This window comes from Ambystoma mexicanum, chromosome 5p (assembly GCF_040938575.1).
Source record: "Ambystoma mexicanum isolate Mex_15411 chromosome 5p, UKY_AmexF1_1, whole genome shotgun sequence".
In the NCBI taxonomy this organism is placed as follows: domain Eukaryota; kingdom Metazoa; phylum Chordata; class Amphibia; order Caudata; family Ambystomatidae; genus Ambystoma; species Ambystoma mexicanum.
This window is the reverse complement of record NC_090930.1, coordinates 325,725,815-325,797,903: the sequence shown is the minus strand read 5'-3', so window position 1 is coordinate 325,797,903 and position 72,089 is coordinate 325,725,815.

Below are 72,089 nucleotides of genomic sequence, written 5' to 3'. Positions count from 1 at the left end.
GACTAGTATTTTGTTGCAGCCAGCCTAGCTATCTCTTACTGTGACATCTATATCAGAGCAAGCATGATGAATGTTATTAATAATAAAAATAATAATTTGGCATTTATATAGCGTTACATACCCTCAGGTATCTCAGTACTGCTTATTATTACTCACAGTGTGTGGTGCTCATTTATCGACCTCGGAAGGATGAAAGGTAGAGTTTGACCCTGCCGGGATTCAAACCTGCATTAGCAAGCTCTGCACGGATGAATGCTCTACTCACTGTGCCACTTGACCAGCTAACATTACTAACATTACATGTTAGTATGTGTCTAAACTGGCCTGCATTGGTGCAGACTGTTTGGACTTGTTTTCTTATTGGGGCATGCCATTTTTATTTTCTTAATTGTGCATATTTTGCCATATGAGTGGGAACTAAACAACATATATTGGCAGGGCCAGCATGGATATATCTTCTTATAAAACCATTACTGGCATTATGCACAAAGTCTGGTCTTATATTGGAATACTGGCATACACTGGTGCAGTCGGCATGGAAATGTATGTGCACAGCCAGTGTGAACATGTTTTTAGACTGACATATATTGTGGGAAAAGCATCATGAGAATGCATTGGGAAACTCTCCTGTGCACTATTGGTGCATCTGCTGGATTTTCTGTATGTTTTTTCTACAAAACCAATTGCAAATATCTGACATTTACCCAATTTTGTACAGAATGTGTGCTCTTTAATGTACCATTTTAACCCGTTAGTCAAAAACTGTTTTCAAGGGGAGAACCCTCGGAACTGTCCTTGGTTGGTTTGGGCTCCATCCTCCAATTTAAAAATGTACCAACTGCCACTGGTGGCTTGTACATTTGAGTGCCAGGGGCCAAGCATCACCCCTTTGCTTCTTCGTTGGGTGAAAGATGTAAGTTTTGATTAAAAGACATACTTGCATCTTTCATCTAGTGCAGTGCACAGTGTCCCCCTGCAGATGCATGAGCATCATGAGCACTGTGCATGCATGGTGGTCCAGGAGGGCCTGGAGTGTGGCACTGCCCTGCATTGTTAAGGAGCTTGGGTGGTGGGGCCCTCTGCATGGCTCACCAAGGTGCCAAACTGTGCCATGTCCCAGTTCCTTATTTAAAATCCAATTATTAATCCTAGAATGTTTGACTTTCAGGCTAGGTTTAAAAATGAGAATGGTTTTGAGCTGGACTTTCAATATAATGCTTGCATGAAAGGGTATTTTTAAAAGTTATGAAACAGGGCCTTTTGTCTTATATTATCACAACGCCTCTGCTTAGGTTGTATACAAATTGTTTGTTTTACAACTATTCGAATGACAATTGACCTTTTCACAATTGACCGAATTGTGAAGATAAATTGTACCATATATGTGGGGGGAAACCCCCCACAGCCCCCCAGCCAACGCCAAACCCCCTACACCCCTATATATATATATATATTACATGGAGCTATGGTTAAGTTGGTGTTTCCATAGGAAGAGCACTTTTTGGGTGGCTTATAACTTCACTCCCTCTGGACGAATCCTCACCAAACTTTGTAAAAAAAGTATATGGCCCACTCTGAATTTTTTCACAAAGTTTGGAGAGGTTTGGTCCAGGGGGGGCAAAGTTATAGGAGGGGTCCCAAAACTTTTGTTTTTTCCTATAGACATAATGGGAAAAAACTTTGCGCACGGCTACAGCCCGAACCGCTGGACGGATTTACACCAAATTTGTGGCAGGAGCGGCGGCTTGGTCCCGAAAGCGCGCTTTTGCAAATTTGGTGTAAATCCGTTCAGTAGTTATTAAAAAAATGACCAAAATGTAAGGCAAAAATATTAGTGATATCTGTGTTCGCTTCACGGACGGACTTCCCTGTTTGCTTCGCGGACAGCACCCCGTCTGGCCCATGGGCTTGCGTCATGTCCGCGGACATGCGACGTGTTCGCTGATTGGACAGCGTGGGGCGTGGAGCGTGTCAGATTTTCTGTGGCGCCCGCCATCTTGTATTCACCGTCGACCGCATACAGTACGGTGAAACTTGGATTAAAAATTGTATTTAGTGGAGTGTGTTGGTGTGTAAGAGTGTTTGGGGAGGGTGGGGGAGTATGAGATAGGTTCAATGTTTTTTTTTTTATGTGCTATACGCTTTTGTTGTGTTCGATTTGTCCGCGGAGAACACGGCTGTTCTGACATTTTGTAAATAAACTAAATGGTGGGGTGTTCAGAGGACGGAGTATGTGTCCTTTTTGTTCGCGGTGTCCCGAAATGGTTGCAATTACACAAAATGGGGGTGTTCTGAGAACGTTGTTTGTATTGTTCGTTGTCAGGTTGAAAGTGTTCTACGAACCCTCCTTTTGCCCACTGATAGTACAATTTCCTATGGGCCTCACCCGACTTTTTGTCCACTAAAGAAACGATAAATCAGACTGGTGTGCACCGACATTATGTGATAATCATATGACTGGCGCTATTGACCTGGCTTACTTGCTTTTGCAACACTAAATCATATCTCCCGCCCCTAAGCCTGACATTATGAAAGCATTCATATTCCCCGCCGCTCTACGTGACGTTACAGGGTGCGTCATCAAACGCGCCCAGTCGTCTCCAGTGCTACGCGACTTTACACAGAACCCGGAAGACACCACACATTATGTCACAACATAGCGCGCCACAATTCGGAATATGAAACTGTGATTTAAAAGCAAACAGCAAGATTGTAAATTTTGTAAAGTACATTTATTTGACATCAAATGTTTAGAGAATATTCAGCGATTTCCATTTGTCTTTGTTGTCGATCCGCAAAAGTTCATGTAGAGCCACGCGATGTTCCTTTGCGGTTCAAAGGGTGTTAGATCAGCTCAGAACACAGTGCGCCACAATTCGGAATATGAAACTGTGGTTTAAAAGTAAACAGCAGGATTGTACATTTGGTAAAGTACATTTATTTCACATGAAATGTTTAGTGAAATTCAGCGATTTGCAATTGTCTCTGCTGTCGATCAGCAAAAGTTTATTTTGAGCCATGCGCTGTTCCTTTGCGGTAGATAGGCTGTTGGTTTATGATAAAAGCAGTAAATGGTCGCACTGATAATCGGAGGGTTGGTCCAACAACGAGGCATTAGACCACCATAATGGTTGGTATGTTGCTTCTAGCCGCTAGTACTGCGTAAGGGCATATTGGTCCTTGGCAATTGTCCCATAAAATGGTGAGGGTCATGAAGTTGCTTACATGGAGCTGCACCTGGCAGTTAAAAAATCCATCCGCTGGAGTATGAAAATCGTGACATTGGCAAAATGGGGCAACATACCTGTTTTAAAAAACATAAATTAGTCTCACCAGCCGATCTTTATTAAAAATATTCATTTTATTTATTAGGGCGTGAAACTATTTGCTAGCGAAGATAGTGCAACGGAGTATGTTAATAATAAAATAATAATATTTTCGCATTTATATAGCGCTAAGAACCGTCAGGTATCTCAGCGCTGCTTATTATTACCCACGGTGTGTGGTGCTCATTTATCGACCACGAAAGGATGAAAGGCTGAGTTTGGCCGTGCCGGGATTTGAACCTGCGTTAGCAAGCTGTGCACGGATGTCAAAGCGAGCGCTCTACTTGCTGTGCCACTTGACCGGCTACAGTGAAGTGGCACAGCGAGTAGAGCACTTGACCGGCTACAAACCGGTTAAATTATTTCTATTAACCCACCCTGTGTCGTCTGCCTTTTTCAGAGCCCTCTAAACGACGGGGGATCAATTCGGCGGTGATAGTGCGCGGTAGAAAACAATATGTCACATTGAACGAACAAGTACAACTTGACCGGGCTTTAATGCCACGCTATTGTTATTATATTCTGGTATAAAATAATCTAAAGGGTTACTTACATTATAATTGCATTTTCCATTGTCCAAGTGTGGTGCAGTCCCAAAATACGACTCCGCGTGTGCCAACGATCTTTCTCAAAGTGATATAATATACAAAAGTGGTTTCGTTTCAGAAATTTCATCTTTATCGTGTCTTATGTTTTTGCTACACTTCTTCAAAAGAAGTCTTTCAGCACAATCTCTGTTTGTCAAGGTAAAAAAAAATAGAACCTTATACTGGGAGTCGTGGGCCTCTCTGGGCCACGAGAAAAAAATGGAAGCAGCTGACCTTCACTGTGAACGAGCATAAATGCTTACTTTGCAACATTCTGTGTCAAGCCATTTGTGAGAACTTGCTGTTTACACTACTTCTTTGTATATTGTTTGCGTGCTAATAAAAAAAGTTTGTTTAAGGGACATTATGGTTCCAAGAAAAGCCGAAAAACCCCTGAAATTCGCCAGTTATGGTAAGCTAAGCAACCATAACTCGCGCCACCACCGTGCACTGCTAAGACTAACACCCAGGATATCAAAGATGACATTGCAAATGTCATTGATGACATCACTGATGACATCACATGTGCATTTACTTTTCATGAAATTTGTGTACTAGGGATTTTTATTATAATGTTGCAAAAAAAGTGTCAATGATCATTGCAATAAATATCACACCGTAATTAGTGCTTTGAACGATGCATTGACATAAATAGCATTGTATTATGGGGTTCTATCTAGTATACTGAGCTACTAATGGAGAAACATAGCATTGTGTGCAGCGTACAAGATGAAAGTATAATATTTGTAATGTTGATATGTTGAATAATGAAATGATAATTGTCCTGAAATGTTCGAAAATAAACAAAATGGGGGTGTTCTGAGGACGTTCTTCGTATTGTGTGACTGCTTAGCTGTATGCAATGAGGGAATGGCACAGAGAGTAAAGTGGAAATGGTAGAAGGGGTGTCGATGAGTTATGCGGTACGTGGACAGGGTGTGCTACATCTGGGGTTTTCCAGCAAATCCAACATGGAAAGAAGACTGTACAGATTAGCCAATCAGATGTCGAGGTTGTGGATTTGTGTTGAAAGAGACTGTGTGTGGTGAAGATGGCAGAAGTAGAGAAAGTCAGGGTGTTGGTGCTTGGAGATATGTTTGTGCATGGTTTACAACAGTACGCTCGATGCAGGCATGTTGAAAAGAGCTTTGATGTGAAAGGAGTGGAGGTGGTGTGGAGCACTGTGTCTGATTGCAATGTAAAGGGAATTGTACAAGTTTGTGAGGATATGGCCACGATGAACAGTTCGCATGTGGTAGTTTTGCACTATGGTGCTTTCCATTTGGGCAACGTCAGTACCCCTACTTTGTTGGCTGATTTGGAATGCTTGGTTCAAGCCGTAATGAAGATCCTTCCAAATGCGAAAGTCATTTTTTATGGATTACTACCTAGGGCAATATGGGACAATAGTTCAGTTTTTTGTCCTCAGCAAAACATTGCTAGGTGTGTCATCAACCGAGGCATGTGTGCCTTCATGCTAAGAGATGGTATGTTCTTCTGTAATAATGAGAATATTGATGCCAGTAATACTGTTAATTTTAAAGAAGATGGCATCTCTTTATCTTTTACGGGAAATGCCTTTCTATTTTGGAATGTAAGGGTTGCTTTGGAGAAGGTTATGTGAAGATTTTAGGAGTAAAGTAAGAAAAAAAAACAAGAAAAAAAATACAAAATAACAGGTGTCTGTCAAGCATCTGTAAAAAAACAAAAAAACGGCTCTTTTCAGAGCCAACTTCAAAGGGGAAATGGGGCACACTATTTAAATTTACATTCACCACGCTCAGATTCTCGATATGTCCGCGGACATGGCGGTAGTCGGCGGACATCAAAATCACTACGTGGGGGTTCAGTATGTTCTATGTTACATGTATATGAAGTCAGGGGTATTATGGTTAAGTTGTGCTACTAAAAACCTATGAAATTCAGTGAATAAACTTTGTTAAAGGGACGTCATGGTTAAGATGCGCCACGAAAAACCTATGAAATTCAGTGAAAAAACTTTGTTAAAGGGACGTTATGGTTAAGTTGCGCTACTAAAAACCTATGAAATTCAGTGAAAAAGCTTTGTTAAAGGGACGTTATGGTTCAAAGTAAAACCGAAAAACCCCTGAAATTCGGCAGTTATGGTAAGATAAGCAACCATAACTTGCGCCACCGTGCACTGCTAACACTAACACCCAGGACATGAAAGATGACATCACAAATGCATATCCAATTTAAAAAAAAACTATTCTAGTTTGTTTATACCATGTTAGTTTCAATAGTATCTCACCAGTTTCAATAGTATCTCACCAATCACTTAGAAATATATATATATATATATATATATATTTTTTTTTTACCAGCATGGGATTGGCTATCAAACTTTCCTTTTTTTCATCAATAGGAAGCAGAATTTCTTTTACTTCTCTGCATGTAATTCAAAATCTGACCAACTCTCCCATCCACTCTTATTTTCTCAAAATCTTGATATAGTGAATTCAGTGGTGGTTGTAGAATTAACATTTAAATTGTCAATATTCTCCATTTTAGCTAGGCACTGAGAAAAATAAGGCTTAATTCATTTCTAATTTGAAAATAATTTGGTGCAGTTTGGGCGAGATAAAGATTTCTTCCAGATATAACTTTCAGTTTTGATAATTAAAAGATTGTGAACTAGATGACACATTTCTTGGCCGTATAGCCAAGCTGGCCTACTTTTGCTTTATAAAAGTTTACTAGGGGAATTACAGAAAACCTAAAATATAGTTTATGAATTCATTTCATTTGTGATATTAGAGGATATGCTTCCATTCGTTTTTCATAAATACGTTTTTTATATGGCCGTGTATGCAATATAGTTATCACCAGCTTTCCATTTAAAGTTAAGTGATTTATTTGCAAATCTCAGAATTTGCATTTTATTTACATTGATTACAAAGTCATTTGTATCTGAATATTCAACAATGGAATGAATTAAATGCTGGAGGCTTATTTGGGTGTGATCTGCCAACAATACGTAGACAGTATACACTAACCAATGTATTTTTGCATCATTAATCATTGGCAGATGAAATGAGGAGCTTGCCAAAAAATCTCCCTCATCCGATATATATAGGTTAAAAAGAAAAGATGCCAAACTGCACCCTTGGCAGAGACCTCTATTCGTTCGGTATCCATGCGTTAGTTCTCCATGATGATTTATTCTGACTTATGTGTGAGTCTCTAAGTGTATGTGAACTAGCATAGCTACCAATGATTTTGGTACATTGCAGTTATTCAATTTGTGACAGACGTAAGGAAGGCATGGTATCATGAATGAAGACATACTCAAATGAAGCACTGTTCAACGGTATTGATTCAGCAAAGATGGGTTCCTAGTAGTGTCTTGTCAAATCAAAATGGCCTATACTATTGCCAATCCTTACGCTACAACAAATGTGTGTGGGAAAAAGGTGCATGCAAAAGAAAACAGTGTGCAAGAAAATGTGTATCAGGATGAATGAACAATGGGGTTCCCATCCCCATGATTTCAGCATGGGACAAGGGGAACACTCAGGCTTCGGAACACTTCTGGCTTCTTCAGCTTGAGGATGCAATTCTGGACATAAGCCAGGGCCTTCCCCGACAAAGTCTCTTTCCAAAACAAATTCTCCTGTTCACAGAATGCCTGGACACACACAAAACAAAGTTTCTTCTCTTTAGGATCTCAAAGTTCTCAAGCTTCAGGTTCACAGTTCATACTGGGTCTCCCTCGATCGGGCTCGGACCCCTTTTTTAAACACAAGGTCTTAATGGGTCTCCCTCGGTCGGGTTGGACCCTTTAAACACAAGGTTCATTTACAGGTCTCCCTCAGTTGGGCTCAGACCTTTCAAACACAGCACTTGCAGGGGTTTCCTTCCCCAAGCTTACATGACATCCTTTAGGAGTTGTATTCCCCTAATGTATCACACTTCCAGTCTACCTCAGTCGGGCTATGCCCTTTTCCTGATGTCGAAGACTTTTGAATATGCGTGGCTTTTACTATAGACCTCCGCAGGACCACTTCAACTTTACAGCTTTCAAAACACAGTTCAACAAAGTCTTAAATGTTTGTCTAAACACAGACTTTTGATTTGGCACTTTCACTATGATGCACCACTCTGTTACTCTCTAGCATCTGTCCACTGTTCACAAGTTATAGGCAAGGTGCAGATGTCTTCAATATTGTATCTCCACTACCTGTCCCATAATGCACCTTCCCTTATGGTTAAATAGTGGATGTCATGCTCACAAGAAAAGTTCATATTTTTCGGACAAGTTCCCGCTTCAGCCGCACATGCGTGCCAGGTTTCTGCTCACTCAGAAACTCACCAGCCATGCAATGCTGTTGGAAAAAGAAACGCCGCTCTCAGGTCTGAGGTCAGGGTCTCACCACCTGCCCCTCTGTCTCCATGGGGATCAACATCCACCCAGGGAAAGCAGCACTGGCCTGTATCTGGCTTGCTGCAAGCAGTTCTCCTTGCTTTTTTTGCTCTCTCTCCAGGCTGCAAGCCTCCAGCCACACCTGGTCAGCATTCTGGCATCTTGCTTCTCCTTGGCACAGGTAGCAAGAGGGGCTGGGATTGAGACGAGATCCCCTGCTAGACTCAGCCACGCCACCTCCTTTCCGTTCTCCCAACTGCTGCTCCCTGTTCTGCCACAAACTCCACCTTTTATACACTTGGGTTTCTTTAACAGGCTGCAGGTGTGAGTTCTGGGCTGGGTCTGCCTGTTCTTGACTCACTCTATTAGTGGGACAGTCCTCTTTTCAAATGGGGCAGTCTGTCTTTTGTCTCAGTATGGTTTTGAGTAATCGTTATTCTTCTCAGTACCATCCTCTTCTTCTTGGTGATTTTTGAAATTGGGGAGGGTTGTGATGAAAAAAATTGTCCTTTAAAGGCAGAATGGATGTGAATATGATTGAGTGCTTCACCCTGCTTGGTCTCAGTGGGGCAGGGCCAGTGCATATTAATAGAGGTATTCATTCTAGTTGTAGTACATGGGTAAGTCAGTGGGGTAAGGGAATTATGGCTGTTTCCTGTCGTGATGGTAGATAACTTGTATACGGACACATCAGAAAAGAAGAGATGCATTTTAAAATTTAGGTTTAGAAGAGGGGGGACTAGGATACCTTTAAGGGTCAAAAGATGGTTTAATTTCCCGTGGTGTTTTCTCTTTCCCTTTTCTAAGTTAAAGAGTTGGGGTGCGACAGGATTCTGCTGACAGTATCCTCCAAAGACAAAAGGGATATCGGGAATGAGTGTGTCGGACAAAAGCGGGGAATACTGCATATCACCTGAGGGCATTCCTCCAACAGTTCCAAAGGATCACCTGTTCAGGTGATCCTCCTGCACTGTTCCATCCTCATGGTCTGGTTCCAAAGGCGATGGGCATGACCTGGCTATCTGAATAAAGAATACCTGGGGTCTATATGTGAAAGCACCCTCAGGTTTCTCGCAGAGAGCATTGATCTATTCACGGTGTGCAATGCCAAACTGAAATTGACACAGGCAATGAAGATGGGGCCTTATCTTTAAATCATGCACATTGCTGTAAATCATCTGTGATCAAACCATTTAAAGTATTACCAACCCTTTTCTTGAATCCAATTTGGTATTTACTCAGTCGTTTCATGCTTTCTACCCATTGCTCTAATTTGTGCAAGATAAGAGCTGAAAAAATCTTGCTATCTGCATCAAGTAGAGCTATTGGGTGGTACATCCCAGGTCTGAAGATATCACCTTTTTTATGGCTTGCAATAATGGTTGATAGTTGCAAAGATCTTGGGGTCCTTTTGAAGGCTATGATGTTTATAAACAATATGTGCATTATTTCAGTCCAATTGCGAATATCATTAAATAATATATAATACTCAGGTCATTGGGTACTGGAGACTTCAAATTTGAAGCTTTTTTAATGCACGATTCTACTGCTTCATGAAAAGTTCAGAGCCCATTCAAGTGAATCCCGCTGGCTTGTGATAGCCTGGTTAGAAGATTCATACAATTTAAACTAATATTGCCCTCAGCCTTCTGCTGTAATCTGATTACTTTGGCACTTGAACTGCTCATTATTTGGCCCATTAACTGAAGACCAAAGGTTGCATGTGTGGCTTCTAGCATTCGTTCTCTGTCCCTCTACAAAAGCAGGTACCAAAAACCTTTGTGCCAATTTTAATACCATTGTCATGCTATGTGTGACTGTTCCGCTTTAGCCTTAGCCCGAATTGACTATTGCGCCATTTATCTCAGCTGAAAACATAGGTCTCTTTTTTTAGTTGTACATTATGATCATAAAACATTTGCTTATTATTTTTGACTAGTTTATTTATTGGAATTGGGTTATGGACAAAAGAGTTGACAGTAAATTATCCACTTCTTCTTCTAGGGTTTTTCAATTGATTCTCACTCCCATGTATCTATTAAATGACACATGATGTTTTTTTTTTATGGATATCCTATTGCCCGCAATAGATGTTACCAAATTAGTCACATTGGGGTTCATGTTAACAATTTGAAACCTCCCAACACAAATCAAACAACTGACCTGAGAAAAAGATGTAGTCTATGCAGGAACCTGTTCTGTCATTTGACCAAATATTTTTACTCAGAATGTCCCCAGTGACATTCCATTAGTTATCTGTAAACCCCAGGCAGACAAAAAGTCTATCCATTATTTTCCATTTTCAAATTTTTCCAAATGCTTCTGGCGTATATTCTTCATTGAGCTGTATATCTGCAATCCGAATTGAAGTCGTCGGCAATATTTATATTATGATTCTGAACATGCTCTGTAGATAGCGCTAAAATCATTGTAACATTATCAAAAAAGTTGTCAATTAATGATTGAAAAGCATTCCAATAGGGTTGAACATTGCAACAATGTTCAACCCTTTCTTAGTTGCTAGAATTTGATAGTGGTCATTTAAACTAATTTCAGAATGCATTAAAATCAATGTTTTTTAATTGCAATGATAAGGCCTCCTGAAGGTCTACCCCCATTTACACGAGTTGCACCTTATTGACATACATAATAACCATCCAATAATACTGAGGATGGCAACCAGCCTTCCTTGAGAATCATAGGGGGTCATTACGACCCAGGCGGTAATTACGCCAACTTTACCACCATGGTGTAAACTGCGTTTACACCATGGTGGATGGCGGATTTACCGCCCCATTCCAAGGTGAGTGGGGCGTTAAATCCCCATTTCCCATTTTCCCTTCCCCATTCCCATTTTTGCCCATAGGGTATAATGGGAGTGGGGAAGGCGCTAATTACGCCACCGTAAATTACGGTGGCGTAATTAGCATCATGGCGGGTTAGTGCCATGGATTTTAACGGCTGCTAAAAGCAGCCGTTAAAATTGGAATCAGGCGTTAAGGGTTAACGACGGCGTTAACCCTTAACGCCTGGGTTGTAATGAGGCCCAAAATACTGTGTTCGGTAAGGTTATGATATAACTCCACATTAATAATTTGCTTGAGAGCAGGTCATCACAGCTTTTCAGGAGAGCAGTTTCCATGCCTCTGGCTGCTCTGAAGCCTGACTGAAGATAAACAACAGATTCAATGTGTTGGATTAATTGGGAGATAACCAACCTTTCCAAGAGTTTGCCCAAGAAAGGGATAGTGAAAATAGGGTGATAGTTAGCCGGGCAGGAAGGATCTGCAGACTGTTTTTTCAGGATGGGGTGCAAAAGGGAGTGCTTTAGGGGTAATGGAAATGAGCCAGTGATGAAAGAGTTATTACAGAACTCGGCCAGGGAGGGGGCAAGAGGGGGCAAGAAAGGCAATGCTGTCCTTAATAGTTCTACAGGAGCAGGGGAGCACCTGTTTGGATAAGTAATCTTAGCAGCAAGCACTGTTAGAGATCTTCTTGGGCTATATTTAGTATCTTGTGGTATTTTGCGGTATTTTGGTATGTTGGTGTTTTTCTCACATCTTGGAAATATATTGTGATAAACCTATTAGTGGTGAGACTAATTTCAGAACACTGCCTAATAATTATTTCACCAGGGTCACTAATGGTAAACAAATACTGGGCTCGGTACACTCTGAATAATTAGTTCATGCTCTCCTGTGATATTTTATCTATAATATCACTCATATGCCCTTTTGGCATGGTTTCAAAATACATTAAACATGCAAATGAAATGCAAAACATTAATTCAGCCTCTCAGAGTAAAATAATTTACTGTAACTAACTTTACTTTGGTATTATCTTAATGCACGTTTACATCTCTATGCATGCCACCTTAATGAGACTGAGTGCAGAATAAATACACTGAGACTAAATTACCTTTTTGAATTATTATTCTTTATCATAAACTAGGAATATGCAAGTTACACAGAATGGCACGTGCACACGCATTGTAATTCAAACATCAGTGCTCTATCTGCAATAATGTGCAGAGTTCTGCCTGTTGTCGGTCTTGACTTCGCAACAAATCTGGCAGAGGCTGAGCCACTCTGAATCGCAGCAAAACTTGGAGAAATATATTCACAGTTTTATATGCACGTTTAAATTATTATTATTAATGCAGCGCCTAAAAATGAATTGAATTATTTGATCTATGCTACATAGTATCAACTTCCACATCAATACTCTCCTCAATTACAATATCATTACATAAATCATTGCATAAATCAATTGGCGATATTCCCCAATTACGTTTGGTAGTAAACCAATAAGTCCTTCCCCAGCATTTCTGCTTGCCTGGCACAGGGTCATTCACAGATAAGGTTGCTTGAGACCCAGGAGAGAGATAGACAGTCTGCAGCACTGCAGACACTCAGCAAGAACACAGGTGACTCACCCTCTCAGCAACCAGCCTTCTGCACCCTTATTCAGTGAGTGGGAGAATGAACTAGCCCTCTCTGCCTCAAACCTTTTTCTAAAACACATGTGTCACTCTAAAAGCACCTTCCCTAAACAACTCATCCCTTTAAAATAGCATGTGATTTCCTCTGTGCTTGAGATACAGACTGCATCGCTTAAGAAAAACTGTTACATCCCTCCGGCGCCTCCTGCCCAGAGACAATGCATTGTCTTTAGCAGAACGGATTTCATATTCTACACTTTAAAACACAGCACATCTTTAAGTATGCACGTTTAAATTATTTTTCTTTTCCATTTCCAGAGCGTCATGCATTTCCATCAATCTGCATCCAGTTTACATCATGGACTGATTTGCACTACATGTTATTATGGGAGTTATATTTAAATGGATAGGGTAAATTAGTATGTTAGTTTCATGTTAGTTTCATTTTTTAGTACAACTCATCCCATTAAAATAGCATTGTGGAGCATGTGATTTTGTGCATTGGCATCTATTTAGATTCAACCTGAGTCTCACTCATACATACCCTTGAGTCACATATATGAGTCTCATACCCTTGGCCCTAGTTAAAATTCCAACCTTTGCTAAAATGTGGATGATGAAATGCAGAGCCTACATTCCTACACCACCTAACACAGTGAGGTATCTGTATTTTTGTGTGAACAAGAGATGTGTAGATGTTATTGACTAGTGTTTAAACTGATGTCTGTGGAAGGGTTTGACAAAATGGCTTCTGTTCTGTATGAGTACAAGGATGAGGAGTGACTGAACTGCCTACTCAGCCTCCACACTTCTACAAACCAATCATAAAGGTAAAACAGGCACTGATTAGAGATATACCTCCTTTGCCATTTGCAATAAAACAATCAGAGGAAAGGCTATACTCCCAGAAGGGATGTGAATGTGAGCCAGTAGCAACCCAAAAAGAAAAGTAGCACAGTTACAAAAAAGAAGATGGTCCAATCAAAGTCCTTTAAAAATATATATACTTTAATAAACATATCAATTGTACATATGTTCTTAGTGGACAAAAAGGTACAAAAAGGATTAGCAAGTCTCTATGGATCCAAAAGGTGGAGCATGGGACAGAGTCAGTTTACAGTACCATATTCCAATGTTTGGTGGTTCGCAATTGGTGAACCAGAAGGCGAGCTGTACTGCAATGCGGGTGTAACCAGGTTTCAAGTCATGCTGGTCCTAAGCAGCAAGCTGGCATTTGGTTGAATTGAAGCAAGAACAGTGTGTGGCTTGAGTGAGGCATGTGGGATGTGAAGTTCAGATGGGTCACCAGGATCTGTTTGAGTGTTCACTCATTGAGACACTGGTAACCGCTGGCTTGGGAGGACGAGTGACATGATTCGAGTCAAGGTCCTTCGGTTTGATGCTGTGAGCATGGTTATTCTATGCCTGGGTTTCGAAGAGGTAGCAATTAAAGTTTGTCTGCAGCAGGGAGCGTGTTGTTCTAGCTGAACAGGTGGCATTCACTGCTTGGCACAATGCAGCAGAGAGCTGGTTTGACAGTTGCAAAGCAGTGGATGTTCAAAGTCGATCAAGTGCCAAAAGTGGCACAAGTGCTTGAGTGTGATGAGCATGGTGCAAATGTGGTTTCATGTGGTGGAACAGGGAACCTGGTGGTTATGATTTTCCAGATTCTGTGAGACCTGCAGGGGCTCTAGGACAGTGTCGGGGGGAAATTCTCCCGGGGTCGGCTGGGCCGTCCGCGGACCTGCGGGCAGGTAGGCCCCAACTCCTCCCGTGTATCCCAAAAATGAGTATGAGGCACACGCAAGAAGCAAGGTGATTCTGCTGTTTATTAAACAAAACGGCAGGGATGGGTCAAGGATCGTACGCGTCCGTCCTGACACTCTCTCTCCATTCGTGGGGCTCGCAGACCCTTTTTACCTCAATATGACGCGCCACTTGCGTCACCTGGGAAAGTTAGCAAAAAAACCTATCGCCACTCTGGATTGGTTCCTCGAGTGGTAGGGTTAGTATAGCATACGTATAGAGAACGTTGTTAGTGGTTGAGGGTCAGTCAGGTGGTATACTTGGGTCGTCCCTTCAATTAGATACATGAAAATTGTTACATGAAGACCCCTGAGGATTGGCTAATGTTAATGGCGTCAGTGATAAGAGCCCCATGTTCTGATTGGTCCACTCGCGAGCCCCCCAGTCTGGGACCATCGCTGTTCCCGGCTCGCGGTGCACCTGTCATTTGCAACAATGTATAACTATGGGTATGTGCAGACAATGCGAGGATTTGTTCATATGCTGGAGGGCAGACTACTCCCACCGCCGCAGATGTCCATTGAGTCGCTTAATTGTTGCTGTCTGCGTCTCAAAACATTGGATCCAGGCGCCTCCTTCCTCCTGGGCCTGGCACCCTGTCAGGTTCGGCTTGGTCACGTGAGGAGAGACTGTGGTTGAGGCAGAATTCTGCACATTTAATATTGCATTTTCCACTGTGTGTCTGACTTAGTTTGCAGGTGTGACCTTGGCTTCGGCTTGTGGCATGCGAGTTTGCAACATTGTGCCCTTGACTGTCTGTTCTCGCCGGGCTCATTCTGCAGGGTCAGTAATTGTACTCTTGCTCGTTCAATGTTCATGGAGGCTCTTGCTTGCGGCCTACTTGGGCTGGTGCATAGGTGGGGACATTTGATGCACGGCGCTTTAGGTTATGGTATCATATTGCTTTATCCCCGGTATCATGTCTTCGTTATATTTCTCATTGCAATGCATGGGGTAGGAGAAGCGTCAGCAAGCATTTTAGATGAGTTTGTTGTGCGTCTTGCGTTTCTGCATTTTGAAAAGCCTATGTGAAAAATAATAAAGATGCGCGTCAGTGGGTGTGTCCGTCACCTACGTCATAGCACTGAATATGTTCTTCGTGTGGATTGGTGTGGGAGTGTCCAGTGTGCACGTTTGCACGGGTGTGCTGAGCGTTGGCTAGGTCGTCATGGCATCTCTAACGATGTGTTCATTTACTGTTGAATGGTTCAGTCGAGTTCATCCATGCCACAGGTGTCGGCATGGGCAGGGCAAGCTGGTGGGCAGGCTGGTGGGCACATCCGTATGTTCCTGTACCAGGGTATTTGGTGGTCTGGTAGATGGGCAAACTCCTCTCATGGTGGGTGTCTGGGCCGCGATCCTCTAGGCCAGGGGTGTGAGGGGATTGGTGGGAGCCTTTTGTTCCATTCTCCCACTTCAGTCCCCCCTCTGGTCGACTTGTCGACCACAAACATATCTTTTTCCTTATCTCCTATTACTCTCCATATTTTTGTTACTCCTCCCAAATGTCCATAGTGGTTGACATGGTCTTCAAATGACCAATACATATATACACAGGTTCCTCCAGGTGTGCAGTATAACCATTTCCCTATGTAGCTTCTTGGGTTTCTTGGGTTTTCGAGCTTCACAGATGGTGGGTCCAGGTGGTTGGTGATGATCTGTTTGCGCAGTTTTTCTCTCTCTTTTATTATTGTACCTGTGTGCTGGCCATCATCTGCCGGCATCAAGGAGTGCATACCAACCATTTCGATCATTTCGTCTGTGGTGCGTGCCTTCCGGGCCTTCCAAAATCTTATTATGATCAGTGCAGCTCCAGCCAGTATGATGCATCCAACTATAATCTTCAGTCCGTCCGACAGCCAAGATGGCATCCATGACCATAATATTGAAAACCAGCTGTCGTCCTTCTTCACTCCTTTACTTTCATCCATCATTTTGGAGTGCATCTGGGCCAGTTGTGATACTGCTTCTGTCAGTGTACCATTGTCAGCATCGTTAGCAGGAATGAATGTGCAGCATGATTGTCCTATCTTTGCACAAACACCTCCTTCCATTGCTGTAAGGAGATCCAATACATATCTGTTCTGTAGTGCTACCATCCTCACGGCTCGCAGTTCCTCTTTTATTGCGTTGAATCCATTTACTGTAGAATTAATTGTCATCATTAGCTACCATCGAGTTATCTGGAGCCATTTTGCGTTTGCGTAAGCTTGTAGTCACGGATGTATTATTGATGAGAAGAACATTGCTGCTCTGCTGAATAGTCTGTGTTCTGGTGGGATTGAAGTGAGTGCTGTTTCCGACCTTCCCCATAGGTAATTTCCTGTCAGAGGTTCTCCTTGTCTTTTCGTTGTATTCAGGACATTGTTGTTGTTGTTGTCTTCGTTCTCTGGCCCCTTCTGAGGTTTCACAGATCTCTTCTTCCTCTTGTTTCCTTCATCCATTTTAGGGAAGTTCGCCACGTTCACATGTTTCTGGGGCACCACTAGTGATGGTACATTAACGTGTACCATTGTGCATATACCATTCCACAGAGGGGGCAGTGTGTGGTATGCCTTGTCTCCGCAGGCCCAGTAATGGTCCATTAATACTGCTGTTCCTGCTCCCCCCTCAGGTAACTCCATCACGCTTGCACAGTTGGTGTTGTATCCCACGTCCACTTCTCCTCTATGTTGGTAGCATACCTTAGGTGCAGACAGCGGCAGTATGGTTATTGGGTCTTCATCCTTCTCTATCCACGTTAGCATGGGTACGTACTTGACCCAAATCGTCCAACATCTGTCATCATGCTCATTAATAGTTGTAATATTTTCTCTTGTTACCATGTTGCTGCCAACCACTCCTATGTCCCATTTGTTGTCCATGTACACCTTCCCTGTTATTGTTACCAGTGGTTTTTCCCAACATCCTTGTTTACCAGGAACTTCAGTGGCGTAGCAGTCACATGGTAGGTATTGTAGTGTTACTTTCTTTGTTTCTCCCTTTTCAGGGCCACTTGTCATGTATCTGAATGCTTCAGCATGCAAACTGGTCTTGTGGTAACTCAAATAAGTCTTGAGGAAGTTGTTTTCGTATGGATATGTGTCTCGCGTTTTCCATACCAGGTTCACCACCGTCCCTTGAAATCTCCCTTTCTTTTGGAACAGTGCCAAGTATACTATACATCGTGCTGTCTTTTCATCTATTTCCGTGGCAACGAATGTTCGAGAAGCGCTCATGGCGTATGGGATCAATGAGCAGACGTAGCAGCTGTCTTCTGTTGTCTGCTTACCTATTTGGGTCATGTGTTGGTACCACATGTTGTTCGAGACGTGTGCTGAATCTGTTATGTAGTTGTCAATACCTTTATTATCTGAGTATGTGCTGCGTTTAACTCTATTTCCCTTATGTGGAATCTTGCTGGTACCACCTGACGTACCACCTGTTGCAGCCGTGGGTGAGGGTATATTAGGTTTGGGTACAGCCAAAATATTGATAGCATAACTTTTCTGCCATACAGAGGCAGCCAAAAACCCGGTGATCATCAAAATCCCTATCATCTTTATTACAGAGGCTAGTCTCACTGGCATTTTGCTCTTACCTTGCTGCAGTCCGGCAGCTTATTCTTGCGACGTTAAAGTTGCCCGCCTGAAAATTCTCAATATGCTTGTTATTAGTGTTAGTTGTTGTTTTCAAGCTCTCCCGATCAAGTAGCCGTTCAGTGCCCAGGCGAAGAGCTGTTCCCACGCCAATCTAAGTGATCTATCTCTTAGGGCAGGCAAGTGTTGGTGAAGATGGGGCATTGATTGTTCTATGGCCAAGATAAATGCTGTGTAGTAGACACGTATCCTTCTTCTTTTCAGGTACTTTGGCCTTTTTATGTGATAGACAAATTGGTGTGATAGCTCTTCAGAGTAGTTATCGTCTGAGGGTAGCATCTACTCCTGGGCAATGAACTTTGTTAGTTATCTGTTTTCTTAGCAATACAATAATACACGGTACCTGCATGTGCGAGACTGAAAAAAGAGAACATTCAAGTGTTTACATGTGTATATGTGCAAGACAATGTCCTTCAATTGGGTGGTTACTGTAGTGGGTAGGGGGTCGATGGGCAGAGGATTTGGGGCTTCAACTGGCGGAATTCTCTTTACTCTTTGATCGTGTGACCATGGGGTGGGCGGTATGGGAATTACCAGTTTCTATTTCAGTAGTTGTCTCTGGGGAATCTGGGGGGTGGCAGGGTATGGAGACACTTAGGTTGTCAGCTGTGGTATAAGTCTCTTCCTCCGTGGGTGATGCTGTTGCTGTTCTTCCAATGGCCCTGTCGGTGACGCTAGGGCGGGTCTGGAGTTTGCAGATCTTTACGTCGTGTAGGTGATTCCAAGCATGTTTGTCCTGCAACTTTACTGCTCTCGTAGATACCTCCTTTACCAGGTGGGGGCCAGTGAAGCGTGGACTGTTCCACTTTCTATTGAAATTGCAGAGTAGCACGTGGTCACCTTTAGTAATTTTGCACAGTTTTTCCTTTTCCAATTCTTTATCCGCGTCTTCTTATTGATCACTCTTAGACACGCCCCGCGTGCGCTCGAGCTGTTGAGACACAAACACTACACTAGTAATCAAAGAAGACACATATTGGTACATTTCATCACCAAGAACAGTTGCAGTGTTTTCATAGTCTGTGAATGCCCTTGATGTTGGCGTTAGAGGAAGGCGCATTTGTCGTCCGGTCACTACCTCATGAGGAGTGAGGTGGTGGTCGGAGCCTGGTCTATTCCTCAGCTCAAATAAAGCCAGTGGAAGGCAATACAACCAACTCTTCTTTGTTGTTTGCTGTATCTTTGCAATTGCCTCCTTCAGTAGGCCATTCAGGCGTTCGCATAGACCGTTGGCCTGTGGGTGATATGCACATGCAAATTTATGCTTGATGTTCAGTAAGGATGTGATGTGCTGGAACATTTCATTAGCGAAATGCGGGCCATTATCTGACCGCAGTACCTCGCACACTCCCCACCTGGGGAAAACCTCCCTCACTAGAAATTTAGCTGCTCTAAATGCATCTGGATGTGAGCAGGGTCCTGCCTCAATCCACCTGGAGAATGGGCATACTACTACAATCATATACCTATTTCCTTGACATACGTTGATCATATCAACATAGTCAATATGGATGTGCAGGAAGGGTCCCTCTGGCCGGGGTATAGTACCTTTTATCACTTTCAGCGTGTGACCGGCTGTAAACTGTTGGCATGTGAGACAATTGCTGATAAAATTTGTCATATGGGAATTTAACTCGGGACAGAACCAATCTTCCCTAATTCGTGCTGCAATAACTTCCTTGCCTGTGTGGGCTGGGTGGTGGAGTTGGCTCAGGGCGGTGTTAAATAGTGCCAATGGCATTACCATATTTCCAGTGTTACCCTGGCACCATAGTGCGTCAGTTGGTGACATTGTACATCCTCTTTTTACCCATATTTCTTTTTCTGCCATTGGTGCAGCCGCTTGTAACTCCATTATCTGTGTGGCTGGGAGATGGGTGTACCCTTCTCTTATCAACATCTCTTTAGCTATCCCCCTCCCTCTCCCTCTCTCTGACTCTGGGGGGTTCCATATCTCACCAAAATATGCAGCATACTTCGCATGTGCGTCTGCTGCTGCATTTCCTTTTGAGATATGATCTTCTCCATTAGTGTGTGCGGTACATTTGACCAAAGCTAACTCTTGGGGGTCATGTATTACTTCAATTAATTCAGCTAATAAGAGAGCATGTTGCACTGGGGTGCCGTCAGCTCTCCTAAACCCTCTTCTCCTCCATTTGGACAATCCTGAGTGGACAGTAGACGTGACATATGCGCTGTCAGAATATATAGTCACTCTTTTGTCAAAGCTTTCCTTTAACGCCAAGATCAGTGCAACCAATTCTGCTGCTTGAGCAGAGTAATGTTGTGGTAATTGTACGCCCTTTACCGCCACACACACCGGTTCCTCTGTCATTTTTACCACTGCTGCCCCAGTTCTCCTTATCCCATCACGTTGGTCTATTGTTGATGACCCATCAATGAACAAAAGCTCTCCTCCATCTAGTGCGTCCTCTTCAACTTTTCTAGTACATGAGTACATTTCGGTAGTCTGTGTACAATCATGTGCATAGTCTCCTTCCTCAATTACTTCCGCTATAAACCTTGCAGGATTAACTGTGCTGCATCTAACAATTGATAATTCTGGTCTAGATAAGATGATCTCATAACCAGGACGCCCTCTACGTGCTTAGTGTGGACTTAGGCTTGTTCAATATCGCAAATAGTGCATGTTCCACAAATAGTGTGGTTGGGCACCCTATTGTTATTGATGATACTTTCTCTACCGCAAAGGCAGCTGCGGCGAGACCTTGTTCACAAGGGAAATGTCCTAACATCACAGGATCCAAGTGACCACTGTAAAATGCTACTGGTTTGTAACCCATGCTTGTTTTTTGAGCCAACACTGCTTTCATTACTGCTGAGTCGCAATGTGAAAATATAAAGAATTGTCGTTCATAATCTGGGGTGGCCAGTACCGGAGCCGTTGATATTCCATCTTTCAGTTCATCAAAGGCATCTTTCATTTCCATTGTCCACCCCAATTTTCTCTCCCCTTTGTTAGCTTCTTTTAATGCCTCAAGTAGGGGTCCTATGTATGAGCTGTAATCAAATACCCATGCTCTACAGTAGTTGCACAGACCCAGGAACTGCTGCAGTTCCCTCACTGTTTGGGGCAACAGCGTTTTTGATATGGCCTGTGCTCTTTGTGGTGCAATCTTTCTTCCGTATTGGGATATGAGCTGACCAATGTATAGTACCTGTTCCTGACGGTACTGTAACTTTTCTTTGTCTACCTTGTAACCCTTTTCAGCCAATATTGTCAGCATCTTCAATGAGTCCTCTCTGCATCTTTTTTCACTTGTGCTGCAAATTATTATGTCATCAACATACTGCAACACTGTGCTTTCCACTTCAATGTTTCCCAAGTCCATCTGTATTACTCTGTTGAAAATTGAGGGTGACTCGCAGTACCCTTGTGGCAATCTGGTGTGTTTCCATTTTGTGTTTCTGTACGTGAAGCTTGTTAGATCTTGTGAGTCTGGATGCAGGGGTATTGAGAAAAAGGCATTTTTGAGGTCAATCACTGTAAATCGTGATGCCTCTGCTGGAATGCCACACAATATTGTGGCCGGGTTTGCTGCTATGGGGTATTCTGCTTCCACTATGTTGTTCAAGGGCCTGAGGTCCTGGATGAAACGCCAAGACCCCCCTTTAGCTTTGCGCACTGGGTATACAGCTGTGTTACATGGTGATTCTGATGGTACCATTCACCATTGGGTGAATAACCAGTAGAGTCTCTCCCAGGGGTTATTCACCCAAGAACAGGTCAATGGGCTGTGTTTGTGCTGGTAGAGAGATTCCCAGACCCCCCTTTGTTTGCATACATTAACTTTGGGTTTCACCCTAAGTTAACAGGGCAATCCAGACGTGGACCCCTTGCTCACTGTTCTTAGAGAGGCAACAGTTTCACCTCACTGATGATTCCCAACAAGGCTGAAACACGTGTATGGGGTTACTGATGGTACTCTTGTTCAGAGGAGAATTGCCTAGCATTTCGGCGCTGGACTGCCCCTGGGCAGGACAAAGGCTGATATGCGGGGAAATTTCTTCTCTGTGAAAAGGACAGTGAGCTAAAGACTTGGTAGAGTCTCTCCCAGGGGTTATTCACCCAAGAACAGGTCATTGGGCTGTGTTCGTGCTGGTAGAGAGATTCCCAGACCCCCCTTTGTTTGCATACATTAACTTTGGGTTTCACCCTAAGTTAACAGGGCAATCCAGACGTGGACCCCTTGCTCACTGTTCTTAGAGAGGCAACAGTTTCACCTCACTGATGATGCCCAACAAGGCTGAAACACGTATATGGGGTTACTGATGGTACTCTTTTTCAGAGGAGAATTGCCTAGCATTTCGGCGCTGGACTGCTCCTGGGCAGGACAAAGGCTGATATGCGGGGAAATTTCTTCTCTGTGAAAAGGACAGTGAGCTAAAGACTTGGTAGAGCCCCTCCCAGGGGTTATTCACCCAAGAACAGGTCATTGGGCTGTGTTTGTGCTGGTAGAGAGATTCCCAGACCCCCCTTTGTTTGCATACATTAACTTTGGGTTTCACCCTAAGTTAACAGGGCAATCCAGATGTGGACCCCTTGCTCACTGTTCTTAGAGAGGCAACAGTTTCACCTCACTGATGATGCCCAACAAGGCTGAAACACGTGTATGGGGTTACTGATGGTACTCTTGTTCAGAGGAGAATTGCCTAGCATTTCGGCGCTGGACTGCCCCTGGGCAGGACAAAGGCTGATATGCGGGGAAATTTCTTCTCTGTGAAAAAGACAGTGAGCTAAAGACTTGGTAGAGTCTCTCCCAGGGGTTATTCACTCAAGAACAGGTCATTGGGCTGTGTTCGTGCTGGTAGAGAGATTCCCAGACCCCCCCTTTGTTTGCATACATTAACTTTGGGTTTCACCCTAAGTTAACAGGGCAATCCAGACGTGGACCCCTTGCTCCCTGTTCTTAGAGAGGCAACAGTTTCACCTCACTGATGATGCCCAAAAAGGCTGAAACACGTGTATGGGGTTACTGATGGTACTCTTGTTCAGAGGAGAATTGCCTAGCATTTCGGCGCTGGACTGCCCCTGGGCAGGACAAAGGCTGATATGCGGGGAAATTTCTTCTCTGTGAAAAGGACAGTGAGCTAAAGACTTGGTAGAGTCTCTCCCAGGGGTTATTCACCCAAGAACAGGTCATTGGGCTGTGTTCGCGCTGGCAGAGAGATTCCCAGACCCCCCTTTCTTTGCATACATTAACTTTGGGTTTCACCCTAAATTAACAGGGCAATCCAGACGTGGACCCCTTGCTCACTGTTCTTAGAGAGGCAACAGTTTCACCTCACTGATGATGCCCAACAAGGCTGAAACACGTGTATGGGGTTACTGATGGTACTCTTGTTCAGAGGAGAATTGCCTAGCATTTCGGCGCTGGACTGCCCCTGGGCAGGACAAAGGCTGATATGCGGGGAAATTTCTTCTCTGTGAAAAGGACAGTGAGCTAAAGACTTGGTAGAGTCTCTCCCAGGGGTTATTCACCCAAGAACAGGTCATTGGGCTGTGTTTGTGCTGGTAGAGAGATTCCCAGACCCCCCTTTGTTTGCATACATTAACTTTGGGTTTCACCCTAAGTTAACAGGGCAATCCAGACGTGGACCCCTTGCTCACTGTTCTTAGAGAGGCAACAGTTTCACCTCACTGATGATGCCCAACAAGGCTGAAACACGTGTATGGCGTTACTAATGGTACTCTTGTTCAGAGGAGAATTGCCTAGCATTTTGGCGCTGGACTGCCCCTGGGCAGGACAAAGGCTGATATGCGGGGAAATTTCTTCTCTGTGAAAAGGACAGTGAGCTAAAGACTTGGTAGAGTCTCTCCCAGGGGTTATTCACCCAAGAACAGGTCATTGGGCTGTGTTCGTGCTGGTAGAGAGATTCCCAGACCCCCCTTTGTTTGCAATATCTGGATTGCGCTGTCCGGTCGTCTCGCAGTTCCGCGATGGTCCTGTAGTCCTCAACAGGGGGCAGCGGCAGAGGGGGCCGCGCTGCCGGGCCTGCTCGTAACGGGAGCACTCGGAAAAATAAAATAAAAGCAGATCTTAAACAGATCTCAGCAGTGCCTCCAATTTGTCGGGGGGAAATTCTCCCGGGGTCGGCTGGGCCGTTTGCGGACCTCCGGTCAGGGAGGCCCCAACTCCTCCCGTGTATCCCAAAAATGAGTATGAGGCACACGCAAGAAGCAAGGTGATTCTGCTGTTTATTAAACAAAACGGCAGGGATGGGTCAAGGATCGTACGCGTCCGTCCTGACACTCTCTCTCCATTCGTGGGGCTCGCAGGTCCTTTTTACCTCAATATGACGCGCCACTTGCGTCACCTGGGAAAGTTAGCAAAAAAACCTATCGCCACTCTGGATTGGTTCCTCGAGTGGTAGGGTTAGTATAGCATATGTATAAAGAATGTTGTTAGTGGTTGAGGGTCAGTCAGGTGGTATACTTGGGTTGTCCCTTCAATTAGATACATGAAAATTGTTACATGAAGACCCCTGAGGATTGGCTAATGTTAATGGCGTCAATTCTAAGAGCCCCATGTTCTGATTGGTCCACTCGCGAGCCCCCCAGTCTGGGACCATCGCTGTTCCCGGCTCGCGGTGCACATGTCATTTGCAACAATGAATAACTATGGGTATGTGCAGACAATGCAAGGATTTGTTCATATGCTGGAGGGCAGACTACTCCCACCACCGCAGATGTCCATTGAGTCGCTTAATTGTTGCTGCCTGCGTCTCAAAACGTTGGATCCAGGCGCCTCCTTCCTCCTGGGCCTGGCACCCTGTCAGGTTCGGCTTGGTCACGTGAGGAGAGACTGTGGTTGAGGCATAATTCTGCACATTTAATATTGCATTTTCCACTGTGTGTCTGACTTAGTTTGCAGGTGTGACCTTGGCTTCAGCTTGTGGCATGCGAGTTTGCAACATTGTGCCCTTGACTGTCTGTTCTCGCCGGGCTCATTCTGCAGGGTCAGCAATTGTACTCTTGCTCGTTCAATGTTCATGGAGGCTCTTGCTTGCGGCCTACTTGGCCTGGTGCATGGGTGTGGACGTTTGATGCACGGCGCTTTAGGTTATGGTATCATATTGCTTTATCCCCGGTATCATGTCTTCGTTATATTTCTCATTGCAATGCATGGGGTAGGAGAAGCGTCAGCAAGCATTTTAGATGAGTTCGTTGTGCGTCTTGCGTTTCTGCATTTTGAAAAGCCTATGTGAAAAATAATAAAGATGCGCATCAGTGGGTGTGTCCCTCACCTACGTCATAGCACTGAATATATTCTTCGTGTGGATTGGTGTGGGAGTGTCCAGTGTGCATGTTTGCACGGGTGTGCTGACCGTTGGCTAGGTCGTCATGGCATCTCTAACGATGTGTTCATTTACTGTTGAATGGTTCAGTCGAGTTCATCCATGCCGCAGGTGTCAGCATGGGCAGGGCAGGCTGGTGGGCAGGCTGGTGGGCACATCCATATGTTCCTGTACCAGGGTATTTGGTCGTCTGGTAGATGGGCAAACTCCTCTCGTGGCGGGTGTCTGGGCCGCGATCCTCTAGGCCAGGGGTGTGAGGGGATTGGTGGGAGCCTTTTGTTCCATTCTCCCACTTCAGTCCCCACTCTGGTCGACTTGTCGACCACAAACATATCATTTTCCTTATCTCCTCTTACGCTCCATATTTTTGTTACTCCTCCCAAATGTCCATAGTGGTTGACATGGTCTTCAAATGACCAATACATATATACACAGGTTCCTCCAGGTGTGCAGTATACCCATTTCCCTATGTAGCTTCTTGGGTTTCTTGGGTTTTCGAGCTTCACATATGGTGGGTCCAGGTGGTTGGTGATGATCTGTTTGCGCAGTTTTTCTCTCTCTTTTATTATTGTGCCTGTGTGCTGGCCATCATCTGCCGGCATCAAGGGGCGCATACCAACCATTTCGATCATTTTGTCTGTGGTGTGTGCCTTCCGGGCCTTCCAAAATCTTATTATGATCAGTGCAGCTCCAGCCAGTATTATGCATCCAACTATAATCTTCAGTCCGTCCGACATCCAAGATGGCATCCATGACCATAATATTGAAAACCAGCTGTCGTCCTTCTTCACTCCTTTACTTTCATCCATCATTTTGGAGTGCATCTGGGCCAGTTGTGATACTGCTTCTGTCAGTGTACCATTGTCAGCATCGTTAGCAGGAATGAATGTGCAGCATAATTGTCCTATCTTTGCACAAACTCCTCCTTCCATTGCTGTAAGGAGATCCAATACATATCTGTTCTGTAGTGCTACCATCCTCACGGCTCGCAGTTCCTCTTTTATTGAGTTGAATCCATTTACTGTAGAATTAATTGTCATCATTAGCTCCCATCGAGTTACCTGGAGCCATTTTGCGTTTGCGTAAGCTTGTAGTCCCGGATGTATTATTGATGAGAAGAACATTGCTGCTCTGCTGAATAGTCTGTGTTCTGGTGGGATTGAAGTGAGTGCTGTTTCCGACCTTCCCCGTAGGTAATTTCCTGTCAGAGTTTCTCCTTGTCTTTTCTTTCTATTCAGGACATTGTTGTTGTTGTTGTCTTTGTTCTCTGGCCCCTTCTGAGGTTTCACAGACCTCTTCTTCCTCTTGTTTCCTTCATCCATTTTAGGGAAGTTTGCCACATTCACATGTTTCTGGGGCACCACTAGTGATGGTACATTAACGTGTACCATTGTGCATATACCATTCCACAGAGGGGGCAGTGTGTGGTATGCCTTGTCTCCGCAGTCCCAGTAATGGTCCATTAATACTGCTGTTCCTGCTTCCCCCTCAGGTAACTCCATCACGCTTGCACAGTTGGTGTTGTATCCCACGTCCACTTCTCCTCTATGTTGGTAGCATACCTTAGGTGCAGACAGCGGCAATATGGTTATTGGGTCTTCATCCGTCTCTATCCACGTTAGCATGGGTACGTACTTGACCCAAATCGTCCAACATCTGTCATTGTGCTCATTAATAGTTGTAATATTTTCTCTTGTTACCATGTTGCTGCCAACCACTCCTATGTCCCATTTGTTGTCCATGTACACCTTCCCTGTTATTGTTACCAGTGGTCTTTCCCAACATCCTTGTTTACCAGGAACTTCAGTGGCGTACCAGTCACATGGTAGGTATTGTAGTGTTACTTTCTTTGTTTCTCCCTTTTCAGGGCCACTTGTCATGTATCTGAATGCTTCAGCATGCAAACTGGTCTTGTGGTAACTCAAATAAGTCTTGAGGAAGTTGTTTTCGTATGGATATGTGTCTCGCGTTTTCCATACCAGGTTCACCACCGTTCCTTGAAATCTCCCTTTCGTTTGTAACAGTGCCAAGTATACTATACATCGTGCTGTCTTTTCATCTATTTCCGTGGCAACGAATGTTCGAGAAGCGCTCATGGCGTATGGGATCAATGAGCAGACGTAGCAGCTGTCTTCTGTTGTCTGCTTACCTATTTGGGTCATGTGTTGGTACCACATGTTGTTCGAGAGGTGTGCTGAATCTGTTATGTAGTTGTCAATACCTTTATTATCTGAGTATGTGCTGCATTTAACTCTATTTCCCTTATGTGGAATCTTGCTGGTACCACCTGACGTAACACCTATTGCAGCCGTGGGTGGGGGTATATTAGGTTTGGGTACAGCCAAAATATTGATAGCATAACTTTTCTGCCATACAGAGGCAGCCAAAAACCCGGTGATCATCAAAATCCCTATCATCTTTATTACAGAGGCTAGTCTCACTGGCATTTTGCTCTTACCTTGCTGCAGTCCGGCAGCTTATTCTTGCGACGTTAAAATTGCCCGCCTGAAAATTCTCAATATGCTTGTTATTAGTGTTAGTTGTTGTTTTCAAGCTCTCCCTATCAAGTAGTTGTTCAGTGCCCAGGCGAAGAGCTGTTCCCACGCCAATCTAAGTGATCTATCTCTTAGGGCAGGCAAGTGTTGGTGAAGATGGGGCATTGATTGTTCTATGGCCAAGATAAATGCTGTGTAGTAGACACGTATCCTCCTTCTTTTCAGGTACTTTGGCCTTTTTATGTGATAGACAAATTGGTGTGATAGCTCTTCAGGGTAGTTATCGTCTGAGGGTAGCATCTACTCCTGGGCAATGAACTTTGTTATTTATCTGTTTTCTTAGCAATACAATAATACGCGGTACCTGCATGTGCGAGAATGAAAAATGAGAACATTCAAGTGTTTACATGTGTATATGTGCAAGACAATGTCCTTCAATTGGGTGGTTACTGTAGTGGGTCGATGGGCAGAGGATTTGGGGATTCAACTGGCGGAATTCTCTTTACTCTTTGATCTTGTGACCATGGGGTGGGCGGTATGGGAATTACCAGTTTCTATTTCAGTAGTTGTCTCTGGGGAATCTAGGGGGTGGCAGGGTATGGAGACACTTAGGTCGTCAGCTGTGGTATAAGTCTCTTCCTCCGTGGGTGATGCTGTTGCTATTCTTCCAATGGCCCTGTCGGTGACGCTAGGGCGGGTCTGGCGTTTGCAGATCTTTACGTCGTGTAGGTGATTCCAAGCACGTTTGTCCTGCAACTTTACTGCTCTCGTAGATACCTCCTCTACCAGGTGGGGGCCAGTGAAGCGTGGGCTGTTCCACTTTCTATTGAAATTGCGGAGTAGCATGTGGTCACCTTTAGCAATTTTGCACAGTTTTTCCTTTTCCAATTCTTTATCCGCGTCTTCTTGTTGATCACTCTTAGACCCGCCCCGCGTGCGCTCGAGCTGTTGAGACACAAATACTACACTAGTAATCAAAGAAGACACATATTGGTACATTTCATCACCAAGAACAGTTGCAGTGTTTTCATAGTCTGTGAATGCCCTTGATGTTGGCGTTAGAGGAAGGCACATTTGTCGTCCGGTCACTACCTCATGAGGAGTGAGGTGGTGGTCGGAGCCTGGTCTATTCCTCAGCTCAAATAAAGCTAGTGGAAGGCAATACAACCAACTCTTCTTTGTTGTTTGCTGTATCTTTGCAATTGCCTCCTTCAGTAGGCCATTCAGGCGGTCGCATAGACCGTTGGCCTGTGGGTGATATGCACATGCAAATTTATGCTTGATGTTCAGTAAGGATGTGATGTGCTGGAACATTTCATTAGCGAAATGCGGGCCATTATCCGACCGCAGTACCTCGCACACTCCCCACCTGGGGAAAACCTCCCTCACTAGAAATTTAGCTGCTCTAAATGCATCTGGATGTGAGCAGGGTCCTGCCTCAATCCACCTGGAGAATGGGCATACTACTACAATCATATACCTATTTCCTTGACATACGTTGATCATATCAACATAGTCAATATGGATGTGCAGGAAGGGTCCCTCTGGCCGGGGTATAGTACCTTTTATCACTTTCAGCGTGTGACCGGCCGTAAACTGTTGGCATGTGAGACAATTGCTGATAAAATTTGTCACATGGGAATTTAACTCGGGACAGAACCAATCTTCCCTAATTCGTGCTGCAATAACTTCCTTGCCTGTGTGGGCTGGGTGGTGGAGTTGGCTCAGGGCGGTGTTCAATAGTGCCAATGGCATTACCATCTTTTCAGTGTTACCCTGGCACCATAGTGCGTCAGTTGGTGACATTGTATATCCTCTTTTTACCCTTATTTCTTTTTCTGCCATTGGTGCAGCCGCTTGTAACTCCATTATCTGTGTGGCTGGGAGATGGGTGTACCCTTCTCTTATCAACATCTCTTTAGCTATCCCCCTCCCTCTCCCTCTCTCTGACTCTGGGGGGTTCCATATCTCACCAAAATATGCAGCATACTTTGCATGTGCGTCTGCTGATGCATTTCCTTTTGAGATATGATCTTCTCCATTAGTGTGTGCGGTACATTTGACCAAAGCTAACTCTTGGGGGTCATTTATTACTTCAATTAATTCAGCTAATAAGAGAGCATGTTGCACTGGGGCGCCGTCAGCTCTCCTAAACCCTCTTCTCCTCCATTTGGACAATCCTGAGTGGACAGTAGACGTGACATATGCGCTGTCAGAATATATAGTCACTCTTTTGTCAAAGCTTTCCTTTAACGCCAAGATCAGTGCAACCAATTCTGCTGCTTGAGCAGAGTAATGTTATGGTAATTGTACGCATTTCACCGCCACACACACCGGTTCCTCTGTCATTTTTACCACTGCTGCCCCAATTCCCCTTATCCCATCACTTTGGTCTATTGTTGATGACCCATCAATGAACAAAAGCTCTCCTCCATCTAGTGCGTCCTCTTCAACTTTTCTAGTACATGAGTACATTTCGGTAGTCTGTGTACAATCATGTGCATAGTCTCCTTCCTCAATTACTCCCGCTATAAACCTTGCAGGATTAACTGTGCTGCATCTAACAATTGATAATTCTGGTCTAGATAAGATGATCTCATAACCTGACGCCCTCTGCGTGGTTAGTGTGGACTTAGGCTTGTTCAATATCGCAAATAGTGCATGTTCCACAAATAGTGTGGTTGGGCACCCCATTGTTATTGATGATGCTTTCTCTACCGCAAAGGCAGCTGCGACGAGACCTTGTTCGCAAGGGAAATGTCCTAACATCACAGGATCCAAGTGACCACTGTAAAATGCTACTGGTTTGTAACCCATGCTTGTTTTTTGAGCCAACACTGCTTTCATTACTGCTGAGTCCCAATGTGAAAATATAAAGAATTGTCGTTCATAATCTGGGGTGGCCAGTACCGGAGCCGTTGATATTGCATCTTTCAGTTCATCAAAGGCCTCTTTCATTTCCATTGTCCACCCCAATTTTTTCTCCCCTTTGTTAGCTTCTTTTAATGCCTCAAGTAGGGGTCCTATGTATGAGCTGTAATCAAATACCCATGCTCTACAGTAGTTGCACAGTCCCAGGAACTGCTGCAGTTCCCTCGCTGTTTGGGGCAACAGCGTTTTTGATATGGCCTGTGCTCTTTGTGGTGCAATCATTCTTCCATATTGGGATATGAGCTGACCAATGTATAGTACCTGTTCCTGACAGTACTGTAACTTTTCTTTGTCTACCTTGTAACCCTTTTCAGCCAATATTGTCAGCATCTTCAATGAGTCCTCTCTGCATCTTTTTTCGCTTGTGCTGCAAATTATTATGTCATCAACATACTGCAACACTGTGCTTTCCTCTTCAATGTTTCCCAAGTCCATCTGTATTACTCTGTTGAAAATTGAGGGTGACTCGCAGTACCCTTGTGGCAATCTGGTGTGTTTCCGTTTTGTGTTTCTGTACGTGAAGCTTGTTAGATCTTGTGAGTCTGGATGCAGGGGTATTGAGACAAAGGCATTTTTGAGGTCAATCACTGTAAATCGTGATGCCTCTGCTGGAATGCCACACAATATTGTGGCCGGGTTTGCTGCTATGGGGTATTCTGCTTCCACTATGTTGTTCAAGGGCCTGAGGTCCTGGATGAAACGCCAAGACCCCCCTTTAGCTTTGCGCACTGGGTATACAGCTGTGTTACATGGTGATTCTGATGGTACCAATATGCCATTATTTATAAGGGCCGTTATTGTTTCGTATATGCCCTCATCTGCCTCTTTTGATAGTGGGTATAGCTTCACTCTAGGGAGTATTGCACCTTTTTTCAATTTTATTCTTACTCCCCCTATACTCTTTATGCACCCCACGTCATAGGGACTAGTAGTCCATAATGATGTTGGTACTTTTGCCATATCCTCCTCAAAGAAGGGAACTGGGGTGGATGTGGGTGCTTCAAGCGCCATTGCAATTTTCTGTGCCACTTGTTTGTATGTCACTCTTAGCCATATGTCTACACTCATCATAAATACCATTTCACCTTCTTCCTTTTCTTCTGAAAAGAATTCCTCGTCTGACACCTGGGTGAGCCTGCATCCCTCTGCTAGGGCTATCACTGCCCTCCATGCTCTTCCTTCTCTGTCTTGGGCATGTACTGCGATATAGTCAGCAGTTGCTATAATGCTCTCCATGCTCACTGAAATCACCTTTCCTTCTGGTTCGTTGGCTGGTGTTTCAGGTCTAAACAAATAGGCTGTTGGCCTCCTCCAGATCTTTCCTTCTATTCCTGGCATCCATGCAAATGCCATGTCCGTTCGTACTGGAACAGTTCACCATCTACTGGCTCAGCTCTAATCACTATCTGTCCACAGTATGCTTGCATAATTTGTCGTGCAGTGAGCATGTTTATTCCTGGAGTGGAGCAAATTATGCCATCCTCCGTAAAGGAGATTGTCATATTCAACCTGCTCATTATGTCTCTCCCCAGTATGTTTACTGGTGAGGCCCTAGAATATAAAAGCGGGACGGACATGTCATAATCCCCTATTGATAAGGGGATGTTATCAGTAAAGGGAACCAACTCCCTAGCCCCAGAGAATCCTTGGGTGTTCATGGCTTCACCTGACATCTTAAATTTACCTTCCCTTATGCAAGACCGGGTCGCCCCGGTGTCAACAAGGAATGATAATTTTTTGTCACCTATCGTTACCTCTATGCGTGGTTCCTCCGCACTATTAGGTGTTACCGACAGGATGGGACACACCAAGGCCGTCTGTGGGCTGTCCTATTGTGGGTATAATAATTGACCACTTCCTGTGTAAGGGTTGTGTCCCAGGACCGTCACCCTTCCCAGTTGTGTTTGCAGTAGTTGTGTATTGGTAGAGGTTATGTTATGGTCTTGAATTTGGGCAGGTTGCTGTACTGCCTGCACTTGGGGTTGTTGTGTTATCGCTACCTGTTGTTGTGGCAGTGAATATGTCTGTGGCTGTTGTTGTGTTACTAGTTGTTGCTGCCCATTTCCCGGTTGCAATGCCTGCTGTTGCTGGATGCCCTGCTGTTCCTGTGTAGGCCCTTGTTGTCCCTGTTCTCCCCATGATGGTGTACCTGGTCTCATTCTACATGTGCTTGACATGTGCCCTAGTAACCCACAAATCCATCATACCGGTGGGTCCCTGTTCTGCCATGGAAAGCTCCCTGAATTGTCCTGGTACACTGGTTGCCCGGTGGGGTAGAAATTTCTGAATCCTCCCCCTTGCTGTTGTGTGTTATAGCCATATCCCCTCCCCCTCATCATTCCTCCCCTTCCCCTGTTATAATTATAATATCCAGCTCCCGGCGTTGAGTATCCTCCTCCCATGTTAGTCGTGTATGGTTGGGGTGGTGGCAGCTGTTGTGCTACAATCTGTGATGATTGTATTTGGGAGGGATCTTGTGCAGCCACTACTTGTGTGGGGTTTTGAGTCATTGTTGCAGGTGTAGTTATTAGTGCACCTTCCATCGTGTATTTAGTAAGTTTTTTCTGTACCAATTTAGCCTTTCCGCTTTTCTATCCTCTTCCTTTTGTTTCATCTTTTCTTGCCATGTCCTACAATGATGTACTATTGTCAGTTGTATTTCTGGCCATGCTTTTGCTTCCATCCCCACCACCTTCTTCAGTTGTTTCTGAACTGCTTCTGGGAGCCCTTGTATTAGTATATGATAGAATATTGCTGGTGTTTTGTCCCATTGTTCTCTAGTTTCTATACGCCACTTCTCTTGAATTTCCTGGATATAATCAACAGGATCTTCGTTCTCACGGATCTTGCGTGAGGTAATTGCTCCTATGTCTGATGTGTCTGGGTACTGTACCCTCAGCGCTTGCCATAATGCATGTCTGCAGTTTGCGAATGGTGCCCCAACGTGTGATGTGTTTGTTATTGTGCCCCTGGGGAAGCCTGCTCTCTTCCAGATGTCATCTGCTGCATCCCCCAATATTGATATTAGAAGGCCCTTTACATCCCCCACTGCCAGTTTCTGTCCTGCGGTGTGTTTTTCCATTTCATATATCCATTTTCCCGCACCTCCACTTTATGATGGGAGACTGCACTTTATATTTTCCTTGTCTGCATGCTTCCAAGGGACGTATTGTGGTCTAACCCCTCCCCTCTCCAGAAGTGGCATTAAGTGTGTCCTGTTTGACCCCCTGGGTTCCACAAAATCGAGTCTGTGCACCCCTCCTCTTCTTCCGTTTCTTCTACATCGTCAATTGGGTCCATATTTCCCCTGCTCGTAACTGTTTCTCCTCCATCTCTTCCCCTTCTTTTATCATTTCCTTTATTTAATGTGGGATGTGTATTTGTTCTCCCTGCCTGCGTCCAGGGAGGCCTCTAAGCCTGCCTGAATAGGGTGTCAGTTCGTAGGGGAAGGGTGCGAGTTTAGGTGGGCATGTTGCACGTAATGAGCGTGAGGTAGTGGAGCATGTTGGACGGGATGGTGAGGGTGTAGCTGTACGTGTCTGCCTTTCCGCCATTACTTGCTCTTCCTCCTCACTTCCCTCCAGTTACTCCTTTCTCCTGCAGATCCATGGTGATTCTCTATTTGTCCGGGTGATGTATAATTTATCTAAGCTTTCCCTTTCACTGTTTCTTCCTTCCTTCTCCATTCCCTCTCCTTCCTCACTGCAAAAGTCATTCACGAATGGCAACCCCCAATCTGTCTTTTCCCCCCTAATTGTTACTGTTTTTAAGTCTATTAGATCCGTTCCTCCCTTTTCTTCTTTACCAATTGCTCCCCTTTGTGCTGATGTTGTTGCTACTTCTATGTCTCTGTATACATACCTCCTTACTTCACTCTCCCCTCTCCTATCTTCTCTTTCCCCTTCATTTTTCTACGCTATTTCTCTATCAATTTCCTCTCTTTTCTTTTTCAATTCCTCCATTACTTCACAACTCATCTTTTCCATTATCCTTTCTTCTTCTCTCTTCCTTTCCCATCTCGCTCTTTCCCGCTCTAATATACCCTCTATCATCCTCCCTTCTTCGTATTTCCTTGTTGTTTCTGATAGTAATCTCCTTTTCCATATTTCCATTTCTTTTTCTTTCTCTTCTTCCTCTCTTTTCTTGTCACACAGTGCTGCTCTGGATACCCTTTCTGCTACTGCCTTCACCCTTTCTGCTTCTCTCTTTTGCTCCTCAGTTCGTTCCCTCATTTTTTCCAACTCATTCTTGCTTTCTTTCCTTTCCCGTGCTCTCTCTCTTTCCTCTCTCTCGAGCTGCTTGATCAGTGCATTCTGCTCATCCCTTAATTCTGCTAATCGTTCCTCTAAAATCTCTTCCTTTTGTCATAACAGCTCTTCCCCCTTTCTTTTCCACTCTTCCCCTTTCATTTCACTCTTCCTGGTATTATCCTCGTCCATTTTCCTTACTGCCTCCTTCTCTTCTCCTGTTAATGAACCTCGTAATTTTAGTAGTACCTGCGCAGCTACCCACTCATCATGTCCTATTTCCGCGGCCTGCTCTTCGCCAGTCCTCCCCTCCCCTGCAGGCACCTTCGTACGATCTGATCCCGTCGTACTACTCTGCTCCCCTCCCGTGTAGCCACCTGTAGCTGTATATGGTGGTGGGCTGTATGCCGGGTTCGAATACCCCTCAGCCGCCCTTAATTGTACTATTTCTCGTAGTTCTGTTAAAGGATATAACCCCCTTCCTCCTTTTTCACTACCTTCGCTAGGCGCATATCGTCGCTCTGTTCCTTTTTTATTTCCTTTTTGTTTAGGTTGTTACTCTTTTCTCCTCCCTCTTGTCCGTTCCCCGTGTTCTGTGTGTCTTCACTCTCTTTTTCCCCAATCTCTCCTTCCTCCTTAATCTTCTTCTCTTCTGTTGTTTCCCCCATAATGAACATCCCGTTTGGTCCTGGTCAGGACCCTTGGAACATCCTCCATAAGTTAAACACCTCCACGTGGTGTGTCAACTTCTTCCCTTTGTATGTGTTATGCAGATGGGTTAACAGTGAATGTTGGGTATATGGATCGAAACTGCCATTCTATGCTATATTTGATCAGTTTCTCCTTATGGGGTGACAGTGTTTTACATATGTGCTGTAGCAGGGTAGTGAGGGTGTTCCCCCACCCTCCCGAACCTGTCCCGTATGACATAGTAGCACTTCACTTGTTATCCCACCCCTATTTGGTAGCGGTTATCTTGCTAACAGTGTGCGCTATACAATCTTAGATCTTTACCTGGCCCCGTAATATTGGGGACTTGCGATTGTCCGCTAAGGAAAAATAGTAAAATATAGCATTTGCATTTGTATATTCTTTTCTTTCTTTTCTTCCTTTACCCAACACCTTTACGGCCCCCTACGGCCGAGGTGCACGTAGCCCCCTGCGGTTGCGTGCCCCATGTGACGTTCTTATACAGCCGTCCCACTTTGTTTTACTCCTCCTCCTCTTTCTTCACTTCTCGTGGCCGGCGTTCTCCGTGCGCAGCCACGTCCCCCTTTTCACCTTTCCCCGATCTACTCGTTACCGTTTATCTCCGTCTCCACCCCGTTATCATTATTCTCTTCCCCACCACTCTCCGAAAGAAAAAAAAATGCCTTGTGTTCGAGATATCCTATGAAAGCCCTACTGGTGACGTCACCAATCTCCTCCAAAACTACTGGTAAGTTCTTCACATGTTTTTAAAAGTTCAAAAATATGCTTGTAATCTACCCCCGTTAACCCCACAGCTGTCTTCCTGTCACGCCTGGAACAAGGTAATCAACAATATAATCGGACTGCGCACGCTGCGTCGCCTCGCGTGTGATACGCCCCTCGACAGGAGGGCTTAACCACCCAATTATCTTCCGTATTAGGCAACCAGCTAGCTACCGCCTACAGGGAAACGTTATCTATCGAGTTTCCTGCTCGAACAATAGGGATCCTCATCAACTCATTGATCAATAATCACCAAATCATAGGAAACCGCACTCACACACACCCTTACACATGGTCGCGACCTAGGCCAATCAGTGTCTACGAGCGGCCGCACGTGATGTTTTCGTGCTCCGCCCCCTCCTCTTCCGTAACGTAGCGGACTGCTCTCGCACTTGTCCAGCTACCACTCACTTCACCGTCAACACTAATTTATCAAACTTTCTCCGCGCACCTGTGTAACACCTCCCGCCTCCCGTATTCTATTCTTCCCCCCTCCCTCACAATTTCACATTTCTTGTTGGGTGTGGCATATTCACCAAGTTCTCTTGATGCGGGGCCGCTCGACTGCATGCATCCCTCCAAGCGGCTCGCCACCTCCCCTCGTCTGGACCACGTCTGGACACTCGCCAACCGCGGGCGGGATACTTCTCAACCGGCTTCCGAAGGCCAATATCCGGATTGCGCTGTCCGGTCGTCTCGCAGTTCCGCGATGGTCCTGTAGTCCTCAAAAGGGGGCAGCGGCAGAGAGGGCCGCGCCGCCGGGCCTCCTCGCAACGGGAGCCCTCGGAAAAATAAAATAAAAGCAGATCTTAAACAGTTCTCAGCAGTGCCTCCAACTTGTCGGGGGGAAATTCTCCTGGGGTCCGCTTGGCCGTCCGCGGACCTCCGGGCAGGGAGGCCCCAACTCCTCCCGTGTATCCCAAAAATGAGTATGAGGCAAGAAGCAAGGTGATTCTGCTGTTTATTAAACAAAATGGCAGGAATGGGTCAAGGATCATACGTGTCCGTCCTGACACTCTCTCTCCATTCGTGGGGCTCGCAGGCCCTTTTTACCTCAATATGACGCGCCACTTGCGTCACCTGGGAAAGTTAGCAAAACATCCTATCGCCACTTTGGATTGGTTCCTCGAGTGGTAGGGTTAGTATAGCATACGTATAGAGAACGTTGTTAGTGGTTGAGGGTCAGTCAGGTGGTATACTTGGGTTGTCCCTTCAATTAGATACATGAAAATTGTTACATGAAGACCCCTGAGGATTGGCTAATGTTAATGGCGTCAGTGATAAGAGCCCCATGTTCTGATTGGTCCACTCGCAAGCCCCCCAGTCTGGGACCATCGCTGCTCCCGGCTCACGGTGCACCTGTCATTTGCAACAATGTATAACTATGGGTATGTGCAGACAATGCGAGGATTTGTTCATATGCTGGAGGGCAGACTACTCCCACCGCCGCAGATGTCCATTGAGTTGCTTAATTGTTGCTGCCTGCGTCTCAAAACGTTGGATCCAGGCGCCTCCTTCCTCCTGGGCCTGGCACCCTGTCAGGTTCGGCTTGGTCACGTGAGGAGAGACCGTGGTTGAGGCAGAATTCTGCACATTTAATATTGCATTTTCCACTGTGTGTCTGACTTAGTTTGCAGGTGTGACCTTGGCTTCGGCTTGTGGCATGCGAGTTTGCAACATTGTGCCCTTGACTGTCTGTTCTCGCCGGGCTCATTCAGAAGGGTCAGCAATTGTACTCTTGCTCGTTCAATGTTCATGGAGGCTCTTGCTTGCGGCCTACTTGGCCTGGTGCATAGGTGGGGACGTTTGATGCACGGCGCTTTAGGTTATGGTATCATATTGCTTTATCCCCGGTATCATGTCTTCGTTATATTTCTCATTGCAATACATAGGGTAGGAGAAGCGTCAGCAAGCATTTTAGATGAGTTTGTTGTGCGTCTTGCGTTTCTGCATTTTGAAAAGCCTATGTGAAAAATAATAAAGATGCGCGTCAGTGGGTGTGTCCGTCACCTACGTCATAGCACTGAATATGTTCTTCGTGTGGATTGGTGTGGGAGTGTCCAGTGTGCACGTTTGCACGGGTGTGCTGACCGTTGGCTAGGTCGTCATGGCATCTCTAACGATGTGTTCATTTACTGTTGAATGGTTCAGTCGAGTTCATCCATGCCGCAGGTGTCGGCATAGGCAGGGCAGGCCGGTGTGCAGGCTGGTGGGCACATCCGTATGTTCCTGTACCAGGGTATTTGGTCGTCTGGTAGATGGGCAAACTCCTCTCATGGCGGGTGTCTGGGCCGCGAGCCTCTAGGCCAGGGGTGGTGGGAGCCTTTTGTTCCATTCTCCCACTTCAACAGGATGAGTCCTTTAAGGTTATGCTCTCTAAACCTAGGCAGGGTTTGGTGCAGAGGGCCTGGGCCACTAGCAAGAGTCACCCCCAATGTACCCTGGGGTTGGGTAGGGAGCAGAGCATAGAGAATTGTAGTTATGACTCATGGTCCTGCATATGTCACGCAATGTCCTTGTTATGGTTGGAATCCGGACATCGCGTGACAGAAGCCGGACCGTTAAGAATAGGGGAATTAGAGTACGGTCTCCGGGCGGGCTCATCTAATAAAGAGACTTGGAAAACTACTTACCCTGCCTCCCTTTGCCTCCTTTCAGTGGCAACGAGGATGGGATGGTGATGACAGGCCCGCCATGGAGAAGGGAGAATGGCACAAGGTCAGCCTCGTAGGCAAGGCTGATTGCTGGGGGAGCGCCGCAGTGGGACCGATCCTGTCTCCCCGCTCGCAGTGCCTGGAGCCATAGCAGGGAGGCCACTCTGCCATCACGCTGCTGGTCCAACCGGAGCACTTGGGAGCAGAGCCCTTTGAATTCTACCCCCTCTGGACGACTGAAACTGAAGTCACAGCTAACCAATGAGGTGAGGAGGCGGGGAAGGAACAAAAGGAAACAACCATGAGTGGCCACACGCATATTGCTTCTTCCGTGTTGTGTTAGATAGGAGTTTGGAGAAACAAGCCCTACAAACTATAGAAAATGCTTACAAGGAATTAAACAGGAACAGTGAGGGAGCCTCTAAGCATGTTTTGAAAGCAAAGACTATCCAAGTCATAAATTGAAGGAAACATGCACAGAAGGGATCCTGTGAACCAGATGCTTAAACTGTGAACCAGATTATACAGAGTTAGAGCCACTGTGGACTCAATTAGGAAATTAAATACCAAAGATTGGAGAATAAATACACTCCAGCTCAAGTTTGTGAATGTTCATACAGGTGTTATACAAAGGTGTAAAGTTTAAGCAGACATGGCTGCAGCAAGTATGTCCCCACCTCCACCTTTCTTATCAGAGCCCGGGACACCAGCAATTAGGTGGGATAGATTGAAGAGATTATTTGATACATATTTAATTGCCATAGGAGGGGAAAAATTTGCCCCAGCAAGGAAAGAAGCAATACTGTTGCATAATCTGGGCACAGAGGGTCGTAGTGTCTACGACGGGTTGCCAGAGCCCCAACAAGAAGGCCAAGGAGACCAATATAGTGTGGCAGAGAAGAAATTAGAAATTCATTTTGAGGCTAAGAACACCACTTTTGAGAGGCACACGTTTTTCCAGAGGTCACAAGAACCACAAGAGCTGGTGGAAAACTGTATTGCTGCGTTAAGGACTCTAAGTCATACTTGCGATTTTGGGCCGCTCACAGATCCACTTATACATGACCAGTTGGTTTGTTGCACCAATAATCCTAAAATACAAGAAAGATTATCGTCCAAGGATATGTCTTTAGAATTAGTGGTAGAAATGGCTAGAAGCATGGAGCAGACATACAAATATATGTCAACTGTGAAAGGAGATAAACAAGGAAGCAAAGTAGCTGCAACAAAGGGGGTGAAGAAACTAAGCATGAATAAAGAAATCAAATGTTACAAGTGTGGCAGCAACCGTCACCTCTCCACAAGCATGTTTTGTCCTTTGAAGAATATCACATGTTTAAAATGCAAAAAAGGGGGTCCTTCACAAGGGTTTGCCATGAATCAAGACACGTAGAGAACCTAGAGATTGGAGGAAGAATGCCAGAGCAAGACGAACATTTTGTGATACCACAAATTAATCAAGGGAAGCATGTGTTAGAGGTGTCAGAACTCTCATATAAGGGAAATGGACCAACGGATGTATGTTTGATCAATGGGGGAGTTGTCACGATGAAGGTGAACAGTTGTTCTCCTTGGACATTATTTTCAAAAAGAACATTTGAAGGATGTGTACAAGGAAATGTGAAACAATTAAAGGGGCATAAAATAGAGCCATATGCCTATGGTAATGTAAAGATTTAAGTTCTTGGGAAGTTTCACGCATCAATAAAATATAAAGGCAGAAGTTGTGAATCAGATGTTTATGTCACGCAAGAAGGCTCATCTCTACTAGGATGGAGCGAACAACGAAAGTTAGGAATCAGAATATAGGCGAATGCTGAGAATCCAGTCACAGTTGCAGAAGTGAAGGACATATGGGAACAAGGGTTTCCAATGGTATTTATGGAAGAGTTGGGAATGTTAAAAGGATTTGAACATGAGATTCGCCTAAAAGCTGGAGCCACCCCTAAATACACAAAGTTAGCCCAGTACCACAGAATCTTAGTGACAAGGTGAAGATGGAAATTGAAGGACCACGTTTCGGCAAAAGTGCCACCTGTCTGGCCAATAGTTCCATCACATAGTTAAAGTTGCCTTCCTCTGGGCGAAATACCGTACAAGAACTGGACCCTGTGGGGAAGCAGACATAAACAAAGTAAATAATATGAAAGAGATGAACCCTTTCTATTCAACTACCTCTATTGCTTAAAGAGAAAGTCAAACGCCCAAAGGCATAAAAATTAACAAGTCAATTCGCTGTGGGTGAGTGGAGATAGCCAGGCGCGTTGTGAGCCAGGAATCCCAGCGAGGAGCGTCTGGATGGGTGGAAGCAGGGTGTCTCACGGCAGGGCTGCATCAACAGACAAGGGGCCACATCGGAGAAAACACGCTCTCTGGCAATTAAATAAAAGAAGTTTCAGAAACAAGGGTGCATAAATGATGTTAAACAGGTAATATATTGTTGAAAAGTGGGTGACTACCTTTCACAAAAGTTTTTCATAGGGAACACTGGAGTGAATGAATTCCTAATGTTGCGTTCTGCGGAGTACCTGGGATGACTCCTAAGGTCCGTCAGTTGACATCAAATTAATTGACCTAAAAATTAAATGTGCATGTAAATATGCATGGCTTTAGAAAACCCCTTTTAACTGCTACGTGTCTGTGATGCCGGAAATGCATCTGAGGGACAGGGCCTCTGAATCCTTGTCCTTTTTCTGTTTTTACCGTGTGTTCTGTCATGTTTTCTGCCCAGGAGTCCATGAGGGACTCCTGGCAGTGCAGCTCTCTTTTGGTTTGGTGAACAGACCCATGGGATACCCTTATGGCACCCATGGGTAGGGGTACAACCCTGTGCCCCTAGTGTATGTTTTTGGGCACCTGTGGGTGGCCCACAGAGCAGGGTATGGGCTGGTGGCAGCTCCATGCTAAACTTGACAGGTGCTCTGGGTGTCCTCCATTTTGGGATACCCAGGCCCTGCCATTGGGATCAGTTGATTCCTGATAGAAACAAGATGGCCCCTGTGGCCTCTTGCTTTCTATTGCCTGTTGTCTTGTTTTTCCCAAAGTCCTGGGAAGCCCTGGCTCTGTCCCTTCCCCCTGGCTGGCTGTTGGGTGGAAGTTCCATATATGGTGTTGTTGTGAAGGCCCAGCTAGACTGACTGGAGCCTTCCCAGTGACTGTATGTTATGGGTACCTCCTGTGGGTGGGACCTGGGTGAATGGAGTGTGTGACCAATATACACTCCTTGTTGTGGTTGTCTGGTTTCTGGCATGAGAGACAAAGACTGAGACAGCCCTGCCCGAAACTGGCCTGAATGCAGTGTGTAGTGTTGAATGGCTGGGTACTTGTCCCAATCCACATTCCTTGTTATGAGTGTCTGAAAGGGAGGAGTGTGGCCTGAATGCACTGTGTGCCTGATTGGCTGACTGACTGCATGAATGCCCTTCTGTGTGATTGGCTGCTGTGTGTGTGCCAGCAGTGTGGATGAGAGACAGAATAGTATATCTGGGGACCTCTCACCACTGGAAATTGTTCAGAAGCATTCAGAAGCTGAGTCTCCACTCAAGAGTAACTGGATTTGCTGATCCTCGACGTCCAGCTGGAAGAAGAAGACTTGCTGTGGCATTTGCTTCGACGGAACTGAAGGTTGTCGAAATCGTCGAGGACTGACCCGAGAGAGGACCTGGTAAGGCGCCCTCTTCCCGTGCTCCGAGGGACCATCGAGCACCGCTGAATCTTCGCCGAAGCTCCCTGGACGCCAGACCATCGAAAGGCTGCCGACCGGAGAAGGGGACTGCCGAGGAGACCGAAGTAAAGCACCCGGACATCGACGCTGTCGAAGTCCATTGCCGTCGACCAGGGTTCGCAGGTCTGTGCAACCGCTGGAGGCCCGTCGAAGTTGTGTTGCCCAGCCGTGGGAACCACTTGACGCCGTGCCGCCGACGACCGGAGCCGTCCGCTCCTTGCCTAAGAACATTTGAATCGAAGGACTCTCTCGACCGCATCGTCGACCGCTTTTGTCCTGCCGGAGAAAGTCGAGGACGACCAACGCGCCGAGGAGAATCCGCCGGTGGGTTTCCCGCCACCTCACGACCCCAAAGACTCGAGCGACTCGACGCCCTTGCTGGGCCCCCGTCTCTACAATCTTTGCGGTCCAGAACTATTGTCACCGAGGTGCCCCGCACACCTCCGCCTTGCAGGACGCCGACGCCCCGACGCCGACGAGCACCGCTCGGACGAAGCTGCCGCCTTCGACATCGTTCTACCTCGTTTGTCGACGGACGTTCGACGCCCCGTGCCTCCCGCTTGAAAGGGAAGGCATTCAAGAAGGGCCGTCGATTCCCCGTCGCCGAACCCCGAGGTCTTCGACGTTTCTCGACGCCTCTCGACGATCCATGACTCCTGCTTTAAAGGGGGTCATTCAAGAAGGATCTGTCGACGCCTCTTCGAAGAACTCGACTCCACCAGGTACATTGGGGGGGGTAAAAACATTGTAGGAGAGAATAAGACTATTGAACAATATATGGACTGGGCTTGTGTCATATCCCTTTATTTTACAGGTTGCCCAGGTGGGGGGATCTCCACACAGAACTGTGTCCAGTAGCTAGGGCCAGTCTTCTGCCTATTGTTTCAACCATCTTTTATCTCTCCTCTCTCTATTGCTGGTTTCCTTCCTATTGATCTGTGTGCTATTTTGACAGTATTGTGAATGCACTGTTATGAGGTCTAATATTAGTGGTACCACTTTAGAATTGTAGATATTTATCATTATTGGTTTTCCTGAGCACAAAGTGCGTTGTTGTGATAAGTGTACATAACCCTTGAATATTAATTATATAAAGACTGTGTTTTCAGTAATACAGTGTGTGGACATTCCTTTGTGGGGGCTTGGGGATACACTGTACTTAAGAACCAGCCTGCATCACCTCCTGAGAAGCTAGGCCTTGATTGCTCGTCCATTGCTACCGTAATCGAGAATCTTGGCTGGGGTCCTCTGTGCCTCTCCTCTACCATATAGAGAGCGGAAGTACAGACCCCCCCACCGGTCTTGACAAGCTGGTGGCCAGCGGTGGGATGCTTATGGTTTTAAGACTCAGTGTATAACCGTGCCACTTACAAAATATCCGCACTTTATTAGATTAAGGTTTGGGTGTGTACCAAATAACTGCATTACAGGCAATGGAGCCCATTGCAAATGGTAAATTGACTCGGATGAGCTTAGAGGCTCTCCAGAGTGCTTGTGAAGCCAGGGAGTTAGACTTTGTGGATAAGTCTAGGGCTGAGCTGATAGCTGCCCTGGTGGACTACCAGACTGATGGTGAAACCCTTGATGAAGGGGGGGATGCAACCAGTGAGGACTCTGCCCCTGGGGTTGTCGCTGAATCTGTTTCTGGGAATGCCACCATTCCTGCTGCCTCTGTTCCAAACCCCAGCAATTCCATGGAACTTGAGTTATTAAGGATGAAATTGGCCTTTGAATATCGCAAGTTGGAAATAGAAGCTGAGCTTAAGAAAGAGGAGCTGGCACAGCAAGTGGAACTCAAGAATAGGGATCTTGCGCTCAAAGACAAGGACACTGAATGTCAGAGAATCCAGCTAGAGAGAGCTAGAGTGGAGACTTCAGCTAGACCAATTGAGAGTGGCAGGTCCCCAGCCACCAAGTTTATGAAAGATTTGGTTGGTGTGTTTGTGGAGGGTTCAGATATCCTCCAATGGATTGAAGCGTTTGAAATGGCTTGTGCAATTCATGATGTAGATAAAAGAGATTGGGCTAAGTGTTTGTTAAGCAGAGTGCCTCAAACTGGATATGACTGTATTCTGAAGCTGAGTGTGGAGGAAAGGGGTCAGTATGAGTGTATGAAGTCTGCTTTGATTGCCAAGTTTGGCAAGACACCTACCCAATACCTTAAAAGGTTCAGGGATTTTAAGAAAAGAGAGAATGTGTCTTGGGTTGACTGGGTGAGTACTGCGCACATGAACATGATGGGGTGGATTGACGGTTACAAGGTGAAAACTTTTGTTGAGTTGTCCCACCTCTTGTTTTTTGAGCATTTTTCTGAAGCCTGTTCACCAGAGCTGCGTCAGTATGTGGCTGACCAGAACATTTTGGACCCCTTTAAGCTGGCTAGGTTGGCTGACAAGTGGGTCTCCCACCGGGTGTCCCCTAAGGACTCCAGTGGGAAGGACAAGGACAAAGAAAAGGGGACCTCTCAGAAAGCTGAGGAGTCCCAAAAGCAATCACAGTCGGGTAAACCAAAACCTTCCTCTCCTAAGACCCAAAAATCTAGTGGGGATAAGTCCTCTGTGGGTGGGAATAAGAGTAGTGGTCCACCTGCTGCAAAGCAGGTTCCCAGTGGTTCCAGTACCGTACCCCGCACTCCTGGCACTTGTTGGGATTGTGGGGCTCTGGATCACAAAAGGGGTGACCCCAAGTGTAAAGGTAAGGCACTTGGAGTACAGGCTGTCAGCCTGACCTACCCTTACCCCGTGTCTGAGGTGGAGGCCACTGTCCTCCCCTCCTCTACAGGAATCACATTTGGTGCTCCGGGAGAGATTTCCTTAGTGTCCCTTGGGGCCTGGGACCAGTACGCAGAAGTACTGGCAACTATCCCGCAGAACACCCGTAGGTTTTTGAGAAGTGTCCTCTTGAATGGCCAGCCTTCTACTGGTTTGAGAGACACTGGGGCAAGCATGACAGTGGTGGACAGGACCCTGCTCAAGCCAGAGGACTATGTAGGTGCTCCTCTGAGAACCACCAGGTTAGCTGGTGGGCCTCCCAAATTATCGCCTGTAGCCCTAGTCACACTCATGATTGGAGACAAGACAGCAAAGCTTCCTGTCCTGGTTCAGGACAATGTCCCTGCTAACATTCTGTTAGGAAATGATCTAGTAGAGTTGGGGTTGATCTCGGATGGTCTTCCCATGACTGCTGCTGCAGTCACTAGGTCACAGGTGACACCGGGTCTGGCTGTGAGTCAGGTACCCGAGCCAAAGGCGAGGCCTAAGGCAAGAAGAAGGAAGACCAAGAAGGCCACCTCTGTGGAGGGAACACCTTCTCTTCCTGCTGTTCCGACAGCACCCATTGGGATCCATGCTCCGGACGGGCTGGGTCCAGTGGAAAACCCAAACTCAACTCCCGTGGGAGAAGAGACAGAAGACTCTCCTGTGGGAGAGGTTCTCAACCCGGAGGATCATCCCGACCTTCAATGCTTGTTAGCTGAAGGGGGACCCTCCCGGGCAGACTTCTGTAAGGGACAGAGAGAGTGCCACTCTCTCGAGGGCCTGAGGAAACAGGCCCTGTCCCAGGCACAAGGTGAAGTGCCTAGGACATTCAAGATTTATTGGGAGGGTGAGCTCCTTGTTAGTGAGCCCACTAAGCCCGAACCTGGTGCCCGCAAGAGGTTGGTGGTACCCCAGGTTTACAGGCCCTTCCTACTGCAGTTGGCGCATGAGGTGCCCTTGGCTGGTCATCTTGGGACCAAGAAGACTAAGCAGAGGCTCTCTGCCCATTTCTACTGGCCACGGATGGGAGTAGAGGTGGAGTCCCACTGCAGGACCTGCCCAACTTGTCATTTGTCTGGCAAGACTGGAGGCAGGGTCATTGCCCCACTGCAGCCATTACCAGTGGTTGGCACACCATTTGAGAGGGTGGGCATCGACATCGTCGGTCCCCTTGACCCTCCCACTTCAGGTGGACATCGGTTCATCCTGGTCTTGGTAGATCATGCCACCAGGTACCCTGAGGCAATACCCCTTCGGACTGTTACTGCCAAGGTGGTTGCCAGGGCTCTCCTGGGCATTTTCACCCGTGTTGGATTCCCCAAGGAGGTTGTCTCTGACCGAGGATCCAACTTCATGTCTAGTTACATGAAAACCATGTGGAAAGAGTGCGGGGTAACCTACAAGTTCTCCACCTCTTACCACCCCCAGACCAATGGTCTGGTTGAGAGATTTAACAAAACTCTCAAGGGCATGCTAGGTGCTTTGGAAGAGCCCCTAAGGAGGAAATGGGATCTCCTCCTGCCATGCCTGCTGTTTGCTTACAGAGAGGTACCTCAAGAGGGTGTTGGTTTCAGCCCCTTTGAGTTACTCTTTGGACATCCCGTGAGGGGGCCCCTCGCCTTGATCCGAGAAGGCTTGGAAGCCACCCCTCCAGGTCCCGCCAAGCAAGTGGGGGACTATGTGTTAGGCCTCAGGCGGAGGATGACACAAATGATGGGTCAGGCAACAGCAAATCTCAAGGCCAGCCAGGAATTGAATAAGTACTGGCATGACCTGAAAGCTTCGCAAGTGGATTGGACTCCGGGACAGGAAATCCTTGTGATGGAGCCTACCAAGCCTAGAGCTTTGGCAGACAAGTGGACTGGACCCTTCAGGATCATCTCCAAGATGGGCGAAGTCAATTATCTGGTGGACATGGGAGCCTCTGGGGTAGCCCCCCAGGTATTCCATGTCAACAGGCTCAAGCCTTTCCACAGGCGAGCAGAGGTCTCATGTCTCTTGCTAGCTTCAGGGCAAGAAGAGGATGAGAGTGAGCCCCTTCCTGATTTGCTGCATAGCAACCCTCAGGATGGCTCAGTGGAGGGAGTACAACTCTCTCCAGATTTGACAACAGAGCAGCAGAGGGCCTGCCGGGCTTTGCTCCAGCAGTATGCCCCTCTGTTTTCACTGACACCGGGCCTTACACCGTGGTGTAAGCACGAAATTGACACTGGTGACAGTGTGCCTGTCAAAAGCAGGAGCTATCGTATGTCAGATACCGTCAAAAACCACATCCAGGCTGAGGTCGCCAAGATGTTGGATCTGGGTGTTATTGAACCCTCCACCAGTCCCTGGTCCAGTCCAGTGGTCCTTGTCCCCAAGGCAAGTTCCCCGGCGGGTACCAAGGATTGGAGGTTCTGTGTGGACTACCGAGGAGTCAATGCCGTCACCAAAACTGACGCGCACCCATTGCCCAGAGCTGATGAGCTCGTGGACACTATAGGTGCTGCCAAATTTGTGAGCACCTTTGACCTTACCTCAGGCTATTGGCAAATAGCTCTGACGGACCATGCCAAGGAAAAGACGGCATTCTCCACACCTGAGGGACTCTACCAGTTTAGGGTCATGCCCTTTGGGTTGAAGAATGCCCCTGCCACCTTCCAGAGATTGGTCAACCATGCGCTCAGTGGGCTGGAAGCCTTTTGTGTGGCTTACTTAGACGACATTGCCGTCTACAGTTCCACCTGGGAAGAGCATTTGACACATCTGGATAAGGTGTTGCAGGCCTTGAAAAGGGCTAACCTCACTATCAAGGCCACCAAGTGCCAGATAGCTCAGGGGAAAGTTACCTATCTTGGTCATGAGGTAGGAGGGGGTCAAATCCAACCTCTCTCCAGTAAAGTAAAGGACGTACAGAACTGGGAGACTCCCACTACTCAAACCCAGGTGAGAGCCTTTTTGGGCCTCACTGGGTACTATCGCAATTTCATGGCAGACTATGGAACCATAGCTGCCCCCCTGACAGCTCTAACTTCACCCAAACAGCCTAGGAAGGTTAATTGGACTGAAGACTGTCAGAGGGCCTTTGATGGCTTGAAAGAAAGTCTGTGTAGGGCACCTGTGTTGAGTGCGCCTGACTACAGCCGACCCTTTATCGTCCAGACGGATGCCTGCGACACCGGAATTGGAGCTGTCTTGTCCCAGTTAGATGACAAAGGGAGAGAACATCCTATCATATTCATCAGTAGACAACTCAAGGGTAGAGAACTTAGGTGGGCTACTGTTGAAAAGGAATGTTTTAGTATAGTTTGGAGCCTTAGGCGTTTTAGGCCCTACCTTACGGGGTCCACCTTCAAGGTCCAAACAGATCATAAGCCCCTGAAGTGACTTATGCAGATGAAGGGTGAGAATCCGAAATTGCTCAGGTGGTCGATTAGCCTACAAGGGCTAGACTTCACCATAGAGCACAGACCAGGGAAGAGTCACGATAATGCAGATGGCCTTTCCAGAAGGTATGTTGACCGTCTGGATGAGGGTGTCTATCCCGTGGGAGATTAGGCACCCTCCACCTCAGTCTGGGGGGGGCGACTGTGATGCCGGAAATGCATCTGAGGGACAGGGCCTCTGAATCCTTGTCCTTTTTCTGTTTTTACCGTGTGTTCTGTCATGTTTTCTGCCCAGGAGTCCATGAGGGACTCCTGGCAGTGCAGCTCTCTTTTGGTTTGGTGAACAGACCCATGGGATACCCTTATGGCACCCATGGGTAGGGGTACAACCCTGTGCCCCTAGTGTATGTTTTTGGGCACCTGTGGGTGGCCCACAGAGCAGGGTATGGGCTGGTGGCAGCTCCATGCTAAACTTGACAGGTGCTCTGGGTGTCCTCCATTTTGGGATACCCAGGCCCTGCCATTGGGATCAGTTGATTCCTGATAGAAACAAGATGGCCCCTGTGGCCTCTTGCTTTCTATTGCCTGTTGTCTTGTTTTTCCCAAAGTCCTGGGAAGCCCTGGCTCTGTCCCTTCCCCCTGGCTGGCTGTTGGGTGGAAGTTCCATATATGGTGTTGTTGTGAAGGCCCAGCTAGACTGACTGGAGCCTTCCCAGTGACTGTATGTTATGGGTACCTCCTGTGGGTGGGACCTGGGTGAATGGAGTGTGTGACCAATATACACTCCTTGTTGTGGTTGTCTGGTTTCTGGCATGAGAGACAAAGACTGAGACAGCCCTGCCCGAAACTGGCCTGAATGCAGTGTGTAGTGTTGAATGGCTGGGTACTTGTCCCAATCCACATTCCTTGTTGTGAGTGTCTGAAAGGGAGGAGTGTGGCCTGAATGCACTGTGTGCCTGATTGGCTGACTGACTGCATGAATGCCCTTCTGTGTGATTGGCTGCTGTGTGTGTGCCAGCAGTGTGGATGAGAGACAGAATAGTATATCTGGGGACCTCTCACCACTGGAAATTGTTCAGAAGCATTCAGAAGCTGAGTCTCCACTCAAGAGTAACTGGATTTGCTGATCCTCGACGTCCAGCTGGAAGAAGAAGACTTGCTGTGGCATTTGCTTCGACGGAACTGAAGGTTGTCGAAATCGTCGAGGACTGACCCGAGAGAGGACCTGGTAAGGCGCCCTCTTCCCGTGCTCCGAGGGACCATCGAGCACCGCTGAATCTTCGCCGAAGCTCCCTGGACGCCAGACCATCGAAAGGCTGCCGACCGGAGAAGGGGACTGCCGAGGAGACCGAAGTAAAGCACCCGGACATCGACGCTGTCGAAGTCCATTGCCGTCGACCAGGGTTCGCAGGTCTGTGCAACCGCTGGAGGCCCGTCGAAGTTGTGTTGCCCAGCCGTGGGAACCACTTGACGCCGTGCCGCCGACGACCGGAGCCGTCCGCTCCTTGCCTAAGAACATTTGAATCGAAGGACTCTCTCGACCGCATCGTCGACCGCTTTTGTCCTGCCGGAGAAAGTCGAGGACGACCAACGCGCCGAGGAGAATCCGCCGGTGGGTTTCCCGCCACCTCACGACCCCAAAGACTCGAGCGACTCGACGCCCTTGCTGGGCCCCCGTCTCTACAATCTTTGCGGTCCAGAACTATTGTCACCGAGGTGCCCCGCACACCTCCGCCTTGCAGGACGCCGACGCCCCGACGCCGACGAGCACCGCTCGGACGAAGCTGCCGCCTCTTCGACATCGTTCTACCTCGTTTGAAAGGGAAGGCATTCAAGAAGGGCCGTCGATTCCCCGTCGCCGAACCCCGAGGTCTTCGACGTTTCTCGACGCCTCTCGACGATCCATGACTCCTGCTTTAAAGGGGGTCATTCAAGAAGGATCTGTCGACGCCTCTTCGAAGAACTCGACTCCACCAGGTACATTGGGGGGGTAAAAACATTGTAGGAGAGAATAAGACTATTGAACAATATATGGACTGGGCTTGTGTCATATCCCTTTATTTTACAGGTTGCCCAGGTGGGGGGATCTCCACACAGAACTGTGTCCAGTAGCTAGGGCCAGTCTTCTGCCTATTGTTTCAACCATCTTTTATCTCTCCTCTCTCTATTGCTGGTTTCCTTCCTATTGATCTGTGTGCTATTTTGACAGTATTGTGAATGCACTGTTATGAGGTCTAATATTAGTGGTAGAATTGTAGATATTTATCATTATTGGTTTTCCTGAGCACAAAGTGCGTTGTTGTGATAAGTGTACATAACCCTTGAATATTAATTATATAAAGACTGTGTTTTCAGTAATACAGTGTGTGGACATTCCTTTGTGGGGGCTTGGGGATACACTGTACTTAAGAACCAGCCTGCATCACCTCCTGAGAAGCTAGGCCTTGATTGCTCGTCCATTGCTACCGTAATCGAGAATCTTGGCTGGGGTCCTCTGTGCCTCTCCTCTACCATATAGAGAGCGGAAGTACAGACCCCCCCACCGGTCTTGACAGTGTCCCAGTGAAAAAATGGCATATGCCTACCTTGAAGGGAAAAAGGATGCATCCAGCTAGCGGTTAGCTGTGTTGCTTCCTGTGAAGGGCAGATAGCCTCTTGCCTACAGAGGGGAAAGCAAAATGTGCTGCCTCTGAACAGAGAGGGAGAAAAGAAGGTAAATGGAGGCATAAATAGTACTTCCTGGGACCGTGTTGAAACAGATACATGCGGAGATAAACAGGATTATGTGCGGGACTAGTCGCAGTTATGCGGAGACAGGTACTCCTTACCTCGAGTTTACTTCGGGCTGCCGGCTAGCTGGTGACTTTACTTCGTCCAACAATGCAAGATGCACAGAAAGCGTCTGCTTGCAAGTGGCGGACAAAGCGAACGAGCAAGCGAACTGAGGAAGGGGCATTGATTTGAAAGGCCTCTTCCTGTTGGGTTGCATCTAGGAGGAACTGGATTGGTTGGAGGTTGAAGTGCCTCCTAATTCAATGGATTTAATTGGTAATTGGGCCGCCCAGCCCCTGGAAGGCATCTCAAACTTGGCTCCTCGTTCAAGGAAGCAGCAAAATGAAAAGGAGGTGAGAACGCCAAATCACAGGGAAGGTTGGCGACTAGCCCAGCTGCAGTGAATGACACTGGCGATAGTTAGGCCAACCACAGAGCGGGAAACAATCCCAAAAAATTTGAAATGATGTGAATCACGGATGAAAAAGATGAAAAAAGGGATGCTAAAGGTAGACGAGCAATATGCAACAACGGGCATGTGCACATGAATGCGAATAGCACAATTTAAAAAGTCAGCGGGCTGACGGTGGTTTTTTATTGCAGGAACAATATAGAAACTGTAATCTCAGTCTAATGATGATAGATAATAGATAATATGGGTGATGGAAACCGCAGAGAGACTCAGAAATCCAAAGCAGGAAGAAGGAAAAAGTTAGGATGAGGAGCAGGAAAAGGTTCTCAGGATATTGGAAGAAAATCCTCATTCAAACCTTTGATATGAGTAGATAAGCGATAAATCCAACGTGCCTCCTACTGAAGAAGACAACGGGTCACATTAGGAGTATTTTTCACTACATCTAGAATCCACCAAAAAATATCATTGGCAGAGTGCTGTAGTTCAATGTAGTGACTAACAAGGGGTGCGGAATCTGTCTGGCACCGGATTCTTGAGCGATTCTCCGAAATCCTAATGTGAACTGGTCGAGACATTTGTCCGACATAGCGAAGCTCACAAGGACATTGGATGCAGTACACTACTTGTTTGGTTTTGCAGTTTGTCATAGAGGACAGGGTCCAGGTTTTTGGCCCAATTTTGAATTCCTTGAGTTTTTTAGTGAATTAGCAGACCGAACAGGATCCACACAGGAAATGGGCAGTGGTAGTTCTGATGTCCCAAAGGCCTAATCTCGGGGGTCATTTTTGAAATTGGAATGAACAAGTTTGTCACAGATATTTCTGGCCCTTTTCAACGCAAACCGTGGTAAGGGTGTGGCGGGCAGACTAAGTTTAACAATTGGCCAATATTTGGAAATAATTTTTTTGATTGCAAAGGTTTGTGGTCCATGGGTTATGACGCACGTCATTTTAGTGATGTCAGTACTAGGTTGGGAATGAAGGTCGGGTTTAGGGGCAAGCAGTATGCCCCTGTTTGTAAAGTGTGCCCTTTTTAAGGCCTTGTTGATCAGTCTCTTGGGATAGCCTCTGTCAGTCAAGCGAGTGCTCAAATTCTCAGATTGTTCATAGAAATCATTCAAATTAGAGCAGTTCCTCCGTATACGGAGAAACTGTCCATATGGTAGGTTAGCGGCGAGGGTGATTACTAGAGTAATGTAACAAAGTATTATGGGCAGTGGTTTTTCGATATAGAGAGCACATCAATTTGCCTGATTCCGCTTTGATGACCAAGTCTAAAAATGCAATTTGTGTGGTGCTAAATTCCATTGTGAACTTGATATTTGTATCCACATTGTTCAACCAGTTCAGAAAAAGTACCAGGTCAGGTTTAGATCCAGTCCAGATGAAGATGATGTCATCAATGTACCTTTTCCATTTTGTTATATAGTAACGGAAAGGGTTGGTGTGAGATAGAATGTGTAGTGATTCAAATTTGAACATGAAAAGTATCGCTAGACTGGGTGCAAATGCAGCCCCCATAGCCGTGCCTCTCGTATGTAAATAGAATTGCCCATTGAATTCAAAATAATTTCTGTTGAGTGCTATAGTCATCAGTTCCAGAATAAAATTATGCGGAACCCGATCCTGGGTGTCATACTCCAGGAGGAGTTCTCGCATACAGTCAATGGCTTGGACTTGTGGTATACTTGTATATAGCGATTGAATGTCCACTGTAACCAGTATCTGAGTGGATCGGTCAAAGTCAAGATTCTCAAAGATTGTGATAGTGTGAGTGGTGTCCCTCAGGTAAGTTTCTGTTTTTACACCAATCGGTTTCAAAAACATATCAATGAATTTGCACAAGGGTTCCAATATTGACCCGCAGCCGGACACGATAGGTCTCCCCGGAGGTTTTTCCAAATTGTTGTGTATTTTAGGGAGGGCATACATAGTCGGTATGCGATTTTGACTTGTTATTAAAAATTTGGATTCCGTATCTGTGATCCATTTGTGGTCATGAGCAAATTGTACTGCACTCTCAATTTCAGTTCTGATGTCGCCTGTGGGATCTTTTTAAAGTTTTTTATAGCTTGCTTTATCTAGTAATAGATCATTCATCATGACTAAATACTGTGTTTTGGACATCACAACAATCCCACCACCCTTATCGGCTGGTTTAATAATGATGGAAGAATTCTTAGATAATTCATTTAGAGCTTGATTTTCTAAAAAGGAAAGGTTATGTCTGATGGGCTTGTGCTTGGCTTTGAGTTTATCAAGGTCTCGAAGGATACATTTTTCAAATGTCAGGATTTATTTCAGAATTTCATTATGTGATGGTTTAAAGGTTGAAGGGACACCCACAGGGTCCAGTTGTTGTATGGTATTTCGCCCTGAGGAAGGCAACTTTAACTATGTCATGGAACTATTGGCCAGACAGGTGGCACTTTTGCCAAAACGTGGTCTAATGATGTCAATTTAAATTGACTGTTTATGTCACTAACATTTGACACGCACACGTAGGCAGACCTGTCAACAAATCGTAGGACATAGAACAATTTTACTCCTGCCAACTCTTTGGAGAACAACTTGTGCAGTGGCCCAATATAAGCCATAAATAAGAATATTGGCTGGGATCTATGCCACCTTACAGTTGGCAGTTTGTTGTCCAGTAACTTTTAGAATTCCCTTTTGTCTACTTTGTTCAAAAGTTTGAAGAAAAACCTATATTTAAGTTTTTGTGCTTGGTGTCTCTTGACTATTAACCTTCCAACCATTGAACAAATACATTTATATGTTTGTTATATTGCTTTATGTTTAGTTTTTTATGTATTATTTACACAACTATTTCTTTGTTAAATCAATATTTTTTTGGTTTTTCAATCATCAGACTACCTTGTTTGCTTTCAGAGTCTGCTACAGCCTAAAAATTTGAGTGATACCCTTGTAGTACACCCTGACAAATAACTTGTTTCTCAAACTAATTATTAATTAAACCCACAGCAGTGCAGACCCTCTTGTTTTAGTCTAGTTCTTAATCCCTTTCCTCACTGCTTATGGGATAATTCCCCCCTTTTCTTTGTGTAATGAGAAATCAGCTCAAAGCTTGGCTGATATTCAGAAAATTGGAGAGCAGTTGTTTATCCCCATTCAGTTAAATGAGGGGAAGGACTCGCCCGAGTATGTGTGAACAACGGTAAGAGCTTCATCAGCGAGGCCATGTTCCGCAAACTCCCAAAAGATCCAGCCATTCCCACATTGAAACTGTTAGAAAAATGGGAAATGGACCTGGAAACTCCCAATTCCAAAAATCTCCTGCCTTGCAGGTGTATGCTAAAAATGTCCATAGGCAATAAGAGCATAGTGCATAAATGTTGGGTCGTGCAAGATGTCCCTACGGCATTTTATTTAGGCATTGACATTCTTAATCGCTTTGCCATTAGTTTGGACCTAATACACTTCAATGCTTGGTCCCAATTAGCAGGTAATCCCATGGACTTTGATAACCCAGAGAAAGCATTTCGGTCAGCTCAACTGCTGCCATATGCAGTTTTAATTCAGATTGGAGAGGAAGTCACCATCCCAGAACGGACCCGACAATTCTCACTGGAAGTATAAATTAAAAGAGGACCGAAACTGAAAAACCCTGACGCCTATGTCCATCTCAATGCTCATTTCCTACAGCAAGGGTTGGGGGTAAACCCAACACCACTAGTCAACATAGAACACGACACCATTTCAATAGAGGTGGATAACAGCGACTTAAATAGTATTACTCTAGCCGTAGGCACCATTATTGGAATGGCGGTTGATGACCGACATTTTTCCATAGATTTAGGCAATGAACTGTTAGGACCAATCCCCAAGGACTGTTTTGACACAACACCAGACAGGATCTTCACCGGGCAAGGGGGCTATTTCCTGGTGTACTCTTCCTGCCCTTATGGTAAGGAAGATGTGACCTGTGACTTCAGGAGGGATGTGGTGATCTTTAAAGTCCACCAGGACTGCCTTCCCCACCTGAACACATCAGTCCAAATCAGCACTTTGACCAGGGACCTCTCCACCCAGGTGGAGGAGGCCGCTGAGATAGCCAAACCAGAAGTCTTTCCAGGTTTCAGGCAGATGGTTAAAGAGAGAGTCAACCCAGCTGTTGCCTGTGAGACCCTGGAGCAAAAGCAAAAATGGAAACAAGTGTTCTAAGATTTTCAAGATCTCTTTGCGGTGGACTCATATGACTGTGGTCGCACGGACATCCACATAACAATTCCCACGGACCCTGGCATGACTCCAGTGTTTGTGAAGCAATATTGCTTGCCTCTCACATCAATGGAGTCCCTTGGGATAATTCATCCAGTCCACAGCACCTTCAATAATCCGGTGCTGGGGATTTTGAAACCGAAATGCCAGTGGAGACTCTGTGCTAACCTAAGGGAGCTCAACAACCAGGTCCATACTTCTCGATGGCCTCTTCCTTACATAGACCAAGGGCTGGCCCAGATTCAAGGGTCAAAGGTATTCACTGCCATTGACCTGACCAATGAGTACTGCACTGTACCTGTCAGTAGGGAGGACCAATACAAGCTGGCCTTTACCTTCGGGGGCAGCAGTACATGTGGACCCGGACTCTCTTCAGATACATCAACTCCGGCAATGAATTTAACATTTTTCTAATGTTAAGTGACCTCAATTCAGCACTCCAACTAAGTCAATGCCGAGTCTGGGATGCCCAAGGGAAGCCCTTATTTATATATTTTTATGACAAGTTCACAGATCTGGATGATAAACCCTTGTATAACGCCCCTCTCTTTGAATCCCCCTGACCTCACTGAGCCAAGAAGTAGGTTTGTTTTGCAAATTAAAAGATGTATTTGAAAATTAAACTATATATATATATATATATATATATATATATATCACACTTTTATAATAAATTAATATTTGATCGCACACTTATGAATATGACAGTGATCAACCATGGATAATATTACACTAGCACACTTTTGTAATCACTTAGGAGTTGGTATAGAAAGGATAAAGTAGCTGAGAATGCTTTTATGGTTTCAAGGAAAAACAATGATGGAAAGAATGCAGCACAGAAATAAACTGATACGGTTTCAACAAGAGAGAATATAATCACTTTTCCCCTTGTGGCAATTCACTCCCCCCTATGCAGTATAAAGAGATGGAAGGGGAGCACACAATTTTCAGGAATACCATCAAATGCAATACCAATTCAGTTCCCCCGTAGCAAGTTTGGAGCACAGGGATGATTTTAAAACACAGGCAAAAATACTTTAAATGTGATTTGCAAAGAAGTGAAACTATGCTAAAAATGATTTTAATTCCCTATAGGAGATTCAGGGTAGGTGACAGATACTTAAGATTGGTTCAGGTCAACACTATCAGTGATTCATGAGGGGTTATCAGGTTGAAAACGGATTTCAGCAATGCAAAGCAAAAGCAGCTATTTTTTTACAAGTGGTGAAATGAGCTAGTTGCAATTCGCGGCACTTTTTCTGAGTGCGTCGAGCACGATTACGGAAAAACTATAAGGAACAGAAAGTCGGTTCTGGATTTGTTGGAAAACTCGGGATCTTAGCTTTAAAATGAAATCTCGTTCCTAGCACATGTGGTTCCAAAGATACGGACAATTTTGTGGAGGTAGATTTTCAGAAATGAAATAATGATTCAGAATGGCAAATGACACTTTCGCAGCTTTAAAATCACAGAATGGACACACGATTTCTATGATGCAGTTCTAGGTAGGCGGAATTGGATGGGATAAGCTTATTTTAAACTAATAGATGACTATGCACAGTTCTGGCTGGATACTCACTCCTAATTTTGGAAGGAATGGGCCCTGTCACAGATCTGGTCAACAGGTTTAGCTGCGGTTCTCTCTGCTCTGCTGGTCTGGATCTCTGGTTCTGGCAAAAGTTCTGGCACTGCACAGCGGTCTGGTCTGGGTCTGGTCTTCTATCGGCACTGCACGGCAGTCTGGATACAGCTCTGATTTCTGGGTTCTGGAACAGGGTTCTAGCCAGAATCAAACAGCTTTGCTGGCTGTTGAATAGTTTGGTTAGGTTGCAAAGGATTTTGGGGCCTGCTGAAAAGGATTCAGCTTTTATACTAGGCCTCTCTGCTGCAAGTTCTGAAGTCTGGCTTCTAAGTTCTGGTTCTGGAGTCTTCTGGATATTGTCTGGTCCGGCAAAATACTTCGCAAGAAATCAATTTGAAGTGGAGAGTGAATGTCCCTACCTGGATTTCAGTGGGTCTTTTTTGTGTCTTTTGAAAATGGGTGTGTGCGTGGGCATAACTAAGCCTGCCCCTCACAACTTATCATTGGCCAAGTTCTCCTCTCTCCCTTGATTGGGGAAGGAAATGGAGTGTCATCAGGCATCAATTTTATGGCATACAGAAAGAACACTCCCCTTGTCACTTTGCACACAAATATTTTTGATCCAAATGCATATTTATCTATGTACAATTTTTCTAATATTATATGTCCAGTTAACATATTTTCTGTAGCACCAAACCATCCGATCCCTGTCTTTGTAAGATGTCGTGTCCACTTCTGACAGAATTCTGCCCTTTTCATCAAGAACACAACCTCTAAACCTTTCCAGAATTTACACAAATGTGTGCAAGGAATATGGGCATCAGATGATAAAGTGTCAGATTTTTAACATACAGACATTTGGAGTGATACCCTATTTTCCGCTACTACCCCCCAGAACATACCACAGAGTCCTAACACCTCTTAAAATGTGCACAGAAAAATCACAGGAATAATGATGTTATTGATATAATTTTGACACTTCCGTACTATGAATTATCCATCTTTTTAAAATTATGCTCTGGCCCAGATGGGAGTGGTTTAGGTTCCAAAGCACATGGGGGAATTTCTGTCTGTCCCCGCCTCCAGCTCAGGTGGCTCCCAGAGGCAGCGCCCCTCCCATTTCCTTCTGGGAGGAAGCCATTTACGACCCCCGTGATTTAGCATTTGTTTGGAGCAAAGGGAAGTTCATTGTTCTGTTTCCCTGCTCCCAGGTGCTCCTCCCCTGATTCAATCAGAGAGGTGTAATCTCATTTTGGTGGGAACAGCAGAAGGCAGCCAGGCCTTTGAATGCAGTTGCTGGGCAAGTTTCAACTCTTATCGGGGGTAGTTGCCGGGCAGAATTCAATCTCTTCAAGCCAGGCTTCAGCTAAATGTCACTTTTTTTCCCATTTTTCTTCATTCAAATCAAACTTACAATTTTGACACATGCAGCTAGAACGCTGATTCTAAGTTCTAAACTATGACATTTAAACAGTTGCAACCTATGTGACACTCAAAAGTAGGTCACTCATTTATTTTAAACATTTCGATTTTAGTGGTTTTAAATCCAATTTCACTTAAGCTGCTGACATCCACAGTTCAGCCAGTTTTGTTATAAACATTGTTTAGGCTCTTCATCTTTCCACATTTTGTATGCACACAAGACTACATTCTGCCAAATGTTTGCTGGTGTTCAGTGAGATTTTTGAATATCTTGCAATGTTTAAAATAGGCATTTTTAGCTTGCATTTCAGAGAAACAAATGTGATTTCAAAGCGTTTTTTTATCTAACAGGCACTGCTGTTTTTCCTTTGGCACCACGTTTCACTCATGGCGCTTCTGGCCCATCATGCTCGCACTGGTGGGTGGCAGGTTAGGCGACCATCTTGGTGTGCTCAAAAGTGCACAGTTTACCTGGATTCTGGCGCAAATGTGGGCTTTTCAGCCATCTTGGATTTTCTAAGCCCATAGCACCAAATGTTGTAGCATAATAGTTCAAACGTGGGTCAAGACACCTGACACTACATAAGGCCATGCCCGACCTGGGTGAAAGGGGTAACCTGGCCTATGTAGATGATGTTCTAGTCAAAAGCTCAACTGTGGAAGAACACATAGAGGAGATCTGTTATGTTCTGACACAGTTGAGGGCTGCTGGAGCAAAACTCTCCTTTCAAAAGGCACAGTGTTGCAGAAGCTGTGTCAATTTTTTCGGTCATGAGATAACTCCTCAGGGTCTTTGTCCTCAGGAAAAGAAAGTGGAAGCACTCCAGAAATGAAAAGACCCAACAACTCTGCGGGAACTAAGGAGCCTCCTTGGACTAAGTAATTCCAGCAGAAAGTTCAGTGAGGACTATGCAGGCATCATAAGACCCCTGATCCATCTTTTGAAGGGGGGTCAAGTGGGGGTGGGGACCAGAACAAGCCAAGGCAGTAAGACAACTCAAAAGAAGCCTTTCACAAACGCCTTGCCTAGATTACCCTGTCAAAAACAAGGAGTTCTTCTTGGAGACAGGGTTCTCAAATACATGCTTGACTGCAGTATTATATCAAAAGCATGACAAGGTCAATAAAGTAATCTCCTATGCGAGTAAGACTTTATCCTCTGTGGAGGAAAAATTCAACGATTGTGAGAAGGCACTCTTGGCAACGGTGTGGGCATTGAAGAATTACCGCCTGTTTATCCAGGAGGAACACATCATAGTGGAGACTCCACACGAACCTTTGCAATATCTTCAAAGTGACAGAATCCGGGCCAGAAATGTGAGTAATTCCCGAATTACTTCCTGGATTCTGTCAATGCAAGGCTTTCCTGTGGAGGTCAGATATGGCCAAAACAAGAAGAGTCCCCTCGCGCAAGGTCTGGCTGACTTGCATGATTGTACCAGAGCAAACTGTCTCGAGGACGAAAGTCTTAAAATAAAGGACAACATCGAGGCATACCTTAATTCCCCACACAAAGTCTATGAAGAAGACCAGTGTGAGGGAATGCCCACTGTCTATGTGGATGGGTGCTCCTACCATGTTGACAACAACCGGGAAAAGGAACTTGTGGCCGGCGTAGGGAATGCATGGGTGAATGATGCCCCAGAACCCTCCGCTGGATACAAAGTCAGTCCTCAAAGTAGTCAAGTGGCAGAGCTGATGGCTGTGCATCAAACAATCCTCACTGATGTCCAACACCAACTCCACAAACTGGTCATAATCACTGATTTGGATTATGTACGGAACAGGTTTGTGGAGCACCTGGTTAACTGGAAAACCAGAGGCATGCTATGTGCTAATGACAAACCATTGAAAATCAGAAAATGTATACAAAATATAATGCTCTGGTCACCTCGAATGGGATGACCACCTACTGGAAAAAGATCAAGGGTCCTTCTAAAGTAGAGGGACCAGACAAAACTGGAAATGTTCTAGCTGATCAGCTGGCCAAAACCAGAGCCATCCAAGGGGATCTACTTGAGATGCAGTCCCTGTTGGGGGAAGTCCAGGTCACTGCTATCACTAGGTCCCAGATAAATGCTCACAATGAACTCTCAACTGCACAGTGGAGAAAGGAGACCCCAGATGCTGATTTGATTGTGGCTCAAAAGGGGGATCCAATAATTGGTACGTTTTATCAACACATTGAGGACCCTGAGAACTTTCCCCTGATGGATACCGATTACACAGGGAAAGAGGACCTCAGAGTGTTGATGAAATGTCCAAAAATGTTCCAAATCCAAGATGGTTTGTTGGTGAGGAGATCCATAGCTGGCCATGACCAGTGGGTGCTCCCTACCTCATTCCGAAGCCTGATGCTAAGTCACACCCATGATGCAGCCACAGCCGGTCATCGGGGGTTTCATACAACACCAGAAATCTTGCGAGAGGTTGCATACTGGCCACACATGGGGCAGGTCCTCGACCAATACTTGAAGGGGTGTCTTGTGTGTGCACAATTTCAGCCAACATCACTCACACACCATGCTCCTCTCCAAAATAGGGGGATGACACTGCCTTGGTCAGATTTACAAGTCGATTTCATCGGGCCCGTGATTCGCTCCCCTAGAGGGAACAAGTACATGTTGACCGTAACATGCTTGTTCACTAAATGGGTGGAATGTCTCCCGGCCCCAAATTGCAAGGCAGAAACAGCAGCTGCCCTGATGATCAACCACATCTTCTCGCATTTTGGGCTACCCCAAAGGATTGAGTCAGACCGAGGTAGCCACTTCACTAGCGAAGTGATAACAAAGATGTGGGAGATACTTGGGGTAAAAAGGAAACTACACATTGCCTACCGTTGTCCTCTAGTGGTGGAGTTGAAAGATACAACAAGACAATTGTGAGCATATTAAAATAGTTTGTGGCAGATTCTAGGCTAAGTTGGGACATTTGACTACCTCTTGTCCTGATGGCCATCAGATCTACTCTTTCTTCTGCAACAAAAATGTCTCTGTTTGAGCTGATGACTGAACGAAGGATGGTGCTTCCCCAGCATCTGCTCTACAGAACCTACGAGCAGACCTTGATAAATGCTTCCACAACTCATGAGTAGGTTGAGAATCTGAGAAAAAACCTTCAACATGCTTTCGCCTATGCTCAGCGAAATCTAGAAAGATCTGCATACAGTATGAAGACCCACTATGAGCTTTAAACAACTAAAAACGAATACCAAGTAGGAGACTGGATCTACTTGTACAATTTCCAAAGGAACCAAGCCAAGCAGCACAAATTCCTCCCTTCTTGGTGGGGACCTTGTTAAATTGTAGACAGAATCTCACCAGTCTCCTACAAAATTTGCATCCCCAAGGGCAGTTTAGCAGAAGGGGAAGACAAGTGGGTCCATATCAACCAGCTGAAGAGTTGCCATCCCAGGCATACTTTGCGGCAAATAGAGGAGCCAACTGGAAACCCAGAGGGGGACATTCCGGCCCCCTAGAAAATTCCAACTGTTAAAACCATTCCACCTGTTAAAATCATTAGGAATTACAGGCGGGGAACATTATAAAGTATATTCAATGTATGCATCTGTCCCACTACATGAATAGTAGTGGTGAAAATTCCATAACCATGCTCTGTTCTTTCTCATAGCAGTGATCCAAGGATTTTAAGTACCAAGGAGGACCACTCGGGGACTGGGAGGAAAGACCCATGGGGCCCGGAGTATCGCTCCATGCTCCCAGCCAGAACCGGCAAGGAGAACTTGTCGATTCAGCACTGATGGGAGAAGCAGCAGAATTTTTCTACCTGGACCAAAAAGAAAGAATGAACATCCCAATTTCCCGACTTCTCCTTGACAGTGGGTCAAACTCAAGTCATGAGGGGGGCTCTGTGGGATGATTCAACACACTTGTTGCTCTGCCATGCAACATCAAAATGGCTGCAAAAACCTTGTGCGTGCCAAAACCTCTGAAAATCGCGCTCTGCAAAGCACAAAAAGATGGCTGCCCAATCTACCACGCATTTTGTCAGTGGTGGAACAGAGATCTCACTCCTGAAATATGTCACTGGGATCCACAACAAGTAAAAATGGAGTACAGAGGGAAAAGCAGTGCTCTGCTAAAGGAAACCCAAAATCTTGCTTTAAATCCTTTTTTCTTTGGTGCTGAAACTGCAAAATGCTGGCACAAAATACCCTTAAACATCCAAAATTCTTACTGGGTGCTACAATTCACTTAGTTCAAAAAATCATTGTGAACTTACAATGTTCTGAAAAGCTGAAAGTATCAAAGAAACATCCACAGCAGAAATTGACTGTCTGTGGAATCTGTCAAAATCTGGGCGCAGGCCCATCAGCCGCCTGAAAGACAGCTGTCAGAAGCCTGCATGATAAACTTGAAAACATATATATAAACTGAAGTCAAATGTTTGAAATCAAAGTGGCCTGTTACTAAGAGTAATCTATGTGTAATTGTTTGAGCCCATGGTTTAAAATCTGGAATAAGTGTTCTACCTGCTCGTTTGAAATTACAAGTGTGTTTTAAGCTAAGGAAAAATGCAACAGAATTAACATTTAAATTTAAGCCTGGCTAAAAGCCACCCAAACTGGAATAACAGCTTTCCTCACAGAGGCAAGGCCTCTCCCTCCAGTCCTCTCCACCAGAAAATCACACCTAAGTGATGATTATAGGGTGGGGCAGAAATTGGTCTGCAGTGGGGAAGAAGACAATGGACATCCTCCAGCTAAAGGAAATGCAAGGCGTGAAGGGTCGTAAATGGCCTCTGCCCACGATAAACAGGGAGGAGATGTTCCTGGGTCCCAGGGAGAGACTAAAGGGGTGGAGCTAGACAACCATTTGTTGCTTAACAAGGACAAAAGACACATTCCAAAAAGACTGATAATTTACTATTGCAAAATATAGAAATAACAGCATTGTTAATGTAATTTCTGGATGCACGGGTGAAAAGGTGCCAGAATTCTGTGACATGTTCTGGGAAGAAACCGCGGAAAATTTGATAGTAGACAAAATGTATTTCTGATAGAAGTATGAAACTTTATACATGTTCAACACACACATTTGTAGAAATTTGCTCCTAAATTGGACATTGTGGTCCGGATGAAAAGAGCAAAATTCGGTGGAAAGCAGACACAAGATCCTACAGCAACGGGGTTTGGAGGAGTAACTGCTGTACAACAAATGGAATATGTATATATACGATTGTTATAGAGGTTGCACATGTGGAAATATGTATTGTACTAAAAGTAGATTTTGTGTTCAAGGAGCCAGGGGTGGACTCTAAGCCTCATAAACACACACCATAAAGGTGACACCCTGTTCTTCTCCTCCTATCAAGGAAGAGAGGAGACCCTGACCAGTCCCTGTCAAAGGGGCGAGCTTAGGCTAATCCAGCACATACACACCCTTTATCATAAGCATAAATAGAGACAGCAGAGGGCAGAAAAACAGACAGATTCACCCTCTATCCGAATGCTGGTGGAGCACCCTGCTGCAGAACTATCCATTTTACTTGCTCCAGACTCCAGAAACTTGGCAAAGCAGAAAGGCCCCTTACATAGCTGAACTATTTTCAGCTAGGCCTTAAATTTCCAGAACCAGAACCAACCCCAGAAACCTAAGGGGAACCAAAACATACAGCCGGGCTGTGCTGTACTGCTTGCCCGCTGAAATAATTATCATCAGAACCAAAAGATCCAATCCAGTCCTGTGCCATGCTGTGACCAGAGCCATTGCAGATCCGATCCAGTCCTGTGCCATGCTGTGAACAGACCCAGTCCAATCCGATGTGCTCAGCTGTCTATCCCAGAACCAGTGTCCCTTCCTTGACCAGAAATCCTGGCAGACCAGAATCCTGAAGGTTCCGTTTAAAAACATATATAGTTAGTGAGTATCTATAGATAGAACTGTGTCACTAGCATATGTACTGTCCATAGCCAATCCCTATCTTAAACCCAACCTATCTTGTCTTCAGAACCTGATATTGTTAGGAGTATTTTTGAATTGTCAGAACTTTTCTTGTGCTGAGTTTCTCTTATTTGCATTCTAAAATCATAAGTCATTAGTGTTGTGAGTAACTAAAGTGAATCCCAGAAAGAAATTGAGTATCCACCACGTGAAGGGTTCACTGGCCAGGAACTGTGGAGATTCATGTGTGGCATTCTCTTTTTCTATAATCATAATCTAGGTTAAGAAATCCTTTTTGTCATTTTAAAGTGCATTCCTGTTTCCCAGTCTTGCGCTTGTCTCGAAAAAATATGACCCCCACTAAAACGTCCATAACTCCCTCAATGTTCTGATAAAGACCTTAAATTGATCAAAGAGTGGACTACAAGCGGGTCCCAGATAAGAAAGTGGTGGGAAAGCAAGGTGGATTTTAATATCTATGAAGGCAAGTTAAGAAGAGGACGATATGTAGTTCCTCTGGAAATATTTAGGGCCATTTTAGTGTAACTGGCACATCTGGGGCATCCAGGGGAAGGGGCCATGAAAAGAAAATTAAGACAAAGCTACTGGTGGCCAGGAATGGATAAAATGGCAGAAAGACATGTAAAGGATTGAATGTCATTTCAGTCATTAGAGAGACTCCTATGGTTGCCAACACAATACCAAGCCAGCCGTGGAAGAAATTGGCAGTAGATATTATGGGCCCTATTGCAGGTTTAGGTGATGGTTTGAGATTTTTGTTTGTTGTGGTGGATTATCATTCTAAGTGGATAGAATGGGAAGCAGTTAGAGAAGTGACAGCCAAGGATTTGATTTTGTTCTTAGAATGAATTTTTCTCAAAGAGGGAGTACCGACAGAATTGGTGTCTGATAATGGGGTACAGTTTGTATCAGAGGAAATGAGGAAGTTCTTAAGGAGTTAGGGGATAGAACACACTAGAACTGCTTTATATCATCCTAGAGCAAACAGCATGGTAGAGAGAATTAACAGATATTTGAAAGGTGGATTACAAATGTTAATTAGGTTGAAACAACCATGGAGAGAGGTACTAAACCTTTTAACATGGAACTATGTAACCACGCCGCATTCAATTATGGGTGTTTCTCCTTTTGTCTCCCTTAAGAGGAGAGAACCTGGGACAAAACGTTGTCCAGGATAGTTAGGTATGGCGAATGTTTTTCAAGTAGACAGAAATGAGATTATGAGACTCATCGCTCTAGGACAAGAAAGGAATAAAGAGCAGTTTGACAGAAGAGAAAGTGTGAAGAGTCGAGAATGGAAAGTTGGGCATTTGGTCTATGTCAAAAATCCCAGGTCAGTAAACAAGTGTGTTGAGAGTAAGTTTCTTGGCCCACAGAAAATAATTGTTGTAAGGAGAAGTGTGGTTATCCTGGAAGGAGGAGAAGTGTGGTCCAAAGGAAGAATTGCTAAAGCAATGGGTGTGAGTGGTGAGAGTAGGGAAGAGAAAGACTTACAGACTGGTGGTATGTGTGAAAGTGGTTTCAAGGGAAGTGTGGGATTGAGTGGAGGGACCATGCAGACAAATGGGCATATCACAAAAGACAATAGAAATGTTGTGGGTGCTCAAAGGTTGAGGATTAAACCAGCATGGTTAGATGATTATGTATATTAGTGTAAAATTGCATGTCTGATGATTATGTATAATAGTGCAATCAATTGTGTTTTTGTTTTCAGGTTAACATATAGGAGTTTTTGTTTCAGTTTATGTTTATCCTTATGTTTGTTTCTCTGTAGGGGGGGAGATATGTAGAGAATTTTAGTTATGACTCGTGGTCCTGCGTATGTCACGCGATGTCCTTGTTATGGCTGGAACCCAGATATCGCGTGACAGAAGCCAGACCGATAAGACTCGAGGAATTAGAGTACGGTCTCCGGGCAGGCTCGTCTAATAAAGAGACTTGGAAAACTACTTACCGCACCTCCCTTTGCCTCCTTTCACAGAGCTTGTCTTTGCCTTGGAGCCCTCCTACTTTGTGTGAATAGATCAGGAACCTGGAAAGAACACACTCTCCCAAAAGAGGTCCAAATGAATTACACCTTATGTCCTGGATGGTCCTAAAGGGAACTCAAAGCAGGACTAGGAGACCCCCTCTGTTTTATAGACACCATTCATTAGGGAATTGAACAAAAGTAACATGCTTTCAAGCATCCAATTACTGTCCTTGTGACAAGTGGTCCTTATCATCTTGCATCATTCCAAAATGGTGTGTGCTAAAGGAAGTGAAGGAGACAGGAAGAAGAGGTACAGAGCGAAATAAGAAGGTAGAATCCTTCTCCAACAGTGATGAGCACTCTCTGTCTACACTATCTCTGCCCCTTTCCCAGACTAAAAGCATCAAAGGCCCTTTGATATGCAACACCCTGGTTTGTATTACATCCTTCTGTGTAGGGTGTGCGCTCTGATTCTTGATTCCTAGGACAGTTTTTGCTGAGGGTCCTTCTTGCTGGAGAGATGTGTTACCCAAAAGCACAAATGATCAAAAGAGAGGTATCTCCCACTGGATATGGTCCTGCTGTATGCAACAGAGACATACAGTCGAGGAACAATACACACAGCCTGTCTATGTCCATGGGCAAGCCAGCCAATATACCCTAAACACATGTATGGCTTATGCTTAAACTGCCACCAGGTTGGTAATTCATTATAATTATGGAGTTTTGGAACAGGGGTGCATATTTAAAAGGCAGCTTCTACACTGAAGTGACTTTTGCTGTCACCTCAGCTGTCGAGAGGACCTCTGTAACCTCTGAACTTACTCTGTGCCACTGGAGAACAGGTGCTGCAGATCTGGATACTTATGCAGCAGGGGACAGATGTACCCTATGCTTTTGGCATGGAGTTTTATAAAAGGGGGGTCTGATTAGCAAACCACCCTTTCTGAGATAAAATAACTCATAATGTTTATTATTAATAAAAAGGTTTTTAAAAACAGGACTTCTGCATGATTGCCAGATTGCAATCCTTCTAAGAGGGATGTGCTGCAGAAATTCTCACAGGCCCTTTAGTTATGCTAATGTGTTACTTTAATTGTTTTGTCCCTATTGAGACATTGCTTTGCTTGAAAGGGAAGGAGAGTGGTGATTACATGCATTGTGCAGCCTTAGACCAGCCATTGTGTCTTTGATACTGCTGTCCTCCTGGTCGAATGACAGATATGTTTCATGGACAATCCACTCCTGGGTATGATGTGCTCTAGCAGCCAAGAACACTGACTGGTTGGCTAGACTGTTATCTTCAAATGTCCCCAATTATTGCTAATATAATTGTAACTTGCACTTCATTGCTGAAAGTGAAGCAATCCCTGTGCACACTACAATATCCCCTGTAAAAAAGAGTTCTGATGCACATAGGGCTGCAGCGGTGCTAGGGGAGGAGTTCAAAGAATATTTGAATACACTAACTCGGGTCATTAAATTTGTCTCCCGACAGATTGCATCTCCCACGATTGTGACAACAGAGGCAACAGATGTTGAGACTACTACGGTGACAGATCCTGAGCATATGACCACCCACCCACTACTGCCTGGGGACCTTACCTGTGTCTGCAATTTTGTATGCAGATGGAGTAAACCTAGGTTACAAGGGCGTTACGAGGTGGTGTTTTGTGCTCCCCTCACAGTAAAAGTAAAGGAACAATGCTACTGGATCCACCTCTCTGATGTTCGTAGGGCACCTCCCTCCATAGAATACACTAGTGCATCAGTTATCTTGAAATGAGGGGTAACAGTACTTGTACCCCAATAATCTCACCGGACGTTCCAGGGGCAATACGGGTCTGGTGGCACGATCAAGTGGCAGGCCAAAGCTCAGCGGCTAGCTCTGTATTTTTCTTTTTTCTGGAGCGCTTTTCTCTTTCTCTCTCTCTCTTTTCTCTCTCTCTGTCGTTTCTTCTTCTTTTGTGGACGAAATAAGTCTTGTACATTTTGCCCTTTTTTGTTGTCTTGTTGGTCTGTGCTTCTATTTCAGGAAAGAAGAAGATGGATGCAACTAATGTAAATAACTTGTTAAGAAGGGGCCTGAGGCGTAGACACACAAATTAGAGCATATGGACCTATATCTATTATTGTGGATCAGTTGTTGTTGGAGGACTGTGTGTGATATTTCTAGTACTGTTGGGAGTGTATTAGGGGAACTGCATTATAGGGTGAGGTCCTATATAGGAGGGTAAAATGGGAAAATAGGATTGTATATTACCTAAATGGAACGATACATATACATGTTAATAATATGAGTGGATTTACATATATTAACACTAATGTGAACACTAACAAAAATAATGGAAATGCATTGTCTACCACTATGGAACAATATCATGTTATTTTCGATAATACTGCTACAGCGCAATCCCTGAAAATGTGTATAGCAGAATAACAAGAGAAGTACGACAAAAATATGACACGATCAAAGGACTGGGTTTTGATGTGATTGAGGATATTCATCATCCCGAGTTCACTAATTCATGGTACTCTGATATGAGTGGTGTGGGGAGAAACACTGTGAATGTGAGCTGTTCCGTGTATTCACTGATTCCACACACGTCAGGGACTCCCAACGTGTTACTACCACAAGCGGTCCCAATTATAGAGGCACAATGCCTAGTTCATCTTGCACTATGCAGAATAAAAAGAACGTTCAAGGCACATAGTGTGCAACTACAAATGGTGGGCCCAGATTTTGTAAAGTGCCATAAAGAACCCGAAAACATCAAGTGTGTGGAGCTACCCTATCTAATGGTGAAAGGGTGGAAACATGCCAATAACAACTGGCAGGAGATCCCACTACCTTGCTTATTTATTTTTTTGTTTATTATTATTTTTAGTGTATTTGTTTTTGGTTAAAATAAACCTTTACAAAATCAAAAATGGATTACATGGAGATAAACATATAAAATAGTTCACATTCACATAAAATGTATCGGATAAAAATGTTTTAACTAATTGATTAAAAGGTAAAATTCATTTGATTTTCTACATAAAATACCCATACATTGAGCTTGATATGACTTCCAATTACAAGCTCAAGTCATATTGACTAAAATACATTTTCAACTTAGTAATGCATTAAGTTCATTACATTACATATGCATATCGGGTCGGTCTCTTTCCATTTCATCACTTGAATTTCACAGCTAATTCCAAAGATGTTAGTAACTTGGCTTCGATAATTTTTAGTAGCTGTACTAAAGCAAAAGTTAATGGATTATAATTTCCAAGCATCATTATTTACCATAAAATTTCCAGACAAAGTTTGCACTAACAAATTTCAGATTTGTCCGAGCTACTCTGAATTGAGGACATTCTAATACCAAGTGCTTAATTGTTTCAAGGGGTACAAAACACTTAATGAATCTACAATTCACCTGCTGCGTGCTTCTTTCAACTCCTTCCCAATGCCTGCAGCATTCACGTGTTCGAAATTGATTCAATTCGAAACACATAAAATGCATCCACGTATAAATGCAAGGGAAAATTCTTATATACATGCAACACGGATGTCGTTTATGATGAAATTTGGCATATTCGGTATAGGTGCAATAATCCTTGAGCTGTTCCAGGGTGCAAATTCAATCCCTCTCAAACTGTTTTATTTTTCACCAAGACTGTTCTCAGACAAAGATCACTGCTGGTAACAGATAGATCTTCTAACATACTTTGCATGTGTCTATCAAATAAGTTGAGACAGTTCACACTTTTAGACTGGATAACTTTTTGCAATTCTTGGTATAGGGAGTTGTTCGGCAGATTCAGCATTTTTGCATAGTTCGCCAAAGAGCGCCATACCACCCTACATGACAAAGAAAAAAGGCCTAGCTCTTGCCGAACTACACAATTGGGAATTGAAAGTGCTAAGTGGAAGGCACCTTTTAGCAAACACCCCTATAAGGTGTCAGGTGGTTTACTTAGATCAGACACATGTCCAGAGAATAGAGAATCACAGCTTCATCTTTCATTACTAGGAACTCACGCAACAGAATCAAAGAAAATTGGCAGTATTTAGCAAAAATCAACTTTGACTGACTTCCTAAAGGTCGAGCTTTCTGATTTAATCTTTCTTTCCATAATTTAACATAGAAATTATTGCTCATGTAATAACCTAGGTAAATAACTTCTGACATTTGAGGTATTGCAACCCCTCCAATCGTCCATCTATAGCTCTTCAACTTCCTTCCTGCATTGAATACAATTATGTTAGTCTTTGTTGCATTAGGCGAGAGATTCTGGGCATGGGCATATATCTCAAATGTTTGGAGTTTCGCTTGGAGACCCGCTGGAGTAGAATCTAGCAAGATAATATTGTCAGTGAATGCAATACACTGCATTTGCAAAGCACCCATTCTCACTGCATTCATTCCCTTTCATTTCCATTGCTTATCAAGGTCACATAGGAAGAGATTAGAAAGTGTTGCTGCCATATTGCAACCTTGTTTCAGGCCCATATATGTCCTTATGGTCTCAGTAAGTGCAGGTTCCTTAGTGACCCTGACCTTATAAACTGTGTAATTATGGAGCATAGCAAACCAGAAGATCAGGACCGGAGAGATG